The following is a 72,089-nucleotide window of genomic DNA, read 5'->3' on the forward strand; positions in this document are numbered from 1 at the left end:
AAAATAACAGAGATATTGGCAATATTTTTATGGTATGCTGTAAAGCAATGTAGCTGCTGCTATGTAGCGCAAAGGTTTTGCAGCGCTTTACATGAGCACTAGTTACGATACACAAGGACACTTTAATGAGTCTGTTCACGTGAGAAGGATTCTGGGAAAGGTTGCATGTGGTGGCCACATACCCGCTGTCAGCTGCTGGGGCAGAGATAACCAAGCTTTTATACTAACCACTGTGTCCCACCTGTAGTGCAGCACATTGCCGGTCAACCTTACTCTCCCTCCATGATCCCAAAGGTCACAAATATATTCACGGGTTAAGTGGTTTATAGGTCTTCAAATAAAGCAGGGGAGCCGGGCTCCTACTGTTCATTTAGGCACTGTCCAAGCATTATAATCTTGATTCCAGAGTTCATACCCCTAATTGACCACACAATCCTCAACTTATCAAATGCTCGGCAAATATATCTATGGTGGGGGATTGAGTTATGACGAACCGGTGGCTGTCCTAAGGTGGAGGACGGGTCTGCAGCAGTGCCCCTCATGAGCTGCCGTTTCAGCAACCACCCCACCCTTTGGGTGATTCTGCATTGAGGTGTGAGCTGCAGGAAGAGTTGTTCAGCTTCATTTTTAAACGAAAGTAAGTCCTGCATTTTAAATACTACATAATAGTAAGTGGTCATATATGGACTGAAGATTTAGCTAGTCTCTACTACTAATGCATCCATTTTTTAGCCTAAAAATACAACCAAATATATAAAAAAATAAAAAAAATACAATGTGTTGGGCTATATATTAATAACAGTTGCGATTACTATCCTCTGACTTTCTTGCAACAGTTATATGGTTAGGTTAGTCCATCAATTCCCTCCGGCAGTACAATTTCATGGTACCATGGCATCTTTTTTACTTTTGTATTGGGATTATGGCATCTACAGAAACGGAATTAAATGAGCAAACCTACTCTTTGGTGGTCACGGTAGGCAAATTGTTTACTCGTATGAACTATCACAAAATTAGATTTTTATTCTACCAAATGTTCTCTGTATTTCTTTCAGAGTTTTTCAAGCACTAAAAAGCTGTATTCCCGGCTTCATAATTTGAGTGGGGGCAACACAGCCACAAATGATGTAGTCCTGCGGACAGAGTACTCTGCTGGTAGAGACAAGGGCTATGCTGCTGAACCGTATAGCCTTCATTTAGCCCCAGAAACACCTGAATATTATTAGCGAGACCCTTTACCTCAGCTGCTGCACCACGCAAATACTTCAGATATGTGCTTGTGGTGGGGAAGGGGGTGCTGGATGTTTTTCTCTGCACTCACTGGACCTTAACGAAAAAATGACACTTGCAGATTTTGCACGCAGCCTTCAGCCCTTCTTATTCATAAACAAAGCCATTAGTCCGGGCACATACGCAATTTGTGCCATAAGTCATGATCTTCAAACTCAATCCAAACAGCAGTGCTAATAAACACAAACTGAAGAAATGCAAAATGCAGTCAGCTGTACAAATGTAAAGCTTCCCAGGCCATTGCAACTACAACTAGAGCATCTCTGCATCTGATTACAATCAACGCTAGTGACAGTAACGGCCCTGTGACAAGACCATAACTAAAAACAAGCGCGGCCTCTAAAGTGAAAGCGACTGCGCTGTGTCTAATTAGTAACCTGATCCACGACAAGGGAGGAATGCAGCTGCCAGTCTGTGCGCCACTGCCCGCTCCCGATAGCAAAACGTCGTGGGAGTGAACCTTTGGAGAAGAGGTGGGACATGCACCGCCTTTGGCCATTTGCGTGCTTTCATTAATGAAAAACACACGCAAAGGCCAATCCAATGTGTGGTAGGAATCCGACCCACACAGAGAAGTTTGAAGTGCTCACAAGAAGCCTCCCATAGGGCAGCGCATGCGCGCTACTCTAGGCTCGACCTAAAAATGCATCCATTTTCTTCTGCATGGAAGGAATAACACAAAAGAAAAATGCTTACATTTATTATGCATGTAAGGAAAAGAAAGTGCCCCAACCACAATGCTTTTCCTGATGAGCATGGTGGCTGAAAAGCACCAGGACAACTGAGAATTGGGCAGAAAGCTCCAGCGAGATTGATCCCCAGCCCTGGAGGTTCAGCACGTGCATTAGTGTTCATGGTGGGGTAAGATTTAATAACTTTGGAATTTAGGATGAAGGCATTGTGAGCTTCTTATTGTGCCTGCCAGTGGGACAGAAACCTGCACTTGTAATCCTTGGCTTCTCCGCAGAGTACACAGAGCAATAGTTCCGTATTTGCCATTTTAAATCAAAAACTATACAGGAAAGTGAGCACACATTATGCTGCTGTCTCGAGTTCAGGCACCAGGAGTGAAGTGAGAGCCCAGTTCAGGACCGATATTAATCTATCAGTTTAAAATGGCACCATCCACCTTTATGCCCTCTGCAGCTTCACCTTTGTTGAGCTGAAGTTAGCAGAGGCTGAAAATTGCAGTATGTCATACTGCATGACAGCAGCAGTCGCCTGCTAAATATGAAATCTCAGTAAAACAAAACATACGTGTGGGTGCACCACAACAAACAGACTCATAAAGACACACATATAATGCGAAAGAAAGGGAAAGGGAAAGAAAACACATGGCTCCTTAGAGCAGCAGTAATTAGACTGTTTCTGAGTAGAAATAAGAAAGCAGAGCACCTACACAGCAGCAGAGAAAGTCCCGGCACTGAAAGCGGCAAGGAACTGGGGAGTGAGCAGGCTTATTGCTACAAATGGAGAGATTGGTTGGATGAGGCGCACGGCACGCCGCGTTGTTTGTAAAGCATTTAATATTAAAAATATGTATTTGGGCAGCCACACAGTAGAAAAGGAAAAGGCGTGGCTGCCATTATTAAAAATAAATACCGTGGCACGCATCACTGTTTTTAAAAGAAACTAGGTGGTGGCCCTGCACCTTTGGTTCGAACTTCTTTGCACTCTGGAGACTCCCAGCGGACATGAGCACAAGGCAGCGATCTCGCACGGTTTGTAGGGGTGAACTTGCTTTGTTTGCTCCCTGCCTGCTGGGGAGTTTCGCTGTGGTGATTCAAAAGCCTGGGCGGCGGGGAGGGATCGTAAATGTCATAGGTGCAAGATGCTGCAGGCGCCGTGCCGAAAAATGAAAGGCACGTGGCTGCCATGGTGTGCGATGTGGTGCGGGACGTGAAGCAAGGAGCATGAGTACAAACGTCATCATGCCTGAAGTAGGAGAAACTTAATAGCGGAAATAGTGCTTACATGAGTAAATAACACGTACCCATGTAACAACTAAGTAAGGGGGCCAGTAGCCATGGGAGAGTACAAATGCGGACATGGCTGTAATAAGGAGGGACTAACAAGCCTCATATTCAATCAGAAAACAGCATTTAGGAAGGACAAGGACACAAGCCAATGAAAGCTATGGGAGGGGGAGTGGTGGGGCTTCCCTCACGAACTGAACTACCCCAGATCTTCCCTAGAGCAGCAATTATGTGCTAAGTCTAGGCTCGACCTAAAAAACTGTCCCATCCGTCTCTTAAAATACAATATATTTTCTGCAAGTCCGCGTGATTTGATATACTTGCCATCTGTTGCAATTTAATGAACTCATAACCAATGCCCTGACTGCATCTGAAAAAGGTTGAACTATGATGTCCTCATGTCTTTCACCACCTGTCAATGGAGGCTGTGAGATTAATATGCAAAACATAGGTAAAGGGGCTCAACATTTGGGCTGCCCAGTATTCATTCCACTCTGTGTTTCTTTCTTCTATCAACTTACATTTCCTGTCACTCTAGCTTGCTCACAGGTTCTTTTTCATTTGCGCTTTCTCACTTTGTCACTGTTTCCTGCACGGTTTCCTGTACTTCTCTTCATTCTTCCTTCTCTCTTTTCGGTCTTTCACTTTCTCGCTCTGGGTCAAAACTCTGAAGAAGAAAAATAAGATTTCAGAATTCTGGGCCCATAGATCGGGTGGTTTTAAAAGTACAAGTCGATCTTACATATGACGAACCAGGGATAGAACTCGTGCCCAAGACTTGGGATGCAACGGTATTCTGGATTTTTTAGCAGAATAATGCATCACAGAATATTCTTTCCTATTCTAAAATGATGTGATACTTTGTGGCAAGCCAGTATCTTCTAGAAGTATCTAGGCTTGGCTGCATGTCTCGGGGGCATACCCTGTGTGCTATGGGTCCTAATAGAGGTAAGGATAATTCCCCACCTCAAGCTTTCATCCTCAAATGTTGATTAATTGACTTCCTCTAATAGGGTAAAAGAAACACATGTTGAGTAGTACTCTATACCATGGATACATAGTTAAAGACAGGCATAGGTATGGTGCCTTGGGACCTTCCTACCCATGTGCCTAGTGCGACTCACCCCCTACTCCATTGCCTACTGATAGCTACGCCACTGGCATTCATGCGTCGCACCGTTTGCCTCGCCCTTCGCTCATCTGAATGATCCTATATTACACAAATCTGCATCGTTTTTTTCGTCAGTTTTAAATTTTTTGACTTGGAAAATCGGCACACCCTTGACAAATGTCACCAATAGCGGCTGGAAAAAGTTCACACACAACTCACTACAAGGCCCAGAATTACGCAGCTCGTCAGCTGCTCAGCGGAGGCAGCCTCGGGGAATCGGCCTAGTAATTCCGTCACACACCTGGGGGACTAATCCATAGGGACAGCGCTAGCAACAACGGCCATAGGTATCGGCAGGTGGCAACTGTTTTGCCAGGATAGTAACTACACCAGAAAGAAGAAAAACGCAGCTTTCCTCCTCGTTCGCGGCTTACCGCGTTCCCCCCTCCCCTGCCCCTGGAGAAACTGGGGGTGGAGGGGCTATAAAATAATGCCCGTGCCTCCCACAAGCACATGCACTCTTAGCTTCCAGTGTGAAGGTAGCCTGACAGGCAGGAGGCAATGCCTTATCTTTTATTGTTTATGGTGTGCTCGGAAGGCTGCTTTCTCTTGAAGCCGCCCCTATGGCTCCCTAATGAGCCATTGAAAGGGTCCGTTGCTCTGGAGTGCGTGGCTGGGCCGTAGGGTGGGGTGGTAGGTGCGGGCGTGCACGCAGATTGGACAGCCACTGGTGCCCTCGACTACTACCCCCTCCCTCCACCATTCATTTAATAAATTAGCGCACGCTCCAGTCGAGCAAGAGCCCACCAATCACCACAAAGAGAGGCGCTGGCTTGCCTTTAAAACAAGCAATTGCAAAGCAATAGGACTCGCATTTACACAAGACCTATTGCATTGGAAATGGGAGTGCGGGCGTGCGAGAAGGCATGAACGGGAGTGCGGTGAGGAGGTGTGAGAGGGGGGACAGAAGTCACAGACAGTGGGAGGTGGGGGGGCACGAGAAGAAAATAGTGTTTGAAGTAAAGGGGCCAGTAGCCATGGAAGGATACTAATGACGACATGGCCGTCATGAGGAGGGACTAACAGGCCTAAAACCAATTGAAGGCAGCATTTAGGACCTAAAACAATATAAAAAATGGGCGGAGAGTGGGCGCAGCTTCCACAAAGCTTCCACGCCATACTGAATACTACATGCCTCGCAAAGCGAGCAGAGCATGCGCGCTGCCGCTATAGGCTCGACCTAAAAAATCACCCTCCATTTAGGCTGTCAGACTGCTGAAAAATACCTTGAATAAAGTTACATCCAAGGAGTAGTCAATCAAGGAACACTGATATGTGCCATGTCAGGAAGATTTACATCATTGAAAAGACTATCAGAAGAGTGTTCCCAAGCTGTTAGTACTGAAGCTATTCAAAACATCTCTGTAGAACTGAAGAGAATCTGTTTATTTATGCGTGCCATGATGTGATCAAGGTGCCCCATTGTGTGGTTAGGTACTGACTGCTGCTTGTCATGAACAGTGTGACAGTACCCATTAAATCTCTTCTCGTTTTATCATGTGCTTGCCTGCAGACACTGTTAGTTCTTTCTATTAGTGGGTGTAAAGTCTGGACACATGCAGAAGTGTTAGTCCTCCTATTTAGGCTGCCATGTTTCATGGTCACTGCCATGTTTATATGAATGCTCACAGTGATGGCTAATAGGTCTGCATCTGAATTGGGATGAGGCATTTTTTGCTATACTTATCTTGTCTTGTTTGGACTCTAGTGTTACCAAACTTATAAATTTGAGATGAAATAGGGAGGCAGATGGTAGGACAAGCCAGGTGGCTGACCAATCATTGGATAGGCTTCGCAAGTGACTTATCGGGCCAGAGGTCACCCATGCTTGCTGCATATCAGTCCCAGTGGGTCCAGGAGTGCCTAAGAGAAGAGGCCTTTTGCCTGGTAGTGCTTATCATTTCTGGGCAAGGATTGTGATAAAAATAGCTAAACAGCTATTTCTTACTGAGGTAGAAGTGAGTGGGTCTGCTACACATCTTGAAATTGCACACTAGTGGAATGCATCGCGAGCAGCCAAAGTTAGCCAGGTCTTGTAATGCTTGCATGCACAGTTGTGGAAGACGTTGTCATACCAGCACAAGAGTATTGTGCCATGCTAGTGACAGCATGTCCAGGAATAATGTATCTGGGTAAAATATTCATGGTAATGTGGTAACACTTCCCTACCCAAAACAAGAGAAACTTGATGTATGTGGGGTTGATTGCGGTAGATATGAGTCACAAATCTCACAAGCAGAGCAGTGTGTGGTGGCTTAGTGAACTAAAGCTGGCCTGCATTCAACCTCATGGGCACAAGTTCAAATCCCAGCAAGTTCACCTAGCCCTTCATCCCTCTGAGGTCTATAAATGGGTACCATTGTGGTGGGTAACAATAAACATCTGTTATTCAGCACCAAGATACCCTTGCGTGAATGTGCGCTTTACGAATACACACTATGTTATTATTTTCTGTGTGTGTGCTGCATGCATGCAGTTTGTCCTAACGCTGAGATATTGTGGATTGTCTTGGGAATAACTGTGTGAAGTAGCTATAAACTACATTCATGTTGTTATACTACTGTTGTTGGAATTGAAATATGTCACTGCCATATTACTCATGCTTCACATGGTATTATGTTAGCATTTATGTAGCTATTTCATAATAATTCCTATTGTATACGTATGCAATCAATAAGTGTAGACGTTGTGTGAATTAAGGTTGGCATCTGTACCACCATTTTTTCGTTAGTAGACGCCATCTTGTATTATAATCAAAACTGCTACTTGATTATTTACGAGAAATGGTTCTTGGTAAGTTTTGTTTCTCAATGCTCGGTTTTGGCTTCTTTTACTTGCAAGTGTTCTCATTAACGCATGCCTCTCCAGTTAGATAGAGGCCTTCTCCCACCTGCCTGGTGGGGAGGATAAGCCAGACGACCTTGGGCAGTAGATAGCTTGTGCCCGGCTGAGGAATCGAAACCTATGCTCTGTACCCCCATTGTATTACAAAATTAACCAGCGCTTTTCCATAGTAGGCCGGTCTTTGTGGGCTCCGCAACATACATAATGTACCTTTATGCTTGTTGGAGTTAATCCCTCGACAGCCATCTCTTAGGGCTGGTCAGACTGGACTCTGCTGCAATGTACTCTGTGGATAAACCAGTTTGATTGCATTCTCTACTGCGTCATCGACTCTTCCTTTCTTGGAAGGCTAGTGGAGCTCGAGAGGGACCCAGGTGACCCTATTTGGGTCATTTCATTCAGTTGGCGCCCGAACAGGGACAACACCAGGTGACCCATACCGCCCGTAGTCGGGTTGTGGGGGTCGGGGTTGCGTCTCGTTGGATGGGTGTATCGGGGATCCTCACATGACTGAGCCTGGTTCTCGTGGCTGCCCCGCCTGTCTGATCGGGCGGCTCCTCGTCTAGTGGTCCTCTGGGCTGGGGTCCTGAAAAGGCGAAACACTTGGATCTGACCGTTTGGTCTGAAGAGTTGGCAGTGGAGAATAATCTTGTTTGATCTGTGTGCACCAGGTGAGTTCATCTTGATTCTTGGTAAATATGGCGCCATTTTGGTTAACTCGGTGGGTCTGCGGACCCTTGTGATACCGAACATTTTTGAACGTTCTGCCAGGCCACTTGTTCAATTTGCTTATTCTTGAAAAGGCATGGGCTAGAGCCTGTCTTGTCTTGGTACAGTCTGCGGACTGTCTTGTCTTTGTGCAGTCTGAGGACTGACTTGTTTTGGTGCAGTCGGTGGACTGCTTTTGAAGGTTCTTTGTTTGTGTGTGCTCTATTTTGTGTGCGTGTGTGTGTTGATTGTGTGAATAGTGAAAGTAGCTGATGTCAGGATGCCTTGTTGGAGTAGAATGTGGTGGCTGGGGTGCCGCTGTTGTTCTGTTGAACATCGGCTGAAGGAGAGGCAGCCTGCGCCTCCAGAAGGCACTCCGAATTTTGATATGTATGTGAGGCACGGTATTGGCCCCATTATGTTTCATACATTATGGCACAAGTATACAAGTGAAAATACTGAGCTTCAGTGGCCACTGGAAGGTACCTTTGATGAACAAAAATTGAATTATTTTCAGGATAAATTGTTTTCTATAAGAAGTAGGCAGTCGATGTTTGACACTTTACAGGTGTGGCAGAAGGAATCCAAGGAGAGGCGTATATGGGCTGAGAAGGAGTCTAGGAAAAAGGGAATGCAGACAGTAGTTCAGAAAGCTGTAGCTTATGATAGCAAACGGAAAAAGGTATTCAGTGTGCTGATAGGAAGTTTCGATTATAATCTTATAAGTCCTATATTGTTCGAGAGGATGATGATTCTTGTGTGGAGGAATTGCTGGAAGCTCGCCCCCCAATACGCTATGCCCCGCAGAAAATATACCCTGTTGGTCTGTCATCTCAGTCTCCCACTCCTCCTCCTCCTCCCTCCGATCTTTCCGCGGACTTGACTGCTGCGGCTCTATCTCCGCCTGTCTCCCTTCTGGTTTCACAAGCTGGGAGTGTGGTGACTGCAGGCACCCATGTAGTGTCTGCTGTTTCTGCTCATGTTTCTTCTCCCTCTCTTACACCTACAACTCAGTCAATGCTAACATTGTTCCCTGTGTCGTCATCTCTTGTGTCTTCTCCAGACATTACATCTTTGGCGTTGTGCAGTGTTGGGACACCGGTGAGTGGGTCGAACGAGGGGAATTGGGCGGCAGCACAGGAGCGAATGGGGCGGGTATTGATTCGATCTGAGTGTTGAGGAGAAAAGGATGGTAGCAAATCAGGCTGCGCAATGGGCTTGGAGTCTGATTTATAGTGTGGAGGACGTATGGACTGTGATGAAATATTTTGAGCCATTTGTGCAGCAGCATGCCCTCAAGTATAGGTCAGCTCTATTGATTAGTTTGTGGGAACAATGTTTTGGTGGTGTAGCCCCCCAAATCATTTATACGTGTGTCTCTCTTATACATGCGTAGTAGACGTACACAGAAAAGTTTATGTACTGCTTTTAAATATCTCATTTTTATAATGTATATGTAAATATTTATGTAGTGCATGATGTATTGTTTATGTTTTGTAAATTTTGTTTTAAATGTGTTGTGAACTTTAAGCCCTGAAGAAGTCCTGTGCAACAAGATGAAACACATTGGCTGTTTTGTAAAGAAAACAATTAAAAAGAAAAAAATACTTCAAGTCTCACACGATTGATTTACAACTATTCGCAGTGATTTGTGTATTCGGAAGTGGTGCAGCTAAGGTACAATTTGAGTCCTCGTCGGAAGGACAGTGCACCAAAAGAAAACTGAGTGTTGCAGGGATGGAGTTCATGGATAAGATTAGTGAAAATGCCCCTTGTTTATGTTTTTCATATTAGAATAGGGACAAGAAGATTGGTGTGCTGCCCGTGACGCAGGACAGGGTAAGTTGAGGGTGTTTTCCCAGGGAGGGAGAGTGCCCTATCCTGAGAACAGTGTATACCTATGCAATCAATAAGTGTAGATGTTGTGTGAATTAAGGTTGGCATCTGTGCCGCCATTTTCTCGTTAGTAGACACCTTGAGACCCTCATGGGTATGTAGTGCTCTTAACAAATGACTGATTGATTGATTGATTGATCTTGTATTATAATCAAAACTGCTACTTGATTATTTACGAGAAATGGTTCTTGGTAAGTTTTGTTTCTCAATGCTCGATTTTGGCTTCTTTCACTTGCAAGTGTTCTCATTAACGCATGCCTTTCCCGTTAGAGGCCTTCTCCCACCTGCCTGGTGGGGAGGATAAGCTAGAAGACCTTGGGCAGTAGATAGATTGTGCCCGGCTGAGGAATCGAAATCTATGTTATGTATCCCCATTGTATTACGACATTAACCAGTGCCTTTCCATAGTAGGCGGGTTTTTGGGGGCTCCGTAACATACATAATGTAACTTTATGCTTGTTGGAGTCAGTCCCTCGACAGCCATCTCATAGGGCTGGTCAGACTGGACTCCGCTGCAGTGTACTCTGTGAATAAACCAGTTTGATTGCATTCTCTACTGCGTCATCGACTCTTTATTTCTTGGAAGGCTAGTGGAGGTCCAGAGTGACCCGGGTGACCCTATTTAGGTCACTTCTCTCATTGTATGGTAGTAACAAATTGTGCTGTGCTTTTTCTTGTGTGTTTTATCAAATGACACTTGAGCTCCACTGAGAGGAGAGTAGCTTAACCTTACATCACTATGTATCTATGCTTCCATAGTCAGAATCTTACAAAAAGAATGCCATGAAGACATCATAGCTGAGGAACCTATTAGTGCTCGTTGTCTGTCTGAATCCCTCCAGGCCGTGAGGGGTTGAATCAGCCTGCCACACTAATAGGTCCAACACTACTGTAGATTAGCCCATCGGTACCTATTTCTCCTTACTAACCCCGGTGTAAGTCGAGTAACCCACACAAATAGCACATCAGACAACACACATTCCCTCAGCCTCACTCACCACTCCACGACATCTATAAGACAATGACAACAGTCATAGGACACGAGGCTCAATTGTAGATTCTCACATGTGTAATCTGGAAGCCTTGCTGATGGCATCCTGGGAAGCTGCCAGAGTCTTGAACTCTCCTCCCTGCCACCCTGCTCCTTATAGAACATGATACACAATTTGTATTGTATAGTCTGAAAACATAGTTCAACCAGTCATATTTCAGCTGTCAATGCAACTTTATTTGGGTATTTATTTCTGAGACTCCCGTAATACAGTGGCAGCAGAAAATACATTTGATGCCAGGGTTCCATATCTCAAGAAAGGTGATCAGAGCTCTACAGAAGAGGAATAGCACAACAGCACACATTATACAAACACTAGAGGCCTTGTTGCCCCTTGCTGTGGCTCCTTGGAAGGCACTGACACTCTGCTGAGACCCTCTGCTGAGTGTGTGCCATGTTTAATGCAACTGGTAGGAAAATATATTTGTTCTTCAAAAATAAACTCCCAAAGCAAGCGCTTCTTTTTGAAAAACAAAACACTCTAAGAGCGTTGAGGTCATTTCCTTGGTTTTCTGTTTGCGGCCTCCAGGCTTTCCAGGCAGGCCAGAACAGGAAAAAGGTATGTCAAAATGATCACCCTAAATAGGGAGGATGTTTGAGGCACTTTAAGAAATGGCCCATTTTTCATCTGTCCAAAGTTTCCGCTTGGGGAGCCAGTGGGTGGTCCGCCAATGGAAACATGGCAGTGCTGCGACTCTATATTGAGCCTGGAAACTCAGGTTTAGGGGATGGAATATCCACCAATTCTTTTGACGGAGTATCCTTTCTACCAAATTCTGAATGAGGGCCTCTATCACAACACTAGGATGAACATTCAAAACGATGTGACGTATCAGACGATGTGACATAGAATGAAATAGGAGCTTCGTCTCTTGAGATGGGGACTCTGGTGGATTCAATCTTCTCTGAGTCAACCTGCGCCGCATCGCTTCTTCTGCTTACACTGCAATCAGAGAGTGGGAGAGAAATGTCAGTTGTGGAGTTGGTCAGGGGTGCATATCTGTTGTCATAGAGCTAGTCACGTATATACATGACATGTTTTCATTTACTTAATTTAAACCATTCTTTCCTCCCAATCAGTTCAGATTTAGGCAACATTCAAGTCACTAGGCTTACAATGATTGCAAGCTGTCCACAGTTATTTGACTGATGTCTGCTGAGTGGATCCATCTGAACACCACAGCTCACATATGAGAGTGTTGAATGTGTCAGAAGATTGTCTTGACCCATTCTTGCCTGAAGAAGGACTCCTTTGCACCCCTTCACTAATGCTGGTGTCTACAGATCCCCACAGGTTCTTCCCCTTGCCAGAGCCTTACTGATGGGAAACCTGCATCTTTGCAGCCATGATGTTTCCTGTTGTTTCCTTTGAATTATGCATCAGTTCGTCCCATTTTAAGTAAAATAGCTTCACAAGGTTCTGCTGCTCTAGGCTGCTTTCAGTTGGGTCAGAGTATGTCAACAAGCACTGGAGTTGGAAGGGGCTGATTCCTCGCAGAGTCAGGCACAGACTGAAGATATAGGAAGCTCCTAAATACCAGGAACATCAAAGACCCTCCTGGAACTCGTAAACACACCTGTGCAGTTAAAAATACTAAGGTGACCCTTACAGGCGTTTAGGTCAGACAGCTGAATATGTGAGGTTCAGGGATATAAAGCAATGTGGCGTGTAATGTGACTGATGATGAGTTCATAGACTCTAGCATCCATGTAACAGCTATCTCAATGGTAGACTTGGAACTTTCAGTAGTAATAAAGTTACACTTTTGGTCTAAGTTAGACTTTTGGTCTAAACTTAGACCAAAAGTCTAACTTTACTACTCGTTAATGCCCTTTGTGAATATCGAAAGTCGTAAAGTTAGACTACTTCTGTGAATCGGGCCCTTAGAATATAATCTTTGCACTATTTTGGATTAGTACATCTGACAGGGCAAGTGTTCTCAGTTTGCAAAATAGATGCTGCACAAAAGCAATGATTAGTACATAGAGCACTTAGTACTCCCGTGTTCTCAGTATTGATGTGTGCCTTGCTTTGCAGCACCTAATAAAGTTATGTGGAACAGAAATATGAATAGCTTTATAACACATGATTGTGCTGCACTACATATGATTGTACTGCACTACCTATGATTGTACTGCACTACCTATGATTGCACTGCACTACCTATGATTGTACTGCACTACCTATGATTGTAGTGCACTGCCTATGATTGTACTGCACTACCTATGATTGTACTGCGCTACCTATGATTGTACTGCACTACCTATGATTGTACTGCACTACCTATGATTGTACTGCACTGCCTATGATTGTACTGCACTAGCTATGATTGTACTGCACTGCCTATGATTGTACTGCACTACCTATGATTGTACTGCACTAGCTATGATTGTACTGCACTACCTATGATTGCACTGCACTACCTATGATTGTACTGCACTAGCTATGATTGTACTGCACTAGCTATGATTGTACTGCACTACCTATGATTGTACTGCACTACCTATGATTGTACTGCACTGCCTATGATTGTACTGCACTACCTATGATTGTACTGCACTACCTATGGTTGTACTGCGCCACCTATGATTGTACTGCACTACCTATGATTGTACTGCACTACCTATGATTGTACTGCGCTACCTATGATTGTACTGCACTGCCTATGATTGTACTGCACTACCTATGATTGTACTGCGCTACCTATGATTGTACTGCGCTACCTATGATTGTACTGCACTACCTATGATTGTACTGCACTACCTATGATTGTACTGCACTAGCTATGATTGTACTGCACTGCCTATGATTGTACTGCACTGCCTATGATTGTACTGCGCTACCTATGATTGTACTGCGCGACCTATGATTGTACTGCACTACCTATGATTGTACTGCACTACCTATGATTGTACTGCGCTACCTATGATTGTACTGCACTGCCTATGATTGTACTGCATTACCTATGATTGTACTGCGCTACCTATGATTGTACTGCGCTACCTATGATTGTACTGCACTACCTATGATTGTACTGCACTGCCTATGATTGTACTGCACTAGCTATGATTGTACTGCACTGCCTATGATTGTACTGCACTACCTATGATTGTACTGCACTAGCTATGATTGTACTGCACTACCTATGATTGCACTGCACTACCTATGATTGTACTGCACTAGCTATGATTGTACTGCACTACCTATGATTGTACTGCACTACCTATGATTGTACTGCACTACCTATGATTGTACTGCACTGCCTATGATTGTACTGCACTACCTATGATTGTACTGCGCTACCTATGATTGTACTGCACTACCTATGATTGTACTGCACTACCTATGATTGTACTGCGCTACTTATGATTGTACTGCACTGCCTATGATTGTACTGCACTACCTATGATTGTACTGCGCTACCTATGATTGTACTGCACTACCTATGATTGTACTGCACTACCTATGATTGTACTGCACTACCTATGATTGTACTGCACTACACATGATTGTGCTGCACTGCCTATGATTGTACTGCACTACCTATGATTGTACTGCACTACCTATGATTGTACTGCACTACCTATGATTGTACTGCACTACCTATGATTGTGCTGCACTGCCTATGATTGTACTGCACTACCTATGATTGTACTGCGCTACCTATGATTGTACTGCACTACCTATAATTGTACTGCACTACCTATGATTGTACTGCACTACCTATGATTGTACTGCACTATCTATGATTGTACTGCACTACCTATGATTGTACTGCACTACCTATGATTGTACTGCACTACCTATGATTGTACTGCACTACCTATGATTGTGCTGCACTACCTATGATTGTACTGCACTATCTATGATTGTACTGCACTACCTATGATTGTACTGCACTACCTATGATTGTGCTGCACTGCCTATTGCTTGTAAGAGCAGGTTTCTGCAAACAGCGTTATGCTTGTGCCAACCAATGCTCTGCTTGTCCTATTTCTCATTTTTATGGTTGTGTTTTGCAGTCAGACTGTCATCTTTGTCTGGTTTATCATTTGTAAAATTAGGTTTTTGTGTTTGGTGTCCTGCTTATTGCAACCAATGGTCAGTTTCTTCTATTTAATATGTTTGGATGTTGCAAACAGTGCTCTACTTGCCCAAAAGGTATGTCTTCTTACAACAGAACCAGCCAACAGTTTGCCTCACGTTTTAAGCCCAGTGTGCCAGTTATACTACTTAAGGGTAATGGTAGAAAGAGGGGGACAGATGAGAGAGTCCGCTTGTGGGGCACAGGCATGCATGCTGTGAAATAATTGAAAGGAACATGGTGCAGTAGCCTGAAGAGTAAGGCTTTGCTGCAAAATGTTGTCATCTTCATCTTTGCTGAAACTTGGCAGAGTTGCAAACCTCATTTATTTGTTTATTGTATTTAGAACGCAACATTCATCCTCAAAGGGATATAACAGTGCTAGAAGGTCCGCTACCTTGCAACCTGCCTCTGACTCAGTTATAGGGGAAATAGACAGGTTTTCAATCTCTTCCGGAAAGTAGAGTGGTCCATGGTCTGACGAAGACCAACAAGTAGTGAATTCCAGAGCACAACAGCCAAAATGGGTGAAAGAGTGCCCGCCCATCCCGGTTTCTCGGATGCATTTAGCGTTGACCAATGCTAAATTAACCAAGGAAAGAGCTTATAAACGCTTATAGAAAGCCACTCAACTACGTAAAATAGTTGGTCGAGCGTCATATAGAGGTTCGTGGACATGACATCCCAGCTTGAATTTGGCACTGTTAAGAACAGGCATCCAATGAAGTGAGTTTAGGCAGAGAGAATCTGAGCTGTTACAGATGAGCCTGGCTACAGCATTTTGAATGGACTGCAGACAATTAAATAGAAAATTAGTCATTCCAAAATATAGCGCATTGCCATAATCCATCTTGTTCTTAATCGGCGTCTGGATTAATGTCCTTCATCGTTCCACTGGCATCCAGGTGACATTTACCTGGTCCTTTATGGAAAGGGAAACTCCAAAATCAAGAGCAAGGGAAGGTCAAGAATCACAGAGCCTCCCACTCCGGCTACACTAGAGGCTCAAGGGGGGATGAGGGGGGGGTATTTTGCTTCACAGATCATTTCCTTTTACGGTGCAAAAAGTAACACTTGATTCAAGGGGATGCTATGTGACTTTGTCAGGGCACTGGGAGGGTAGACTCTTGCATTTCACATCCCTCTATATTCCCCCCAGATTACACACATCCACTTTTGCCGGGCTAGGGGTACATATTATTAACCAGCCACAAGGGGAATTATTAATTGGAGGAGTTTGTAATGCTGCCATCAATGGGGAAATAGACCACTGGCCAGCCAGACAACAGGATGCCACTGGAAAGGCCTTGGCCGAGTTCCTAACGGCCATGGGTCTCGTCGACGTATGGCGGGCCCGTAATCCTCAGACCTGTCAATACACCTTTCATTCAGGGGCCGATGGCAGTTTATCCCGTATAGACTATATTTTTGGGGTGGGGGTGCAGCTCCAGATGTTTGTCGATGTGTGCCACCCCCTCTCTAGGGGTATCTCAGATCATTCTCGACGAGTGTGACCTATGGGCGGGATACAGGACATATGAGTATTCGCATGGCAATCAACCCCTGGTACCAGAAGTGCCATCTGTCAAAACAGGCTTAATAACAGCAACGAAAAACTATTTTATAGAAAATAAGGAGTCAGCTGACTCAGCTCAAATATTATGGGAGGCTTACAAGGCAGTTATTAGGGGGCAGGGAGTCTCATTAATAGCTGGCCAAAAGAAGGAAAGGCAGAAACAATTGATAGAAATAGAAGCAAAAATCCGGAAATTAGAAACAGAATTACAAACGTCGGTGTCCCCAGATATACTCCAAGGCTAATAATTAAGCAGAGAATATACCAAGACATTGTTGAGGAGGCAGTAAAAGCGCAGAATAGGGCATCCCAACATCGTGTTTATGAGGTTGGTGATAAAGCGGGCAAATTGCTCGCCTGGTTGGATAAAAGAGAACTGGCCTCTAGATGGGTGGTTGAGCTCAGCCGCGACACTGGTGCACTTTTAAAGGGTAGGCAGGAAACAACAGGCACCTTTGGAGTGTATTATGAGCGTCTATATACTTCATCTCAACTGGATGCGCAGGGGCTCCTAGCCACTATGAGTCTCCCAGCCCTTGGAATGGAGGACTGAGACAATTTAGATTTAGAGAGTGAAATAGTGAAGGCAATAGGAGCGTTGTATTCCGGGAAAGCGATGGGCTCCAAGGGCCTCCCAATCAAACTCAATAAAGTAAATGCGTTAACACTATCTCCGCACTTATTGAGTATGTATCAGGAAAGTGTTAAAAATGGAAAACTGCCTGATGACCAACGATTAGTGAATGTAGTTGTCATTTACAAGACTGGGAAGCCGCCGGGTGACTGCGTGTCATATAGACCAATATCGCTATTAAACGCAGAGGTCAAGATACTAGCTAAAATCCTGGTGATGCAGCTGGCACCACTGCTTCATAGACCGATTCATCCTGACCAGTCAGGATTCACACCGAGCAGAAACACCTCACTAAACCTTTGTTGCCTCCATGGAGTACTGGGGAGTGCTAATACTGTTAGGAACTATACAATTGTTATTTCTTTAGAGGCTAAAACGGCATTTGATATGATAGAATGGTCCTTCCTCTTCTCGGTCTTAGAGAAGTTTGGTTTCAGAGACAAGTTTTTAGCTTGGGTTAAACTTTTATACTCAGAGACCCTAGCTCAGGTCTTAGTTAATAGGGGTAGATCAAAGCCTTTCACCTTGAGCAGGGGGACGAGGTAGGGTTGTACCCTCTCACCGTTGATTTTCGCCTTGGTCTTAGAGCCATTAGCGATTTGGATAAGAGGAAACCCGCTTACAAGGGGTTTAAAATGGATAGAGGATTAGGAAGACCGTATTTCCCTTCACGCTGATGATATCCTTCTCCACCTGGCAAGCCCCTATTCGTCTTTGCACATATCTTCACTTTATTCCAAAAATACTCCGGTTATACAATAAATTGGGACAAATTGGTCATATACGTCATCAGTGGGTCTCCCCCCTCGGCTCCCCAGATCCTGTGTGGTACAGATCACCACGGAGGGATTTAGCTATTTATGAATCTATGTCACCACGGATCCAGCGGTCTTTTATGTCCATAATTTGGACGCGCCTTTACGAAGACTACACGAAGATGTCAAACATTGGAGATCCCTGCCTTTGTCGCTTCTAGGCAGAGCTTCCCTGTATAAAATGATGGCACTCCCCCGCTTTGTTTAGATTTTGCAAAATACACCCTATCTAGTACTCCCGAAGTACTTCCATGCTGTCGAGACAGTGGTACAGACGCTCCTCTGGGATGGAGGAGTGCCCCAAATAGCGCAAAATAAGTTGGTCAAAAGGCTGGTACGATGGCGGAATTGCCCTCCCGGCACTCCAAAATTATTACTGGGCATCGCAGTTAATAGTGGTCAATAGATGGGCCCATGTGGAGCAAAATGAGCTTGCGTACAGACTAGATCGATGTAATATGATGCCGAGAGGATTCCTTAGAGCCCTCTATGGGGGAAAAAAAACGCTGTACACCCCGACATTAATTACGATCAAGCTTCGGCACAGTGCACGAGCGGCGCTGGGCTGAAAAGATTAAGTTACTCTTGCTACCCCTTTATGGGACTCACAGAGACTGGGATTACTGGTGCACCAGACAGGTTTTGATAAGTGGGACTACATCTGTCTTTCAAGGGTGGTGACCTATGGAAGGGACGAAAAATCAAGCCCTTTGTAGACCTCCAGAGGGAATTTTGAGATTTCCCAGACTGAGTCCTATCAATACCTTCAGATTCGGCATGCCCTATTAAGAACAATTCAGCTTGGGACGACTCTCTCAGAATCCTTCCCACTGGAGGATCGGCTCCTAGACGACTACCTTAATGATGAGGCGATCTCATTGACACACCAGAAATTGCTCAATAATTTGCCCGACACCCTAAAGACAGTCCGGACAAAATGGGAGGGAGATGTGGGAACGTTTACTGATGAAGAGTGGATGGAGGCCCTCACATCACCGCGAGAGGTGGTCATACACTCCTGATTTAGGTTGGTCCAGCGAAAGATTCTCCACAGAACACATTACACACCCATCACATTGGTCAAAATGGGTAAAACCACCTCTATGCAGTGTCCAAGACCATGTGGGAAAAAGAGAATACTGCGATAAAAAGGAAGGAAAAAATGTTCGGATCACATGAGCAGAGAAAATTCTTGGAAACACTCTGAGGCTTGCATGCTGGGGTAATTTGCAGATGGGGTTGTTGGGATTACTAGGTGGGAAGGATCATGTGATCACATGCAGGAGATGATTCTGGGATAAGACAGAGAACAGACATAATGGACAGTATGCTTAGATCACACGTCAAAGAGGGTGTTAAGATCACATGAAGACCAGGAAGCTAGTATCACATGGAGGAGAGGATGTTGGGATCACTTGGAGAACAGGATGATGCAATCACAGGGAGTAGATGATGCACATCTCGCGTGGTGCACAAGTAGTAAAGGGAACTGGAATCACATGGGGAAAAGGACGCTGAAGTAACATGTATAAGAGTGAGGAGAAGGTGCATGGATCACCAGAAGACAGGTTACTGGCACTGCTTGAAGAGAGACTGCAAGGATGACACAAGAAGAGAGGACGCCTAGTTCATGAGGATGAGAGAATGTTAGGGTCAGGTGGAGTGCAGGACACTGAAATGAGATCATGGGATCACATAGAGTAAAGGATGCTCACATGGAACACATTGAGAACAGCATGATGTGATCCCACAAAAGAGAGGATGGGCAAAGAGAATTCTATGATACAGAGAGATCACAAGAAGTAGAGGTTGCTGGGACAATAAGTGAGATGGGGATAATGAGATCACATGGGGAAGATACTGGGCCTAGTTGCGAGGACTGGATGCTGGGATCACACACAGCACATCGAGTAGAATGTGTTTGCATCACTTCAACAATGGAATGCCGGGATTGCACAGAGTAGAGAATATAAAGGTATTTCACAGAGTAAGGGGGATCATATAAAGGTGGATTCTGCGATCACATGAAAGGAAGTGATACTAGATCGACTGGAGGAGCAGATGATGAGATCAGATGGGAGGATCCATGATAGAAGAGGATGATGACCTCACATGAATGAGAGAATACAGAATCACATGAAGGGAGAGGATTCTCTGATCACATGAATGAGAAAATGCTGGGATCACATGAAGAGGCAGGATGCTATGATAACATAAACGAGAGAATATGAGATCATTTGAAGGTTCAGGATGCTGTGATCACATGAATGAGAGAACGCTGGGATCCCATGAAGGGAGAGGATTCCATGATCACATGAATGAGAAAATGCTGGGATCACATGAAGAGGCAGGATGCTATGATAACATAAACGAGAGAATATGAGATCATTTGAAGGTTCAGGATGCTGTGATCACATGAATGAGAGAATGCTGGAATCACATGAAGGGAGAGTATGCTATGTTCACAGAAACGAGTCGATGCTGGGAAATTGTGCAGGAATGGATGCAAGTCAAAAAGTCTGATATAAAGTGGAGATTGTGATACTGGGTTCACCTTGGAGAGAATAAATTGGACATACGACGGAAGCCGATATTGGGATCACATGAAATAGAGGAAGTTGGGATCACATAAAGGAAGATTCTGCAATCACATGAAAGGAAGTGATATTAGATCACATGCAGGGGAAGATGTTTAGATCAGATGAGAAGACATAGAGAATTTTAGGGTAACGTGTGATCACAAAGAGGAGAGGATACAGAAATCACATAAATGTAATGATGCTGATCTATGATGCGAGTGATGCATAGTAAATGAGAATGCTGGTATTTATTTAATCTCCAGTATTGGTGGATACCACTACTGAGCAGAAGTAATGACCCTGGGATGCCATAGGAGAAGAAGAACATTGAGCAAATCACAAATATCCAAATTAATCACAGAAAACTGCTACTTACCACAGTTATATAGCCGGTTGATTTTAGCAAGATCCAAGTTGCTGAGACCAACTGTTTGCCCAATGTCTGCATTAGTATTTTTTATGGGAACGATTGTTGCCTATCCACTAGTCTTAGTAAATGCAAACCTGGAGGGAATAAAGGCACATACATTATACCCTCAGCATCACATTTCTTGGATTCAGTATGCATTCTGGTACTATTTTTAAGGCTTGAATTTGGTTTATTGTGGTTTATTTAGAAAAATCAAGCTTTTTGCAATCTTCTGTTCTTTACTGACTTGAACACCTCCAACCTCACATTCGTCAACTGTCACCATCCCCCCTCTTGTGTCAGACCATTTTGTGTGGTAGTTAGATGTACTCCAGATATTTTGAAACTTGAGTTTCTTACAGCACAACAAAAATCTAACTAAAATATTAATGTAATCTTACTACACCAAGCAGACTTGTTGTCCTCTTCCTGTCCAGCTCTGGAGTCTGGACCTAATATGGCTTAATAGACCAGTCTTCAAGAAATCCTGGTGCAAAGAAAAACAGATCTGAACTTTCTACATTTCAAAAATTGCTGCAGAATCTTTGGCTCCAAATATCCCATGTTTTCGAAGGCGGTTATACCACAATATATTTTGAGCTTTGGTAAAATACATAACATTTATATTTATTTATTTCTAAATTTCTAAAGCGCGAACAAATACCATAAATGGTGTCTCGGCGCTGGGCAGACAAGGAGGCACGTCCTATTTAACCCATGTTTCGACAACTTGACTGGTGGGGTGTTTTTTACCTGAACATTGGCTTTTTCATAAAGACATCTATTTTGGATATTTTTGGATATCACTCAGGCATCTGGCCTCATAGAAAGTTGACTTCACAAACCTGGGATCGCTTTAATGTCAGTAAGATGCTCCATAGACTAAATTCGTCTTCTACAACTATTTAAATGTGACTCACAGAAAAGTCCTTATTAAATGTTTTGCATATTTCTGTATCCAAAATTGATATATAGATTTCAGATTGTGAAGCTGTTTCTACCTGGCATTGCAAGTGGAGCCAGTTATACTGTTAGCTGCAAAATGTGTTGGATTATAATGTTCTGGGAATAGAAGCGCTTTTATCTCATAACTCCAGCAGTGCCAATCTATCACACAATTCTGCAAACAGCTCAAATATATCTTCCCTGCTATGCCTGTTTCTTCCTTGGCACACATCCTTGTGTGTCCTGCTCAAGAACCCATCTCTCCCTTCCCTCCCCTTCTTGATTCCCATTCTCTGAGGACACATTAGTGCCCAGTTGAAGTGGTACAAACTCTGCATTGTCTCTCCATAGATTTAACCTTTTAATTCAGGAGTGCAGCCCCGGTGAGGGCAATTGGAACAACAGTGTGATTTAACACCATGTGACATGGAAAGGGTGATTTTGCTAATGAAAAACAGCAATGCAATATGCAAAAAGAAATGGACTGGAACATTACACTATCACTATATTGTGTTAAATAATACCGCTGTTGCAAGGTATATATACATATATATATTGTCAGTAAAAATAAATCTGCCCAATAACACAAGTTATTTAAGGAAGCTGTGCAAATTAACTGCCATGTTTGCATTTATTGAGTAATATCAGATGTGGTAGAGCCACCACCAAACTAAGTGAACACTTTCTACAATCCTATCACACAACCAATGACATGAGATGGACAGTTATTGAACAAGTCACCACTTGTAAGAACACTCAGAAAATACTTTATGAAAGAGAGCAGAGATGGGTCTATCGTCTTGGGACACATCAGAAGGGACTGAATGATAATATCCCATGGGCTACTATTTTATAAGTCGTCCCCATCGCCTTTCATTTACTGGTTGGCTGTAAAATCTGGTTCTCCTCTAACCACAGTTGGGCACAGTAATGACCATTCTGATCTTCATACTGTGACCACTTTTATCCCAACATTCAACACTTTTGACCCCCATATTATCCTTTGCTTACCACCAGTTGTCATGTTTCTCTTGTTTACTTTATGACTATTTTACACTGAGCTTCTAATGACAATTACTGCAATTAGAACACACTATACTCGTGACCACCCTGTCATCCATTTGATTTTTCTCCAATCCTTTCTTTTCTTGAGCCGTCCCTTTTCCCCCCGCTCCCGTCTGTATTAGTTTATTTCAGAGGACACTTTAATATTTTCATCTGACCGAGATGTGATTCCTTAGGTTTAATCCAGCACCTTTGCATACAAATGCCCACTCCCTCCTTGATCGCTAATCGGGATACTTCCCATGTGGTTTTACACCAATTCCCCTTCCCCCCCCTCCCGCTCCTGTCCATATTAGTCTATCTGACCGAGAAGTGAGTCCTTTGATATAAATGCACACTCCCACTTTGTTCACTAAAAGGGACACTTCCAGTGTGGATTTCACCATAGCAACTAGTAAGCTGGGCTGCATTGCACTATTGGCTGAACGTGCCAGCGTTTCTCTGACACGTTCCAACATAAGGCCTGCAGATTGGACAAGCCGGTTAACCTGGGATACTTCCCTTGCTGTTTTGGTCTTTCACCATAGCAACCAGCACTCTAGGTTGTTATGCGCCATTGGCTTAATGTGTTAGCATCACCCAGACGCGTTCCAACATACTTCCTGCAGATTGGTTTAGCCGGTTAACCCACACTACCGAGACGTAACGCGACGCCCCACGTGATCGCGTCTTGGGTCGACCTGGCTTTATATTTCCGCACAGGACCGCCGACTCTTCATCGTCGGGGTCCGTTTATGAAGAGGGAGTGCTTAGGTCCATAACGGGTGCCTGGCTCTGTTGGCGTGAGTTCCCCCTCAACCTATTGCTAAGTACCTTTTCTTGGGAAATCGAGTCCCTGACTTAATTTAATTCTTCTTGTTATTTCTCTGTTTCTTTTTTCTCTTGTTTAGGGTGTGCCATTTTGCCACCACCCCCCTCACGTGACCCATGGTGCATTGAACCGTTGCACCTTTTGTAAGAAAATAGCGTTTCCTCATGTAATCTCGTTTTGCCCATTAGCATTGGTGACGGTTGGCCACTTATATGACGGCCTAGTACACCGGCTAGTGCATAAAGTTATTTGGGCACCTGCATCCCCCCTAATTAGAGATGAAGCGCTCCCTTGTTTCTTATAATAGGACCCCTTTGGTAGTCCTTTTTATCTTAGCACTAGTCCACAGATAGCAACACCAGCATTCTTGTAACTGTTACTGTAAGTGCACCCGGAATGAGCATGTATGCATGTCCACTATCTGTGACATTCTTCAGATGCATACTGACGCATAACTTGTTTGTCTTTTATGTTTCTTAATGTTGTACGTCTTTGTTTGTCACTACTTCTTTTTATTAGAATAAACTCGGTTCCTCTCTATAACTGACGGAATCTATACCAAGTGTTTTTTGAAATTTTTAACACTTACGAACCCGTGGTCAGGGTGGGCCTTAGCGCGCCCATACCGCCGGGTTCTTCACACTACACATCCCTGGTCCTGATGAAAGCCTGATAAATATTCATGGAGGCAGAAACATGTTGTCCGCACTTTTTGGGATAATATATGAACTTGTAATCCCAGTTCGTTATCTCACACAATAATTATTTTCTTCATGTCTGATTGGCAAAATTAATAAAGGTCTTTTTTTGACACAATTGGGCATTTTTAAATCTCACTAAATTCACTTTCACCTTACACGTTTTTTACCAGCTCTGCAGTAAACTGGCGTCGAAGCACACTAGGGTGGCATTCGGCCACTCCTGGTGGGGCCCAATGATGAAGAATGTCACCAACCAGGTTGGTGAGTGAGGGCTTTTATAAAAAAAACGAATGTTTTTTTAAAAAAAAGTAATAATCTGAATGCAATTACTAGCATGCCTGCTCTTTCATTTTGTTACTATACTGACACACTCCTCTGTTGATTGTTTGATTTATTTGAGGGGAATAGGAGTGTACCCTGTCTTTGTTCCCTTCCTCTCCTGTTGTTCTTCATGCATTTATTGAGTGCAATACTCAAATTCAAGGTTCATTTGACATTGCCACTCAATGGTGGTAATGTCACCTACGGTCTTGTAGTTTGAAAATGGTACAAGAACCATTTAACATAGCCCTATATCCCATACATTTTCCATACATATATTTGTATGTTTGTATATTAACTCATAACAAAGGTTATAGTTATGGAAGGTAATAGGATTTTAGATAACATTTAAAAACCCTATGAAATTCAATGAAAAAAACCCAATTGGTTAAAGTGGCATTATAACTAGGTGTTGTTATATAAACCCTAACGTTTAAAAAAGAAGAAAATCACTGACATTTACCAGTTATAGTTTACTGAGCCAACTATAACTTGCACCCCCATACGCTGCTTATGACCTCATATATTACATCAATCATGACATGTTAATTGAAATAATTGATGACATCACTGATGACATCTCAAACTACATCATGGACTACTTCACTGGGCTGTGCATAAGTCACACGAGAGTACCAGGGGACTCTCAGCACAACAACAAAATGGCACCTGGTGGGGGGAGTTCCCTCTGAGTCCCCTTAGAAGAGCAGGGGGTGGGAGTATCCCTACCCTGCCCCCCACTCCTTCTCGATGCCCCCCTTTTTCTTTTACACAGTTCTGGATACGGGGACTGAGTCCTCGTCTCCTGTAATGGTGGCTGCAAAGTTATTCGTCATCTTCCCTTTCTGCCAGATTGCTAAGTTCTGTGGCACTTGTACCGATCCTGAGAGACCGAAAAGAGCAACATGAAAACAAGGTTTCTTAACCAATCAGATCGCTCTGTTTTTCAATGTGCAATTGTATTTTGTAAGTGAGCATGTAGGGCTCTTTGGTACAGCTCACACTGTGTCTTGAGCCACTATCTGGCAGTCCAAATTGTGAGACAGAGAACATGCACTGAATTTTTAAGGTTGAAAATCAGGAGGAAGCAGGCAGCAGACCCTTCCTTCAACTCCTCGATACAACATCTCAGACTCCCTTGCGGCTATCAGTAGTGGCATCTCAGGCTCACCTTCCGTAGTGCATAATAGTGGAGAAGTCATATTCCAGGCCTAGGTTATTGGTGCTTTCTTTGTTAAAGTTGGCCAGATTTCCTTCAATGAGAAAGAGATAAAAAGAGGCTAGGTTGACAAACACAGTACTCCTGCTTGCAAGACCACTGTATCACATTTAAAGAGGGCCAACAATCATCTCTCCTCATTGAGTAATACTCATCAGTTCAGTCTCACTGCTAGGGAAACAGAACCCTAAGTTTCTTGCACAATTTTTACTATGAGAACCAGACAGGTTCCTTATCACTTCCGCACTCTGCCCATAAACCACTCCTCACAACTTATGTTATCTAACTTGACTCTTTTACCCCAACGTCTACTACAGAACCAATCTGCAAACTCCAGTTGACAAACCCAATGGGTGTTATGGTTGACTTGTTCCCATTCCAATAAAAGAAACAGCCCCAAGGCGTGTAGTGTCTTAACCTGTCTTTCCATACTCTTGAACCATCCCCTCCTCTATGGGCCCTATGCAGGATAATTAAAATATGTGTTTGCTCTATCTCCTCTTAAATCACCAACACTTGATCTCAACAGCATCCCCTTTTGTTCTATATAACCTGAGTGACTGCCTTGTCTCAGCCATTAACTCTGGTTTTTAACACTTCATAATACATTGCTCCCTCCTCTCCTTAACTTTATTCCTTGGAAACATTCCTTACACATGTCTCTTACTTCCTTTCTTCTCACCATCATAAACACTTTTCCTCCATCCTTCTTCTCTTAGTCTTCTCTGCTTTGTTTTACACGATGGCCATCCATCTTGCTTGTGTCCTATCCCACCTAGGCACCATGGATAAATACACTGGAATGTGATCTTCCTGTCTCTGATTGTTCTCAGTCTCCTGGTGTTGTTCGCATCACCGCCCTGATAAGTGAGTCTATCTGCATACCCAAAGGTTCAGTCTTGGGACGTCTTTATTCCCTCCATTTGACGTCATCCTCTCATTTGGCCTCTCGTACCACTGATAAGCTGTTGATGTACACATCTTTAGAACCCATTGTTAATGTCAAGATGTTGTCCACAAACTGTAGCAGAACTGTGAGACCCTGGAGGGTCTCTACTCCCTAAAGGTCAATTCCTGGGGCATCAGCTCCCCTGAAACTCACCTACCCTGCCTTTCTGGTCTCAGGACACCTTTACACCTTCTCACTTCCCCACTGTTTCACTGGAGCATCTCACCACCTCCAAAGCCACATTGTGCCGGGTTCAGCCCCTCAATATTATAAAAATCCACCGCCACCTTCCTTTCCAGCCTCTTAGACACAGGTCAATGTACTGGTTACAGGTAGGCTGGAGTATCATGAGAGATTACTGGGGAGACTCCTTTAAAGCGCTGAATACAGAAAGATTCTGTTAGGAGCTCCGGCATCCTCTAATTGATTCATCATCGTGGATATGTGCGTTTCAGAAAACTCTTATCTCACAATTATCATAGCCATTGCACCCATATCAGGGCCCTTCTGTTAATCATGTGCACTACATGCTTTAACTTGTTTTAAAATTGTGAAAAATCAGAACGATGGGCAATTCTGCTAATCATTTGCATATATAATGGGGGAATCTTTCATTTGGTAGCAGCCATGTTTGGTTTTTTTCGGAATATCAAGAGGCGCCATTTTGAGCGGTGCCCGCTCTAGTCCATCGACTCCGGTACTTAAGGAGAGGTGCTGTGCGGAGGTAGTAAGGTCGCCCTGCCTTTCCTCTGCTAAATTCTTTGTTCGTGTCATCCTTGTGTAACCTGTTTTTAAAAACGGTGAATAAATGGAACGCTGGGAACTTCTATTATTCATTTCCACATCGTGTTTTAAGTTGAAAAAACAGAACGCTGGGCAATTCTGCTTATCATTTGTACATAGAACTGTCTTGAATTGCATTATTAAGGGTTCCAGGGAGGTGGGAGCAGCTAAAAAGTGTGGGGAATCTTTTGGTTGGTAGCAGCCATTTTTTCTCTTTTGGGACATCAAGAAAAATGAATTGTAGGTTGCTGAGTTACTTGAGGATAAAAAGCCAGACCTTATTTTTCTCACAGATACTTGGCTCAATGAGTTCTCGAACCAAACAATAACTAATGTCATCCACAGGGGCTATAACACTCTCAGGAAACGGGAGAGAGGGAGGGGTAGACATTATATATAAGGGTAAACATGAGTGTGCCAATAGATCATGTTGAGGATGCGGAAAGTCTAGGCTTCTTCTGTTTGCAATCTCCACAGGGATCGGTAGCAGGGGGCCCTTCTATAGAGGACCCCAGGACAAACCGGCCAATTTCTGGGATGCTTGAATGAGTCATTAGCCTCGCGGTCCATGAAATATTCTCACTTTATGGTATTAGGAGACTTTAATATTTACATGGAGAAACCGGCAGAACCTGAGGCATCTTCCATTGTATATACGATGTCCTCGCTTGGATGTATGTAAGAAGGGTTTGAACCTGCACACCTGGCTGGCCATACGCTAGATCAAATGTTACTAATATGATAACTGTAACAACTGGCCTGCTTCCAGTGGCCTGGACGGATCACAACTTGAGCAAGTTCAGTTGGCAAAAAACCCAGGAATAACCAGCCTTGCTTAAAAGCAACAAAAACTACGACTAGAACCTTTCACAAAATGTTACTGCTAGATTGACGCAGTGCTCTGGAAGCGAGCCCTCCTGCTTTGTCTGGAGATACTGACTCAGACGCAGAATGCATTGAGGACTGGATTCACAACAATATTAGCGACTTAGCACCATTTATCACCACACGATCCTCTCAAGCCCAACAATGGCCCCCTGGTTCAATGAGAACCTGAGGTCTTGCAAAAAACACTTTAAATGCATCAAAAGAAAGTGGAGAAAAAATTATAAGGTGTCAGATAAGGACACCTTTAGACAATGATTAAAGGAATATTATCTCCAGGTATGAATAGAGAAAAAAATTTCTTTGAAAGGAAAAAGAAATTTTTTAAATCGTAAAATAATTTCCTAATCCACAGGTGATAACCAATCATCTAAATGCTTCAGGTGAAGGGTGTAACCAGCTGGCAGAGTATTTCAACTAGAAAATAACTACTATCCAAGCTGATTTGCTAAACACGAATCAGCTAGCAGATAGTCACTGCATCGTAGTGGCAGATTCACACAGAATCAGGAAAACTCAGATGACACCCACACTAGCCACTCCCCTCCTATTTTGATGGAGTAATCTTTGAGAGCCATTAAGCAACTCAAGTAAGGGTCTCCTGTGGATCCATGCCCTCACAGCCTTCTGGCCGAAGTAGCTCTGACCATTAACCCGGTAATTACAAAGTTTTAAACAAATCCTTAGTGAGCGGCACAATGCCAGCAAGATGGAAACATGTAACAGCTCTTCCCCTACTGGAAAAGCCCACAGCTGACCCTAAAGTTCATACCAATCAAAGGCAGATCTCACTTCTTCCAGCAGTCTCTAAAATCTTAGAGGAGCATGTTACCTCGAAATTTCGAGTTATCTGGAGCATTATAATCTCCTCCACCCAAGTCAGTCAAGATTTAGAGCTAACTGTAGCCCAGAAACAGCCGTGCTAGAAATAACTGAACACATTAAAGACACGCTAGTCAAGGGGGGGCAAGGCCGCCCTGATACAGCTGGATTTATCGGCAACCTTCAATACCGTGCCACATGGAAGACTACTGGCCCGCCTTCATGATATAGGAATCGATGGTCTAGTCTTGCAGTGGCTTATCTCATCCCTGAAGAACAGGAGTTAATAAGTATGGATCCCTCCATATGTTGCCCCTATTCGAGAACTCTCTGTAGGAGTGCCTCAGGGATTGGCACTGAGTCCCACATTTTTTAACGCATATCTAGGTATGCTGGTCTAGCAAAACCTCTAGGGGTGAAAGTAATATCATACACAGACGACCCTCAGATGCATTTTACCTGTGAAAAGGGAAAGACAATTGATTGAAAGGCAATTAAATACAATTTTTCCAATGTGTTCAGCTGGTTATCAGTTCACCAGCTTATTTGTAACCCTGATAAAACTGAGATTCTGTTCTTTGGGGACATCTCCCCCGAAATAAGGAGAGTGTGGTGGCCACATAAGACTCCTCCGTCGGGAACAACAAAAGGTAGTCAAAAATTTGGAAATCAAAATGCATAATGCCCTTTCTTTCCAACCACACATCTAGTCATTGGTGGGCTCCTGTTTTGTGATCCTATGCTCCCTAAAACAAATCTTCCCTTTTCTGTCATTAGAGACTAGGAAAACAGTGACCCAAGCTCTGATAACCTTGAGGCTTGATTATGGAAATGCTTGTTACTTGGGCCTTCCAGACTAGTTGCTCAGTAGTTAACAAGTTGTAAAATATGCGGCAGCTAGAATAATTCATAATTTGGCTCCAAGAACACGCAAGACTCCGCAGCTAAAGACACTACACTGGTTGCCTGTCAAAAAGAGGATTTCTTTCAATACTCTTGTCCTGGCACATAAAGTTTTCTATGGGAAATGGGCAGTTTATCTGAGGAGGAGGATATGTATGTATGCCCGCCTCAGAGAACTGCGTTCCTCACACAGCTTTAGCCAGGATTCCTACAATTTTCTGGGCAAGAACTGTTGGAAGATTATTTTCCTTTCTTGGCCCAAAGATCTCGAATAAACTCCCCAAAGAACTCCGGTCCATTTAAGAGCTCCCGGTTTTTAGGAAAAGATTTAAAACGTGGCTGTTTCAACAAAATGAATAATACGATCACTTTTTTCGCATATGTCGGGTTTTCTTTACACTGCCTGTGCCGAGACACTCCTCGGAGTATTTGCACACTATACAAATGCCTTTATCATTTTTCAATTTAATTTTTTATCAAGATTAATTTAAGGAACTATAAATCGCTAATGAATAGGGACAGAAATTGAAGCCCTGCACATGTCATGATGCAATCCATGATAGCTGTGAAACACGTGTTAGCATTTCTTGGTTTTAAACATAATATAGGCCTGTAGGAAGAGAGAGCAAAGTTTCTTACTGATGCGTGATGTGGTCAAATTTCCTGAGGTGAGCTGCAGCATGTGGGATGCCTTTCAGGTGAGCTAGTGTGGAGTTGGAGTAACCTCTGAGTAGGGCTCTGCCTCCATCAAGTAGTACTTATAGTGTTGACTTGATTTTCATTAAGGGTAAGTAGAGTTGGAGTGAATGCTAAACCCACACTTTCTTGGTTTTCTTGGCAATGCATTCATTAAAAGAGAGGTCACTGTCAAGGATGAGTTCTAGAGTTTTCACATTAGCTGTCAGCTGGGGAGGAGCTGTCAAGTTTCATCTCTGTTAGCCAGGATTGAACCAGGCTTCAGCCTTTGGTTGCTGTCGTAGTTGGGGTGCCTTCTGGGTAGGTGATAAACATCCATTTCTGAATGAGCTTGAATCAAGATCTGAGTCATTGAATGTCATCCTCTGATGAGATTATGAAGCAGAGGTTGTGTCATTCAGATGGTTCCATGAGGTTGGTGAGGTGGGAGATGAACCATTGCAGGAGTGTATCAGCAAAGACCATATGTGGCTTGAGAGGTGCGAATATTGGTATTAACTTTGTAAAGTAGCTGTTTCTGTGCTGAAACGAGATCTGAATCCGGATTAGAAACACTGTAAGGGGCTGTTATTGGTGATTTGCTCTTGTAGTTGTAGGGTGATACTTTTTGGATGGTCTTTCCAATAGAAGGAAAGTGAGTCGTGGCATAGTAGTTGGTAAGGTTGTGTGGGCCTAGGATGGGTTTGTTTAGCAGTGAGAGGATGTGTCCTAATCTGAGGTTGTCCGGAAATATTTATTAGCAGAGGGAGGCATTGACTGTGTTGATAAGAGGTATAAGGACATCTCCCTGAAGGGATGATGTCTTCAAAGAAGCAGCCTTAATTGCGCTGAGGAAGTCACTTAGACTGACGATCAAGAAGAGATTGAAAACTGTGCCCTTGGGAACAGAGCAGTATGGGATAGCTGGAGTCTTTCACGTCTTTTTTGTGTTGTTGATCTGGCTTTTCTTATTTTTCACAGAAAATGTGGTATTTGCTGCTGCATTTGTCACACTGGTTCCCAACATGTCATTCAGCAACTAGAGATACACAGAAGTCAAACTAGCACCTGACACAGTCAACAGAGATGCTCAGCGATCCCTCTGGTTTGTGGGAGACCCATTTGTAGCATTGGGCGACAATCACATAGGAGTCAAATTCTGCTCATTAGCATATATAGATGTACTTCTATCTCCCTGTTGTCTGCCAGCAAATCTAAATACACAGTGGTCAGGTTGGTGCCTGATGTTGCATTCAAGCATTACAGATGCACAGAGTTCACACTGTTGCCTCTTATGCCTTTCTGTTTGTGCATATACACAGGAGTGGACCTGGTTTCAGAGATGCACATCAGTAACTGCACAAGACTCACAACGGATGCCAAGGACACTGATTCTTGGGTGGGTTCTGAAATATTAGAGTGTCAGTTGTACCTCACCACTCTGCCATGCCATGCACTAAGCAGTCTTGTTTACAGTCATTGAACTTTACCTGACTTAGGCCAATAATGTCATAATTTCTTAATGCAGGAGAGTTGTGTTATGTGGTTGGGAGGCAGACAGATCATGAAGGCTCCCGATAAAAGCAAGTACCTCAGCCTTACCCTCCCATTTCACTTTGTTGGCTGTTTGTGATCCTTGCATCACTCTCTAACTGAAACTTATTGTTATTAACATGATTCAACTAACAACAGAAAACAGTTCTCTCTGGTCAGAGTGGAGGGTTACTTTACCATCTGAAATAAACTCTGTCATGATCCTCACGTAGTCATCGCGGTCACTGCGGCTCTGCTCATGGTGAAAGCCCAAGGCATGGTTGAGCTCATGCTGGATGCTTCCTCTCGATAGGCAACCACCTCCCAGTGATGTAGTCTGGGGTCCGCGGGTCCTTCCCATGTAAGACCAGCAGCTAGGACAGACATGGAGTAAAAGAGAGACAGTTCTGAGCACTTCTTAAACCTGAGAACAGTGGCCTCATCGAGAGCAGCCTCAGTAACACAGAGAACTAGATACCACTGAGACAACATTATCAGACGAAGGATGAAAGCCAGACCCACCACAACTGCTGTGCAATTCCTGATACTTTTTTCTTTTTTCAAAAAGATTGCCTGCCTTTTTTTTTATTTGGCACGTTTTGGGGTACCTTCTCCATGTTCCTTAGGGCCACCATTTGGCACGCTCTTAAAAGAGGAGATCACCTTTCCATTAGTCTCAGCATCCTGTATCGTTGCCTTCTCTTTGCATGTTCTGGCTTGTGTGGGTACCCAGTTCTTCCCAGAGTAGCAATCTACTGGTCTTAATGTGTAAAGTAAGTTAAGGGTCTAAGGCATGAGACTTTTTAAAGGTTTGTGAACATTATGGACATAACTTGTTATAATGATGACTGATCCTTGGAATGTGTGACCCCAGTAAATGCTTTATGAACACTACTTGGGCACCTAGAGGAAGGGTGACCTGTAGCCAATCGCACATATGTATTCTTAAAGAATGTCAGTTTTAAGCTTGAACCTGACATTCTTAGACAGAGGACTCCACCCCCAACTCCCACTTCTTCTTCCTCTGCTGCTCTTTGTTTCAGATAATGAAGGGAAATCACAAAGTTTCTCACTAGAGCAGCCACATGGAAAGTGTAGCAGCCCCCCACACCCCATCTGCGTCTTAACAGTGACTTATACAATGCAGTGCAAGATGATGGCTTTCGTACTGACAAAGACTGTCAGTGGACAGCCTGCCCACTGCATGGCTTTGTGAATAGAAGCTGGGTCTGTCGTGCAGCCCTTTGGACACTTTGTGGACATGGATCACAGTGGAGCTGTATGGTCTCTGCGGATGTGGGTAAATCTGAGTGCAGCCACCTTCCTCTTGGGTGTGAACAAGTCAGAAGGCCCCGTTGAAGCTTGTACCTGCCATGCTGCTGCTGACCATGTATTTATGGAATGCTATGTATAGAAACACAACACTGCTTTCCTCTGCATCTAACCTATGGATGTAGGGCCGTATTTATGGCCAAGACACGCAATTTAGGCAAGCAAGTCACCTTGCTGTGCTGCACTGAGTGACGAGGAAAGGGCAGGAAGGCACAGTATTTAAGTTAATACAGTACTGTCCCACCTTTTCCCTGGCACTGGTGCCCTTTTGGCTGCCTAGCGCCAGCACAAGCCCCCTTGCCCCATGGTGCAATGGTTCCGGCATTGTAAAGAGGATTGTTTTTGGAAAGAAGGAGCATCTTTTTGCACATAAACAATTCCCTTAGTCTTTTTACTCTTTCTATGTGTGCTTCAGAATGCATATAAACATATTTCGCCCTGTTACACCTAAGCTGGGGAGGCGTAGGTTTTTGGTGCATTCCCAGGTTTACAACTTCTGGTAAATCTGTGATTGTTTAAAAATATATTGACGTTGTGTGGATACACCCACGCAACGCCCATGGAAACGCCTCCCTGGGAAGAGTAATGCAGTACAGCAATTTGTTCTGTGTTGCATTACTGAAGATGTATGAAGCCACTCAGGGCCACGCAAGGTAGCCTTGCGTGGCATCAAAAATCTCATTTTTATATTGCGTCACTCATGCACTAGTCTGCATGGTGCAAGAGTGACGCAAAGCAGCCCATAAATATGCCCCTGATTCTTGTTTAAAATATACAAACACAATTGCGCAGTAGTCTGTGCCTTTCTCTTTTTATAATTAATGGTGACTACCTATTCTCTTTGATATGTATACTAATAAGCATCAATCTAAGCTAGTTATGGCTCCACCAAAGCAAGCAGAGGAATGATGACAAACCCTGTCTCTATATGATAGTCTGTGGGGTCAATATCTATCACCTTACCTATCACTCCTAAACAGCTCACCAACCTAGGTATAGACAGGCAGACACTGCAAATCTATTGTATGTACCAGGCTTGTTTCTATCTGCACTGCTTTCCATATCCATATCTATGAATATTCAGTATATAAATTCTTCCATGAGCAGTGATTGGATGCAGACATAGGTCATCCGTGTTATAGTGGAACGGCAGTGACTTGGGACTTTTGGCATGTGAAAAAAGACTGTGCTATAACAAGAGTTTGTTGGGAACAGTATTGATTGTGTAGGTCCAGGATCCCACACTGATGCCTGCCAGACCCAGGACCCACCACCATTGATGATACTTGAATATTGAACTTTCATTTTAACGAACATATGGCAACCATGTTAGATAACAGGACTGAGAGCGCTGGATCCCCAAGGTGAGGCAGTGGCTACAAACTGATGATGTATTCATGGGGGTGACCCAGAAGCAGAGCCTGTATTTACCCATCTCCAGGTGAAATGTTGAGGTAGTCGGTTTCCGTGGTGTGGTCCACAAAGCGGATGCAGGTCAATGCTGTAAATTCTGAGATAGCATCAGTGATGCTAGTGGCTCCGCTATCAAATGGAGAGTTTGTATGAAGAGAGAAAGAGGGCAGATAGACGAAGCAGTGTAACTACTTTTCCAAGAACCAACCTCCACCATCGCATCAGACACTCACTGTAACCGCTGAGAGTGTAGGGCACTTTAACCGTCCCATCGCTGGATTTGGGCCAAAAGCAGCTGTTGTCCTTACATATCATGGCACTGCGGCCAGGTTTCACAGCGATGTCTCCAGAATGCAGGAGATGTTTGCTTTCTGGAATGAGAGCAGATGCACTGAGTGATGGAATTAAAGCCCCTCTAGTTACATCCAGCAGAAGACAAGAGGTACAGGGCAGGTGGGATGAAGAAAGCTGCAGCCTTCTGGAGATCAAGTCATGAGTCCATCAACAAACCTACAATGAGCAGCACATACTGTCTTCCAGGAGTGTAACTAGCATTAGTGCAGCAGGAACAGTCTCATCGGAGCCCGGGTCCAGAGGGGCCCATTATGCTGTAATTACTGCTACTTTTCACTTGCTGTGTCACTATTGCCTTTGTATGGGCCGGCACCTATTCTCCTCAACAGACTTTGATCCAGAGCAAGAGAGAAAAAAACACAAAAAGGGGAAAGAAGCATGAAGAGAACGACAGAAACAACAGTGAAAAGTAGAAAGCAGTGAGGTTTGCCACTGCAAGAGGGAGGTTAAGAGGTAGAGAGCATTTGGGGGTGGTAGAAATGTATGAGGTAGAATCAATACTACTCCAGGAAGGGCAAGTGGTAGGCTTCTGAGCAAATCTTTGGACCCAGGTACTTATTGATCACAATACCCTTGGCTCAAACCCCTTCCTCTAAATCACCAAATAACACATGCTGGTGCAGGCTTTTTACAGGGCTCGATTGACAACTCTGAGCTGCTTGTATTTTGAGCTCAAAATATCTCACATTAGACTAATACACTATCTGGGAAATTATTCCAGGGTTCTTTGAGGAACCACTGCAATTCAGACCATTCACCTCGGTATTCAGATCCCCAGATTCCACAACATGAGTTTCTGACTTCTACATAATTTCCACAGCAGCTAGAAAATATGCCTCAACTCATATCAGACAGGCCTGGGAAGCAGACATCTGAATGGTGTTGAATAATGCAAAATGGAAATATTGTTGGATGCAAACCAAGAAGGTCTCCCGGAATAATAGATGTAAACTGCTTCCTATTTGCAGCAGGGCCCCATACCTGCCTGCGGTGCCAGGCAGTTCATGCAGGGTTTATTCACATGGCCAGGTCCTATACCCATATCTTAGTATAATGGTCTAGGATTATGTTAACCATTTTACACGATATGTAGCCATTAACTGCTCTATTAGCCCTTGTTAAACGTATTTCACGCTGGGTTAAATGGTTTACCGTGAGTGCTCCATCACTGGCTGAATTCAGAATTGTAGTGAATTACTATGGGGAACAATTCTCAAAGTAAACAATTGTATGAAAGACGTAGCTGTAGGCAGTAGAAAAATGGAAGTATATGCTTCACTGTACCCTCTACCTCTAGACCCAGAGATGTAGGTGGCACACTCAGAGCACATCTAGTGGAGGATGAGACAGACACTCTGCCCACTCAGGGACATGTGGTTTCCCTGGAACATAAATAAAAATCCAACCCACCAGACATATATACACTCACGCAAGCACCTGCCCCATACCACATAGAAAGGACACGGCTGAAAGTCAGAGCTACACCTCCAGCGGAATATACACTAACCGGCCCAAAGAAAGTATAGGAGGGTTATATTAGGCTTAGGCTACTCATAAGATGTTATGATAAGTGATGACTGGTCTGATATTTCTGTTTGTTAGCCTTTTTTTCTCTCTTCCTCTTGGGAGACCTGGGGCTGCATTACCCATAGTGACCCTGGGATGCAACGGAATGTGCACCCACATTTTGCACGTCTGTAGAACTATGGGAATACAGAAGGGGTTGCAGACAACTGTAGTACTGAAACCACTGCTTCACTTGCTAAAGTGCTATCTTCAGAGGATGCTCACTCATTTGCATAGAGGCATTGAGGGAATCAATTTACCTCTGTTTCCTTGCCGTATTATGGATGCGGGCCCAGAGGCAAACATGCCCTTAAGAGGCACACTGACAATGCTCAACAAAAAGGTGGCACACTGTCAGTGTGTCCCCTGTTGGGAGACCTCTGGGAGGGGAAGAAAGTGGGCCCCACATACCCCAACACCCTTTGTGCAGGAGGGTGACTCACTGCACCCACCTGCAGAGGTATCTCTAACCTCTCTTCAAAATGCAGGTGGTTGTGTCTGCACCGAGAAACACAGAGCAGTTTTGAAACAGCTGGCCTGTTAGTTACTGAATGTGCTGCCCTCCGGGCAGCACGGGTTTGCAGTCACCCTGGAGGCAGCACATTCATTGTCATAGGGCAAAGTGTCCCTGTTTGCATCTGGCATGCCTGCTTAAAGGTGCACTGTGGTGCAAACAAGGACAGTGTGCCCTATATGTAATACAGACTTAAGATCAGAGGCGACTGCTGCCGGGACGCAATGTTTTTCTTATGTATTACTTGCACCCCTCTGGGAAAATGTAATTGACATTGATATGTTCAAATATCAATTCTGAAAAAAGAGAAGCTTCACTCGTGTGGTGAATAGTTCATGGAAGAACCCTTCCAACACAGTAAAGTGACAGTTGGATCAAGGTAATTTTTTATAGTTGTTATTCTTGCATAGAAATTAGTTTACCAGTTCGTCAAAAAACTGATGGTCAGGAGTAACAGGCAATCATGCTTTAGCATAAACCTCCTACCCCTGAAGAAGTCACACTTTAAAGTAATGTAGACACTATGTCAGTCACTCTTTTGGATAAACATGAGAATGTAGCACTTGCGCCCTGATTTGATTTATATTGGCATTGTGTATACCCTAAGGTGTCTTAGGCGCTGTGTCTGCACTTCTTACAAATTGGAAAAGACCACAATAGCAGTACAGGATTTGTTAAATCCAGTGACGGAAAAAGACAAGTTTTTAAATGCTTTCTGAAGATCATCAGATTTGCATGTAATCTTAAATAAAGAGGCATTGGGTTCCAAAGAATGGAAGTAGCGCGACCAAAACGTCCGCCTTCCCAGGAGGCTTTACGGATCTTAGGAACTGCCATGGTTTTAGAGTAGATAGAACACAGGTTTCTTCTGGGGCTGTGCCATGACATTTTTTTCCCTCAGACAGGCAGGGCCCATTCCATGCAGGGCTTTGTGCACCATACAGAGTGCTTTAAAAGCCACCCTGCTCTTGATTGGCAACCAGTGTAGGTCCTTGAGAACCTCAGCTATCAATTCCTGTGCCTCTCTCGTGGCCTAAGACTTCACCTCATTTACCACAGAACTAAAAACGCACCTTCATTAACCTAATTCTATCCTGCATGAATCCCACTACTATTCTGCCTACACTTCTCTCCAGCCACCACTCCATTCCGCACTTGATATTAGTTTTTTTCCTGCTGTGATCTTGTTGCCTGGTTCTTTTGACAATCATTTGTTTAATAAAGCATTTTGAATCAAAAACCTATCCATAGGTGCACAGAAACTGGCCGATGTTGAGAAGATCAACCAGTCCCAGTGGTGCCAGTGCCGGCAGAAGACAACAAAGAGTTCTGTTCGAGCATCAGTTGCAGGATCTGGGGCTGAACGCACGCAACTGCAGTCCCTGCAGAGCAGGGTGGCCCCCAACTCTTCATGGGGCCCCCAAACTTTCAGGAAGCCACTATTCACCCCAAAGCATACAGAAATCTTTGAGATACTGAAGATTCAGGGGCCCCTAATCACGTTCTGCAGCGGGCCCCATCATTTTGTGCTATGGCTGGGCTCTTTAGCTGGGGCAGTAGGAGGCATCAGCAAGTTGTCTTCCTGACCGGGATACCACTGAGTGACAAGGGTAGTCGATAGATTTCAAAGGAAGACAGCAATAGGATGGTACCCTTCAAGCTTCAATGCCTTCTGCAAAGCGTCTGACCAGAGGTCCAGCTGCTTTCAAGTTGGAGAGTCTTCCAGATGTAGGGATCCAGAAGTGAGAGGAATCAAAGAAGGAAGTTACAACAGCACTTGTGGGTGGAGAGAGTGTGAAGTGTCATTGATATGAGCATGAATGTGTGGTTGTGTCACTTAGGTGTAGAGGCACAGACACAGATAGACTTTATGGACACTTAGGAAGAACATTGTTACCCTCAGGGAGGCAGCCATTGTGGTGTGAGCTCGAAGAGGGAACAATGGCCCCGAGGAGGTTAAAAGGGTTTGGACTGGGGAGGCTGCAGACCTCATGAGGGGGCTAGAAAGAGCTTTGGGAGAAAGATGATACCTGTACAAAGCACATGATCTTACTCAGTAGTAGAGATATGAGGACACTTTGAGATACATGGCTTTCAAACGCAGATGCTTCGCTACTATTCTGCTGTACCCATGGCTGAGTGTGTGTGCAACACTGTACATTTGTGTGTATTTGTGTGGCGAGCTACGGTAAATGTGTGTGTCCTAAGGCTGATTTGGAGCTGGCACCATGTGCATGTACCTCCTACCCTGGCTCCCAGAATGCCCTGTTTTTATCTTACCCTCATTCTCTTTGCTGATGATCTCAAAGACATCCAAGCTCTTAGCTGCAGGTGGTTGTTCTGCATCTGGAAGGAAAGGCACATTTCCATCCCCCATCAGTACTGAACCTGTTGGCCACGCAAACCTTTCAAACACAGTAATGAGTAATACATTGTTATTTACCAAAAATGTCTTCGATGTATTAGAAATAAATCTTGCATTTCTAACAAAACTTACATTAATGATCAGATGCCAGCCTTAGGTTTGTCTGCAAAGTTTACAAAGCATGTTAGAAATTGGGTTATAGATTGACTGGGAAGTGAGCCCTAGTCAAGCAGCAACGGCAGTCCTAGTCAAGGTAAGGCACAAGCAAACCCCCAAATTAATCTGTGCTTATCCTCCTGGTAGCTTGGCACAGAACAGTCAGGCTTAACTTAGGGGCAATGTTTAAAGTATTTGTGCCACACTTCAAACAGTAAAATAGTGAAAACACCATACAAAAAGATCCCAGACCAGGTTTAAAAAATAGAACCTAATTTAATAAATAAAACAAGACCAAAATGGCAAAAATCCAATCAGTAGTGTTGGAGCAATGTTTTTTTCAAAGAATAAATTGTAAAAAAAGCATCTAAAGGGCAAAGCGCCAACCGTGGCTAAGTGGTCACACGAGACCAGGTCAAAGTCTGAAGTTCAGGCTTACCGCGAAGGAGCACGGGTTGGATACAGACCCAGATCAGTCCCACGGAAGTTTTACCGTCTCAAGTTTTGTGCAACGAGTCCTTTTTGTGTTGGAAGGGGTCACAAGGAGTAAAGAGATCATTGCGGGCTAAAGTCCGTGTGGTGCTAAGAGCGGGCTAGAGCTTAACCATGAATATCCTCCTTGGGCTGTTAATACTGCTGTGTTGAGAGACGGGCTGGTGGCGGCTTGCACTGATATGCAGTGTGGGTGGAGTGGTCTGGGTATGGATGGGCCCATTCGCGGTCACTAAGACACCAACTGCTTGATTTAAAAGCCCGCGGAGCCACAGCAAGGGTCGAGAAACTGAGGGGCACCACTTCAGGGCCACAAACTAACTGTAGCTGGGTCAGGAGTCTTTTATGTCGCTGAGGTTCAGATCAGGAGGTCACAGACTAGCCCTTTGAGCCATTACGGGTTCCTGGGTTCAAGATGAATTTGCATGTCCAGTTCTTCTTCCCCATTCAAGAGGACAGCAGGCAGTGGATCAGCACATCAGGGCAGCAGTTCCTTTTGAGCAGCATTCTAGCTGATTAGCAGTCCTTGTAGCAGCACAGCAGTCCGTCCTGTCAGAGTATCCACAAGTCCAGAAGTGTACAGAAGAGTTGGTGTCTGGGTTTCTTCTTATCAAAACAGTTGTGCCTTTGAAGTGAGGGAAAGCTTCTAGAGGCATGCTTTTGAAGTTTACAGATTCCCTGCCTTCCTGGCCCTGACTCCAGACTAACTACAGGGGGTATGCAGCCCTTTGTATGGATGCAATACACGGCCTATACAGGTGTAAGTGGGGCTGTGCTGAGCTCGTCCCTACCACCTTGCCAGTGATGGCCCATTCAGTCACACCTAAGTTCCCATTGTGGGTGGCTATTTAGAAGGAATACACAAAGCCCAACTGTCATCCCCACCCAGTCATGTGACCCAGAGACAGGCTGCAGGCACCAAATGGCTAAGGCAAAAAAATTACAACAGGTGGCATTTTCAGAAATGTAATTTAATTAAGACTTCACCATAAGTTAGGATTTTCAATTGTGATTTCAGAGACACCAAACATGATCTAGTTTTTCTCTTCCCATTTGGAAATTACACTAATAAAATGTAAAAAGGAAAATCCAATGTTATGTAATAGGAGGGATAGGCCTTGCACAGGTGAAAAATCAAATGTCAATTCTTTCACTATTGTGACATACAAAACATAAAAATACATGTCCTACTTTTTAAATACATTGAACCCTGCCATCTGGGATATGCAGGGCCTACCCTAGGAATGAAGGTTTGGGCCTGGTCTGAAACATAGATAAAGTGCAACTTAAGTGCGTGGGATCACAAGTGCTACAGGCCACTATTAGTATTTCATTTACAAGCACTGGGCACATGTAGGGCCACTTTATTATTGACATACAAGTAAATTAAATATGCTGATTGGTCATAAGCCATGTGTTACCATGTTTAGGGAAAGCGCACAAGCACTTTAGCTCTGGTTTGCAGTAGTAAAGTATGCAGAGTTCTAAGGCCAGTAAAAACGAAGTCATCAAAAAATGGAAGTCTGAAGGCAAAAATGTTAGGGGGAAACCACGCCAAGGATGCCATGTCTAAAAAAACATATAAAACGTTAATGCACCTTTTTTATCTACAGACTATAGAAATAATGTATTTACATATGCACAGTTTACACAGGTCATGCAAGGTGTAAATGCACCTGAACTATCTCCATATTATACACAGATAGTAAGTGCACCCGCCTCATCTGCACCCTAAGAGAAAGGTGTTGACCTTTATACACACAGTGCAGAAGATGTAACTGCACTTATGCCATATGAAAGCTACAAGGACAGTGGTAGAGGAGATCATTTTAACCCAGTATAGTTTCAGTCATTTTGACCATTCCATGGTACACCAGGTGAACATAAGTGTGATGCCCTCCTGCCCATAACTCCATCACTGCCACCCGCTGCAAACAAGATATATTGCAGGTCTATATAATAAAGTTGTTGCACCTCTCACCTGTTCACATAGGTAAATCCACATGAGAGTATTGCTATGTTGCAGGTCTCCATAAACAGTTACTGCCCCTCACCGGCACAGGTGCACTCACAGGGCAGCTATCCTGAAAGGCTTTACCTGCACACAAACCTATGTAAAATATTAATGAGTCTCTCACCTGTGCAGGTGAACTCAGAGTGAGGCACGAGAGGCTTTACCTCTGCACATCTATAACTCCCTCTTATTGGAGTGCTCGCTTCTACAAGTGCACCCACAATGAGACACAGCTGTGATTCTTTCCCTACACCCAGTTCTAACTCCTTTAATGAGTCCCTTATCTCACCTGTATTGGTACACTCACAGTGACTGTGTCCAGGTCTATAACACACTGTACTACAGTGGTCACCTCTATAGGTGCACACGTAGTAATACACACCGTGGGTTCCTTAACATCACTCAGGTCTGCATAACTCTGTTTAATGTGGTTTCACCTATATAGATGAACAGAGTTCCAAATAAAAGCATCACTGCACCTCTCACCTGTGCCTGTTCACAGGTCAATATAACACTGATAGTTCACCTCTCACCCATCCAGGTGCATTCACTGTAATAGACACCCGAGAGTCTGCACTTGAATACAGGTGAATATAGCACTGTTCCTTACCTTCTCACCTGTACAGGTGCACTCACAGAGATACACACCTGGAAGTCTACACATACACACAGGTCAATATAACACTGTTACTTCCCTTCTCACCTGTCCAGGTGCATACCCAAAAAATAGACACATGAGAGTCTGTGCATAAGCACAGGTGAATATAACACTGTTACTTCCCTTTTCAGGTACACTCACAGAGATGCACACCTGGAAGCCTGAACTTGACCGTGGGTGAATATAACTCTATTCCTTCTCTTCTCACCTGTCCAGATGCATTCACAGTGATTCACACTTGAGAGTCTGGAATTACACACAGGTGAAAATAACACTGTTATTTCCCTTCTCACTTGTACAGGTGCACTCATGGAGATACACACGTGGGAGCCTGCACTTACACAGAGGTGAACATAATACTATCACTACCCTTCTCACCTGTACAGGTGCACTCACAGAGATACACACCTGGGAGCCTGCACGTACACGCGGGTCAATATAAAACTGTTTCTTCCCTTCTCACCTGTCCAGATGCATTCACAGAGATACACACAGGGTAGCCTGCACGTACACACAAGTCAATATAACACCATTACTTCCTTTCTCACCTGTACAGGTGCACTCACAGAGATACACACCTGGGAGCCTGCACGTACACGCGGGTCAATATAAAACTGTTTCTTCCCTTCTCACCTGTCCAGATGCATTCACAGAGATACACACAGGGTAGCCTGCACGTACACACAAGTCAATATAACACCATTACTTCCTTTCTCACCTGTACAGGTGCACTCACAGAGATACACACCTGGGAGCCTGCTCGTACACGCAGATCAATATAACACTTTTACTTCCCTTCTCACCTGTGCAGGTGCACTCACAGAGATACACACCTGGGAGCCTGCACGTACACGCAGGTCAATATAACACTGTTACTTCCCTTCTCACCTGTACAGGTGCACTCACAGAGATACACACCTGGGAGCCTGCACGTACACGCAGGTCAATATAACACCATTACTTCCCTTCTCACCTGTACAGGTGCACTCACAGAGATATACACCTGGGAGCCTGCACGTACACGCAGGTCAATATAACACCATTACTCCCCTCTCACCTGTACAGGTGCACTCACAGAGATACACACCTAGGAGCCTGCTCGTACACACAGATCAATATAACACTGTTACTTCCCTTCTCACCTGTGCAGGTGCACTCACAGAGATACACACCTGGGAGCCTGCACGTACACGCATCTCAATATAACACTGTTACTTCGCTTCTCACCTGTGCAGGTGCACTCACAGAGATACACACCTGGGAGCCTGCACGTACACGCAGGTCAATATAACATCATTACTTCCCTTCTCACCTGTGCAGATGCATTCCCAAAAAATAGACATATGAGAGTCTGTGCATAAACACAGTTGAATATAGCACTTCCCTTCACACCTGTATACGTGCACTCACAGAGATACACACCTGGGAGCCTGCACTTACACAGAGGTGAACCTAATACTATCACTATCCTTCTCACCTGTACAGGTGCCCTCACACAGATACACACCTGGGAGCCTGCACTTACACAGAGGTGAACATAATACTATCACTATCCTTCTCACCTGTACAGGTGCACTCACAGAGATACACACCTGGGAGCCTGCACTTACACAGAGGTGAACATAATACTATCACTATCCTTCTCACCTGTACAGGTGCACTCACAGAGATACACACCTGGGAGCCTGCACTTGCACAGAGGTGAACATAATACTATCACTATCCTTCTCACCTGTACAGGTGCACTCACAGAGATACACACCTGGGAGCCTGCACTTACACAGAGCTGAACATAATACTATCACTATCCTTCTCACCTGTACAGGTGCACTCACAGAGATGCACACCTGGAAGCCTGCACTTGCACGTGGGTGAATCCCTTCTCACCTGTCCAGATGCATTCACAGTAAAACACACCCAAGAGTCTGCACACAATATGACACTGTCGATTCGATTTCCGCCTGAACATGCTCACAACACTACTGAAAGGGTCGCACCTGTACAGGTGAGCTCTAGCAGGTGCTCAGCAGACACACTGCGACCAGGGCCCATGCTCTTCCGTCCATCCTCGGTTCTGCAGCAGTGCTCAGGACACCAGCAGACAATGTTTCTTCCTTCAGGTCGATGTTGTTTTGACCTCAGACCGAACCATTATATACCCTGAAGCGGGTGAGCATCCTCCAATCAGGTGTCAGGAATAAGGATGACAGAGCTTCGGCGCAGATCACAAGGTGTGTCTGTGCTGGAAGAGATGCCCAAGGACCTCCTCGGAGGTAGTGAAAGCCAAGAAAATAATAAACAGCTTTTTAGTGCGGAAAATGTCGGATTTTACAGACCCTGCCCCGAAAAAACAGCTTTGATTAAAAACACACACACTGTTTATTCCTTCAGTAAAGAGGGCGAGTCTGTGATTGGACACAGACGCCCATCCCGGGGTTTGGCTCCTCAAACACCACCCAAAGTCCTCGAGACATCAAACGACGAGGAGTGGAGAAAATCACCCGTGAAGCAACAAGTGCAGCTGATTGACAGGTCCTGCATCTGAGGAGGATATTGTATTTATTAAACAAAATGTAATTTAACTTTCCAATTTCTGCAGATAGACATGGCTTAAACAAACAGAGCGAGACGGGCGACTTGATGAATGAATGGATGCACGGACGGATGAACGAACAGATGGATGCCTGAGTTTGTGTGGGTGGATGAATAGGGTGTGTGGGTGGATGACTAGATAGACGGATGGATCAAAGGAAGGACGGACAAATAAAGTTGAATGAGTGGGTGGGTGGGTGATTGAGTAGATGAACAGGGTGTATGGATGGATGGACAGACAGACGGATGGACTGAAGGACGGGCACATGGAGTTGGAAGGGTGGATGAAAAGGGTGTGTGGATGGATGAATGGATCGATAGACAAGCAGATAGACTGAGTGAGAGATTAGAGAGACAAACAGATACGGGCATCCAAGCAGGAAGAAGAATGAACAAAGAGGGGGTTCGCTTTATCTGCTGAACTAGTCCCTGCCTTCGGCTCCCCATCAGTCTACTTCTCTTTCCACCCATGTCTGTCTGTCTTGCAGTGCTTCTCTCTGTCCACCTGTCTGCTCATTATTTTACCCATGTGCCTTCCAGAGGAGAACAAGGAATATATATATATATGAATTCACTGAAAAAACCATAGGTTTCAGGGGCGTTATAGTTAGCTGGACTTTTCACTCGTACGAAACCATTGAAATTCCCCCGTTATAGTTAGTTCAGCTAACTATAACTCGCGCGCCCGCAATGCACTGCTAATGACGTCACATATTACATCACTCATGACATGGTCAGTGACATCACTCATGACAATACTGATGACATCTCAAATGACATCACTGATGACATCAAACCCAGTGAATGTGTGTTTTTCTGAAAATTACATATGTTTTATATATGTATATCTCAAGGTCGATGGAAGAATAAATGGGTATATAAGTGTCTAAATGGATGATTTGTTTTTGAAAAATTGATTGTATAACTGACTGATTAAGTGTATCTTAGTGAATGCATGGCTTAGTGAGTAATGTTTAAATATGTAAATATCTGTATCAGTCTCTCACTTTGTGTATAAGTGGCTGCATGGGTTGGTGAGTAGCTACATGAGTGTCTATATAGGTTATTAGTTGGTTTTTTGAGTGTCAGTATGAGTGTCTGGTCTGTATGGTTCGGTGGGGGGTATTACATAGTGCATAGGTGCATAAATGAGTGACTCAATGTTTGTATATGTTGAAGACAGCATGTGTGCAGGACTGTATGGGTGGATGAGTGTGTGCATGGGTGTGTTAGTGAGTGAATGACTGTCTCAATAGTGTCTTTATGAGTAACTACATAGGTTTTAAACTAGTATATGTGACTATTGGTGTATATAAGGGAGTATATGTGAGAGTGAGAGATTGGAAGAGTTCCTGTATGAATAAGTATGTGTTTCTATAAGTGATTGTTTAAAAGACTAAGTATGTGTAAGTTTCTGTAGAAGTAAGTGTGGGGGTGAATGTATAACTGTATATGCAAGTAAATGGGTGTTTGATTCTTTATTAGCATGAGTGACTATGTGTGTGAGTAGCTATGGATGAGTGGCGTTGTGTAACAGGATGTATAGGTGTATGAGTACATATGATGAGTGAGTACATGTATGAGTGATTCTATAGGACTGTTGGTGAATGAGTGGCTGTGTATGTGGATCTTAGAATTACTGAATAGGTTGTTGTAACTGGTATTGGTATGTCCATTGTTTTGAAAATTTTAGTTTCTATTTTTGAATATGTGTATCAAAGGTTATATTAGGGGGAGAGGAGGTCTGCCACTCTATCACAAGGATGATGTCATCAGTGATGTCATTTGAGATGTCATCAGTGATGTCACTGACCATGTCATGAGTGATGTAATATGTGACGTCATCAGCAGTGCATTGCGGGCGCGCGAGTTATAGGTAGCTGAACTAACTATAACGGGGGGAATTTCAATGGTTTTGTACGAGTGAAAAGTCCAGCTAACTATAACGCCCCTGAAACCTATGGTTTTTTCAGTGAATTTTTAAGGTTTTTTAAATGCTAATTCCTAACTATAACGTGCCTGAAACCTATGTTTTTTTCAGTGAATTTCAAAGGTTTTTTAAATGCTAATTTCTAACTATGCCTACAGAGATAGGACATTTGAAGAAAGAAGAAAAAACGCAAAGAAAGAAAAAAAAGAAATGCAGAAAGAAGAAACAGAAGTTCTCAAAGACGAAGAAAAGTTCAGGAAGAAGGATAACGTGCAGAAAGGACAAACAGAAGAGCAGAAAGAAGCCTTGTTGCAAAATCATCCTGTGCCCTCAACTTTTTCAGACGGATACTGGTGGTAACTGAGTCTGAGTAACCAGTCCTAGAGCCAGTGCTATGTTAAAAGACACTCAGAATACAGTGAAAACACCTACATACACTAGGGAACACTATGCGTTGGGGTCCCCCTGTGATTAGCATGACCTCCTCTGTAAGTCCCTAGTATATAATAGGGCAGGGGATTAAAACTACCTCTTAAAACGTGCCACAGGGCGTGTTTGCACACGTCACCTCAGGACCCGTCCCCTCCCTTCCCCACTGTGTAAACACGCCCTGTGGCCGTTTTAAGTTGTGTGATTAAGTCCCCTTGAATCCTGAGGGTCCCTAGGGTCCAACTAGATCACTAGGTACCTCCAGTAAGCGCCACAGAGCTGCGTTGCAGAGAGATGTAAAAAGGGGCACGGCCTAGACCACCTCTCTGCAACGCAGCGCAGTGGCGCTTACTGGAAGCACCTGGTGGGCTAGTTGGCCCCCAGGGTGCCTCAGGATTGAAGGGGAATTATTTCCCCAACTTAAAACATGCCTCAGGGCGTATTTGCACACGTTAACTCAGGCCCCGTCCCCTCCCTTCACCACTGTGTAGACACGCCCTGTGGCCGTTTTTAGTTGGGAGATTAAGTTCATTTGAATCCTGAGGGTTCCTAGGGGCAAAATAGCCCACTAGGTACGTCCAGTAAGCGCCATTGCAGAGAGGTGTAAAAAGCGGCATGGCCTGGACCACCTCTCTGCAACGCAGCTCAGTGGCGCTTACTGGAAGCACTTGGTGGGCTAGTTAGCCCCCAGAGGCCCTCAGGATTGAAGGGGAATTATTTCCCCAACTTAAAACGCGCCATAGGGCGTGTTTGCACACGTCACCTCAGGCCCCGTCCCCTCCCTTCCCCACTGTGTAAACACGCCCTGTGGCCGTTTTAAGTTGGGAGATTAAGTCCCCTTGAATCCTGAGGGTTCCTAGGGGCAAAATAGCCCACTAGGTACGTCCAGTAAGCGCCATTGCAGAGAGGTGTAAAAAGGGGCACGGCCTGCACCACCTCTCTGCAACACAGATCAGTGGTGCTTACTGGAAGCACCTGGTGGGCTAGTTGCCCCCAGGGTCCCTCAGGATTGAAAGGGAATTATTTCCCCAACTTAAAACGCGCCACAGGGCGTGTTTGCACACGTCACCTCAGGCCCCGTCCCCTCCCTTCACCACTGTGTAAATGCGCGCTGTGGCCGTTCTAAGTTGAGAGATTAAGTCACCTTGAATCCTAAGGGTCCCTAGGGTCAAACTAGCCCACTAGGTACCTCCAGTAAGCGCCACAGAGCTGCGTTGCATAGAGGTGTAAAAAGGGCCGTGGCCTCAGAACAACTGTCTGCAACGCAGCTTCCTGGCACATACTGGAGATACCTGTTGGGCTAGTTGACCCTCAGGGCCACTCAGTATTGAAGGGGAATTAATTCCCCAACTTACAACTGGCCAGGGGGCGCGTTTGCAGAGTGCTGCAAGGAGGGCTGTGTGGCCCCCCTTCTTTTTCTAATTTATTGGCCCTGGGGACCCCATCCCCCAGGGCCTGCACACTAATTTTTTTTGTTGGAAAAAATACATGTGGAAGGGGGCCCCGTGGCCCCCCTCCCAAGGCCTTGATCAGCCCCGGGAACCCCATCCCCCGGGGCCGGCCTTTGTTTTTTATTATTTTTTAAAAATATATATTTATAGAAACTCCTAGGACATGCTGGACATACCGTATGTACCTATCACCATGATGATTTGCGTGATATTCATTCAAAGGCGACTATGCATACAATGAATCCACGTGGAATGTATTTAATCTGCTAGTGAAGCTCTGACGTGTCTGACGCCCTACCGTGCCTAATCCCGGCACCCCCGCCAGTGGGTACTCTCCAAGTAGACACCCTTGTCGTTTATTTATACAAACATGGGTAGCTATTGACGGGAACCAAGCCATTCAAAGGGGATTCGACAAAATTTCGACCAAACTATGCAAGAAACCCCCCTCACGGTTAATAAAACACACATCCACCGCCGGATGTGTAATACTTTTCATTTTACTCTCTGGAAAGGAGACGAACCTCACTTGAGAGTCACAGCGTGCTCCTGGCTGAGCCCAATGCTGTGTTACACCCACCAGTGCTCGCCGAGTGCCACACACCTCTGTGTTGTATTCCACCAGCTAGTGCGTATGCTATGACACTCTCTAGCCCATGTGCACTGTAACACCACCCCGTGAATATGTCATGCCACACTTGCCTTCGCACGGGTTATATTGCCCCATCTAACGTGCCTTTCTCGATGCCTATGTTATAACGCACAGTGCTATGTCATACATATTACAATCTGGGAACCATATCTTTGTCACAGTGTTTATGCAACGTTACACTCCCCAGCACATATTTTATATTACAACTTTAGAGACTAGTTAGGTTACACAACACTGCCCTGTGCATATTACACTCCAAGGCGCATATCGCATAGCACACGTTAGTGCCTGTGCTATCTCGCGCTCTCCAATAAATCTGTCATTGCGCACAATGTATTGCATATTATATTTCACGCCCAGTTCATCTTATATCACACTTTTTGGTGCATATACCATATACTATATCTGGTTTTCATTTTCAATCGTGCTCTCCGGACTATGTTCTATATAACACTGTGTCCACCTACCCTTTTTACGGGCATTACATTTTGTGATGGGGGTGGAAGGTCAGGGGGTGTTTCTGCCAAGTGAGCCTGGAGTCACAGTCACAAACGTCCTATTCTTCCTGAATAAAAGTGAGATTATGCTGCATACTTGTTCATATTCTAAGTAGTTCGCACAGACACACATTTTAAAAACAATAAAGTTCCTAATACCCACCTTCTCTGAAAAGTTAGCTTGCTACCCCATCCACCTCCTCCCTATCCTCTGTTGTCTGAATCCATGGACTAGCCTCCTTCCTCCTGCCATGCATGGTCTGATGTGCTGCCACTGCCCTCCATTTAGCATGATGTACCAGTCCACTCCTCCTGCCCTTCATTGCCCAATTCTATGGCCCATCATTAACCTCCTGCTTAGCCTCTGTGCTTAGCTTGCTGCCCCTATTCTCCTTCCCCCTGCTCTCCGATGTCCTTGTGCATGCCCCTGCTCAATCCTTTTTGCCCACCATGTTCCATGGACCTGCCACTCCTATCTACTCTGAGCGTTCTGTTGAGCTGCCACTCCCCTCCCACCTGCCTAGCATTGTCAGATGACTGTAACCTGTCCCTGCCACCTCCACCCTGCCTGTCCACATGCCATGCCCCTATCCCCTTCCTCCCGTCCTCCATGGTCCATTTTACTGCCACACCCTTCTGCCCTCCCTGGTCTGTTATGCTGCAACTGCTCCTCCTGCCTGCCCCGCGCGGTCTGTTGTGAGGCCCCTTCCCCTGAACTCTCTTGTCTGTGCCCTGGTCCTGATCCTCCCTTCTATCCTCCATTGTCCTTTGTGCATGCCCCTGCACCCTCCTTCTTGCCCATCATATCCATTGTGCTGCCACTAACCCTCCCGCTTGCCATGCATGGTCTTCTATGCTGCCATGGCCCCTCCCACCTTCCCTGTGTGGTCAGCTAGCTGCCCCTGACCCCCTCCCACCTTCCCTCCATGGTCTGTGTGTATGCCATCATAGTCTCACTGTTGCTCTCCATGGTTGTGTCTTGTTTCTAGTGCCCATCTTGCCTGACCTCCATGGTCATCTTGCTGCTCCTGCCCTGCCCCCATGCCCCCAGCCCTCTGTTTCCATGTGCAGACCCCTATTCCCTCACTCCTGGCTTGTCTGTTCCATTGTAATGCCCCTGATCCGTCCCTCCTGCCCTTGATGGTCTGTTATGCTGCAGCTTTCTCTCCTGTCTGTCCCTTATGGTCAGCTAGCTACCATTGCCTCTTTCCCCTCTGTTCTCTGTTGTCCATGTGCATGGTCCTGTCCCCTCCCTATTGCTTTCTATGGATTGATGTGCTGCACTCCCGTCCCGCATGCCCTGTGTGGTGTATTGTGCTGCTGCAAACCCTGATGCCTGCCCTGTAGGGTCAGTTTGGTGCACCTCTCCATGTCCCCCCTGTCCTCTGTTATCGAAGTCCATGTACCTACCCCAATTCCTCTTGCCTACCATGATCCAATGTCAAGAAACATGTCGAATTTAAGGCTCTGGTTCTTGCGCATTGCGCTTTATATGATGGAGGTCCTTTTTATCTTAGAATGCGTTTCTCCTTCAACCAGCCTTCCAGGCTTCTGAGATCGTCATCTCAGCTTCTTGCCTCTATCCCATGCGTACGTCTTCAACGTATGGGGGGTAGATCTCTTGCCTTTAGGGCAGCCACCCTGTGGAATGCGCTGCCTTTTTCCATGCGCGCTACTCAAGACTCTAATCACTTCAAGAAGCACCTCAAAACTCTCCTGTTTTAACTGCATTTCTCTGCCTTCCCTCTAAGCTCGCGCCGGGACACTCCTAGGAGTAGCTGTGCGCGCTATAAAACACACTAACATAAACACACTAACAATGTACCATACTTGCGAACATTTTGAACTTGGTAAGAGGGAGATTTTGAAAAAAAACTGGGGTATTGATTTTCCCCTTTGAGTTACATTGAAAAAGAGGAGATTGTAGACAGGAGACAGATCAAATAAAGCCCATTTGAGCTTAAAAACATTGGACGTTTCCTGGCTGAAACGGGTGTGTTGGCATGTATGGTTGTACTACCACTGCCTCTTCCTTCTTCCCACAATGGTCTATTATATTGCCACAGCCTCTCTTGCCAGTCCTGTATTGTTGGTTTGTTGCCCCTGCTCCCCTTTCCACTGCCCTCCATAGTCTGTTGTGCTGCCACTGCCCTTCCTGCCTGCCCAGTGTGGTCAAATTGTTGCCTCTGCACTCTCCTACCTGCCTTCAATTTTCAGAGTCCATGCCCCTGGTCTCTGCCTCTACATGTGGGCTACATCTGGGTGATATTTGTGCTGCATTTGGGCTCTTTTATCTCTGGTGGCCATCTTGGGAGATTTATTTGTTATGAAGTTTCCTAATTTCCTCATTTACTGCAGTCTCCTCAGTAGGAAATACTTTCAGTTTTTTACTTTGGTTCCATCAAGAAGGCATTCAGATGTGTCACACATTTGCCATAAATTCTGAATGTTAGCACTCTAGTTGCTCATTAGATCACTGTAGTAAAGCTACTGCTCACCACGGAAGTCTGCTGCTGGTATTAAAAGTGCATGTTTCAGTCTGCATATCAGAATTTTTTAATGAAATAGAAGAGGATTTGAGAAGTCACTCAAAATGTGCCCTAATTTTTCTTTCTGCAGCACTAATCATACTTTCTATGGCAAAATGAACCCCCTCATTTTGTTCCTTTTTAAATTAAATGTTTTAAGAGTTACCACTTTATTCCAATCAAGATGGCTTCAGGTGTGCAATAGGTTTGTCATAAGTAGGACTGTTAGCGCTCTAGTTGTTCTTTAGAACACTCTGGGAAGCTGCAGTAGAACACAAAGGAATCAACTGACAGTCTCTGCCCTTGGATGCACATGATTTACTGAGAATGTCAGACTTCATTCTCACATGACTGAGAAAGGTAATGTGAATTTACAGAACATATGCTCTCAGTTTAGCTTATAAATCACCTTGCAAACCTCTGTGGGAAAAGCATGAGAAAATTGTTTTCTCTCAAACATGATTCATGATATCACAGCAGAAGGCTTTTTCACATGGTAAAACCACCTTAGAACACACCACAATTCCTAAAATGAGTATGGTACCATCAACAAATGATTTATAATGTAACTAAAGTCTTAAAACCTTCTCTTAACTGCAATGCTTTTTAATGAGGTGCTATCATATATATTGGTCCCAAGATGGCTGCCAACACTTCTTGGATGAAGTACTGACAGCCAATCAGATCTCACGATGAGATGTGTGGTTAGGCTCCGCCCAGATACTGAACACTAGAAGTGAGTGTGCATGTGGGCATCAGCTTTCAAGTGACCCTAAATTGCATTCCATTTCATAAACAGTCGGGAAACATATCAGTTATTTAGATGTCTGCTCCGTACGCTCCAACACGCCATTTTTTAATGTTCTTTTAAAAATATTTTAACACAGGACGTTGCTGCTCGTCATACACGTTAATCGACAAGTCCTGTAAAGAAGTTCTTTTTTTTAAAGAATCGTGCCATTATAATATGTTCTTGTGTATTCTAATTTATACGGAGTGAATTACAGTGTTTTATTTACGCTACTATATACAATGAACATACCAGGCTGGAATTTTACGCCACAAGACCGCGCTGGGCTGCATTTTGGACAGTGCATCCAGTAAATATTGAAAGTAAGAGTTCTTGCGTTTCTCTTTCTTTTCACCAGCCTCGCGCTCCGCCACATTCTTGTGATCTGCATCACAAGTGTTAACCTTCACTGTTGGTAGTTGGCGTTAGACGTGCCAGACACCGACTGTTACCTCGGGCATTAAGGGGCCGATTTACAAGCCCGTTGCGCCTCTTTTACGTTATTTTTAACATGGGAAAAGTGACGCAAAAGTGGTGCAAGGGGCTTGTAAATAAGCCCCTAAATATCTTCTTGACAGTGTACTCTCTGTATCTGAGCTAATTAAAGTGAGGAGAAGCTGATACGGCTGCGCGGTGCTGAAACATGAAAGTGGGCACGGGGACACAAAAAGCATGCTACCTCCTCGCAGTGGCGGCTGGTGACATTTGAAAGTGGTAAGGCGTACAAGTTGTGGCTGACCGCACTATGGCGAGCGAGCGTAGCAAGCGAGCCTGACTTGCCCTGCTCATGGCTGAAGTGAATAACAAAATGTGCATCTGTCATTACCATGCTAAGATAACTTTGCTCATTTTCCCCACGGGCTGCTTAATGCTGGATAAACTAGAGTCAAAACACAATTATCTTCATGTAAACCCTGGAGTGCAATAATTTGGTAGGATGCACAGAAATGCTTTTCAGTACGCATCCTTGGGGCCCGCCTTTACAGTCACAAAGGTGACACTTGTCCTGCACGATTTGTGCTGAGAGACTTTATTTCTATCTTCTGTAGCAGAATTACCCTTGTCACCTGGAAAGTGAGACAGTAATGAAGCCTGAAGTTGGTAAAACGGAGATGAAGAAGGTTGCTTTTCAATTAAATCGACTGAAAAGCATCCTAAAATGTATGCGTTTCTAATGACTTTGTTAGCACCCCGGACTTCGAGCGCAGGCAGGAGGCATCACTGTCTCAAGAAAGCCTGTTTATGCGCAGAGACGCCGGCTCTGCAGCTGCTGGGAGGGGGTTGTGCTCAGCCATTCATTTCAGATTTGTTAATGGAACAGTTGTGTTCGTGTTTGAGTGGCTGCAATTACAGTGCTGGTGGAATCCAAGGGCCCTATACACAGGCCACATTATGTGCTTCGGGTGCCAAGAAGCAGCAGGTTGGCACTAACAGCCTTGGCAGAAAAGCCACAGCTTCAACTCATCTCCGCTTTTAATGCAGACACATTTACGAATAAAGGGAACAATGTGGGCGGTAGGTGTGATTACGCTAAATTGCACCCCTGTCTTTCTCCTATTAGCGCTCAGGATCTTTTATTTACCTACTAAACAGTGATGGAGGGGACAAACAATTCATAACACAATGACAATATCGTACCTGAAAGTACCACAGACTCCCACTTTAGGTTTGTCCATTTATTATAAGGCCAAGAATAATAAGATGTAGACAAATCATAAAATTAGCATATAGAGATACAAGAAACTCAATACAGAGTCGATTCTACGGATATAAGTAATTCGGCATAACAAGAATAAAATGGTAAACTCGAGGACTACGATACAACTCAAAATAGTCACAGAGTCTAAGTCTCTTTTCATCAGAAATAAAACAAATCTGTCCCTACACTATACTAAGAGGAGATGCTATCTAATACCCTTCCATCTATTCCCAAAGGTGTCAGCACGTGTTGACTTCCTGAGAAGTACTCACGTCAAATGGGCTAAGATGCTTAAGGCTAGAAGCGAGTTCTAAGATGCTCCTTTCTCTCTGAAAGCTAGCAGAAGTCTGGGCTCTCTGTCCCTGCGCATCATACAATATAGAATTCGATTCATTGCTCCATCCTGGTAAAAATTTTCCATTGCAATTTTTTCTAACTGGGGAGGTTCACGCCTTTTAATTAAGATGGCTTTGTTAGGTGTGGTGACCTTGGTTCTCAGAGCCACCAGACAAGAAAGGTATCCTCCCTTCTCGCTTCCTTCTGTCTTCAAAGCATTCCTTGTATCTTCTCCCATCTGAAAATAACGAGTTGGCATTCCAATACCTACAGTAGGATGAGAACACTGCTATTTCTTGAAAACAACATGCATTTCATTATTTATTTCTCGAGAAGCCAAGGAGGTACAATACAAATACAGTCTTGGGCCTAGAAAGTCGGGCAATTTAACAACGTACTGTTACATTATGATTATAATGTTGTCCTTCTTCTTGTATATGCAGGCATGACCATACATACATGGTCATATTATAACATTGCACTATAAGGAATATATGCATAAATCTGCTGAATACATTTTCATGGTTATAAAACACTGCACACAATACTTGATTGTGGGTGCATGGCAATTATGATTATAATACACCCATACATAATAAAGTGCTGAAAGCGCTCTATCAGGTGCGTGCATGGAAACTTACCTGGGGAAAACACGCGCTCCGAGAGAGGGATTAAAATACAAAGAGCTATCTGCGCCGAAGTAATAAAGCACGTTTTCGACAACTAAGAAAGAAATAACACGGAATTGGTTGATGGATTCACCAGAGGTAATCGCTGTTCTGTTAATAAGAAAAGTACGAATAAAGAGAAAAGGGAAAAGTCTTCCTGCGCATCCTGAAAGCCAAATGGTTAGTAGTGGAGCACAAAACTGGGGGGGGAGAACTCTATAAGGTGGTAGCCAAGCCTCTCACAAGAATACTACCTGCCTCATAAGAATGGTGTTACGATGCTTGCACACATACTGATTATCATTGTGACTTCTCAAAGTGCCACACATGAAAGGGTAAGAAGTGCAAGTTTTGCGCTTTAAAGCAAAAACGGGGCCAGCAATCCAAGGGAACAGAAAAACTCCAGAATTTTAATAAGACTTCAAGCTCTCTGCCACGGAACTGCCCCTCCCCCTCTGCCTCCACTCAACTCAAGCTCCCCCCCCACCCTTTCCAATAAACCCAAATACCAGCTTTTAATCCATCGGCTGCAGTGAAAAGAATCTCTGGTGTTAGGAAGAGCCAATAAGCCTGCACGAGTATTTACAAGGACAATAGAAAGTGCACCCGCTCGACGATGAAGGTGTAAAGGGCGTCGGTTGCAAAAAGAAGAATTAATGTAAACACAGTGGGGCATATACACAAGGAGCTATCGCCGAACCAGTGTCACTTTATCGCAGCCAAAGTCGTGATAAAAATACCTCCCCATTCACAAGCCGGTGTCAACAGCCCACACCACCAGTTTACCAGCAATAGCAGCCGCAAAAAACATCGCCACAGAGGCCCCCCGCAACTATTGCTAATGAGATGCAGAGTGGGCATTCCCGTGCCAAAAGCCGCGACAACATCCCACCTCAACATTCTCAACGACCAGACAGAACTGCGATAAAAACAAAAAACAGTCGATAAGGCCCGTTAACACCAGGAAATCTACACCTGCTCTGACCTAGTATAAAGTCGGACGGCAGCCTGCACCACAAAAGGGGGACTAGCCCAGGGCCCAATCAGAACAGCAACAGATGCCATGGAGCCACCCATCATGCGGTCCGGACACCTAAGAGGGCCACAACACCCACCGACACCACCCCAGGACCACAATCCACACCCGGAACACCCCTCCCGGACCACCACCAACGCAGCACAGTCAAAGACAGCGGACCCAAAGGGACAACCACCCCACGCATCCCGACCATCATCGCCCAACAGGCCTACAGCACCAACACAGCGGAAAACCAATATCCCACCCCACACCAAGCTGCTGGCCTGGCTGCACCTGTTGGTACCTGGCACCCCCCAACCAACACCCACCAGAGTCGGAGGAATCTCACTGCCAGCCACATCCAAGTCCCTCACACTTGTCCTGGACAGCACCATCACCCTGGTACCCCAGTCCCCATACGTTCAACACAATGCGCAGGTCATGCTGGAGACCAAGCAAGGATCATACGCCATAGCAGGATGCACGCACGTGTTGGGGGCAATCCACAGCACACATGTCCCACCTGTGCCCCCTGGTGACAGAGCACACAATTACTGCAACAGAAAGCACACGCCCCACCCCAATGTGCAGGCAACAACAGAACACCGTGGAACCTCCAACAATGTCGCTTTCAAATACACAGCCAGTGTGCATGATTCCTCCATCCTCCGACAGTCCATCAGCAACCAGCGTCCCCAGGATGGCACCAAGGGAAATGCACAGCCCCTTGGCAACTTCCAAACGAACACCACACTCACCTCTACTCCACAACCATGCAAATCACAACTTTGGCAATGCACACGTCACAAAATCACAACCAACATGCACACCAACATGCCCACCCACCAGACACGACAGAACAACTCACAATGGTTAACTGGCCATGCCGTGAACATGAGCCGTCAACGGCATGGCACCTTAGCCACACAACAGCCGAATGTGGGGAGAGGTGGCAAACAGGCATGTGTGAAGGATGCAGTAGTATCATGATTGGGAACGTACACAATGCCAAGAGTGGCGGAGATGTGCTGGACAGACTACAGTATGCAGCACACACCAATATCCATGGCGACATACACCTTTGGTGTTCGGAGTGTAGTGGACAGTGGACATAACCATGTCACCACAGCCAGTGGGGGACCTCGTGGAAATCTTGCCTGTTACACCCCTCCCTAAGCGTGACCGGAGTGGGATGGCCCAGCGTATGCCACACCAGTGTAGGGGTGTAAATAAGTAGCATGTAGCCCTGGGCGTAGTCCTCTTCCGGAAAGCCCAACATCTCTGCCAGGGCAACGCCTCTCACCCTGACACGAGGCCGACGCTGTCCTCTAGAGTGGAGTTGCCTGCGACACTGTGCGCCTGCCGGACCACGAACCCGTCAGGCCCGCCGCTGCACAGCCAGACCTCACTGATCACCTGTAGAGAGCGGCGTGTGTCAAGGAGGCCCCACCATGTTTTGGCTCAAGCTCCAGGCCTGAGTCCCGCGACCTTGGCAGCCTCCTGAGACCATCACAGCCTCCATGACACAGGCCCGCTTTAGTCCTTTTTCGTTGACGTACTCTACTGCCGCCTCAGGCCTACTCCTCGGCCCAGTAGGTCCCATGTGTGAACTGTGTCCTGAGTCATGAATGGCAGTGACCCCAAATCCGGGCCACCGGCAACAGTGCCAGACTCCCTTCGATCAGTGAGGTATAGTTCCATATGGGCTTCTTGCGACACGTGGTGCCACTAACCCTGTTCAATGCCAGCCGGCAACACATGGTGCCACTAACCCTGTTCAACTCCAGCCGGCGACACGTGGTGCTACTAACCCTTTTCAGCGACAGCTGGCAATACGTGGAGGAGGGACCAGTGCTGGAGCAGAGTTTTCTGTTGAAAATTTATCGTGTTTTAAGCTCCAGTTTTGTCTATATGTTATGATTTAAAAATATTAATTTGAAAATACTAATAAATAGTTTGTTTTGTTAAAAGTCTGAACTAACCAACATTACTAATGAGAGGAAACGATTACACGTGGGTCGCATATATGTTGCTTAATAATAATGTGCGGTTTTACTAAATGAGTGTTGTAAAAGTGCTATTTGTTCCATGTTTTGCTTTAAAAATAACGTGTACTAATGCTTTATTGCGTTGCAGAAGGCCAGATAATTACATACACATATGGGTATTAGTGGGGATTAACACTGTTTAATCATTATGCTGTGGTAACGTTGTTTTGTGTTTCTTTTAATTAAGATGGTCCGTTTTGGCCTAAACCAAGATGGCTGCCTTTTACAGCCTGCACTCGAGTGATTGAATTTTGATGGGAGGCTTTGCTGAACATGGTCGAGAGTCACCTGACCGCAGCCTTTGCCTGGTTAGAAAGCTTTCCGTGAGGACAGCAGTTCTGGGAACGTTTCCAGCTGCCCTTGGACAAGGATAAAGTCACAATGAACACAATGAACAATTGCGGTGACTCTGCTAAGATATCAAGGAAGAACATTTACGAAAGATACATTTGCAAACTCGAGTTCCTTCTTCCGTCTTTTTATTTTTGTGATTTTTCCTGAGCGGAGATTTCCTAAATGTAACCGAGAGACTTCCTTTCCTGTTCGCTCTGCTCAGCGGCTCAACGGATATCTAACATTTGTTTGTTACTTTTTATTTGTTATTTTTCCTATAAATATGTTAGACTAGAGAGGGTCCGTGTTGTTCTTCGTGTCCATTGCGTCCATTGCGCTCAGTGCTTGCAGTTCATCACGTTTTGGACTTCTTCTTGAACCTATGCTGAGGACGGCATTTCGAGAGACTTTACTGAGAGACCTGTCCTGACCCTTTTAGCTAGAATAGGTAACTATGAGAATAATGATTTCGCTAATGATTGACTTTCATTTTGAACTAATTTAGATAAATAAGCATTTGATTGAATTACGGTGTTGGGTGTTCATTTCTTGTCATTTATTGAGTTTCAAATGTATTGCTTATGTTTAAAAATCATGACTCAGGGCAATAACTTTCTGGTCGCATTGACCTCATTGTAGATGCAGATTGGTTCTCCTATGTTCAGTGTGGATAGAGTAATAGTATGAATTTTAGTGTGATGGGCCCTAGCGTATGATGTGTGTATGTGCGTGTGACTGTAGGTTTACTCTGTCCGTGGAAGCAGGGAGAATTTATATGCGCCGATCTGCAGCACCAGGACTACCCTGCGGACCAGTAGGTCCCACATCCAGCACCTAGGTGCAAATCACGAATGAGAGAGTCCACACCAGTGGTTGCACGGAGAGGAGTAAGACGAAGATGCGGCTCAGTCCGGACAAAACCTGGGTCACATACATGGAGGTGTCCCAACACGTGGTGCCACTGAACCTGAACTACGCAGGCTGGTGGGGTCATCCAACCTATGCCGGCGACACTCGGTGAATGGGCTGTGCTGACCGCTGCCTCAGCCCTACACCACGGTCAGTTAGGTCACAGATTTGGAACTGAGTCTTGATTACACCATGGTAGTGAACACCATTTAAGGCATAGGACAAGTCACTATATTCACTTCGATGTGGTGCCTATAAGTCTGTGCATGGCATCACAACCACACGTTTCTGTGGCCCTACGTGGACTACTGCCCTCGGCCTATGCTGCGCACGAGTGGGTCACAGATTTGGAGCTGAGCATCGGTTATTCAAAAGGAAAAATACATGTCATCGCACGCACGGTGAGGCGTAAGAGGATGACGCGTTGCAGTCCGGAGGGAACAAGATCATCGTTACGGAGGTGATCGAACACTACCGACAACTGCCCTTGTGTCACTAACGCCACTGCTGACCGCTGCCTCCGGCATACACTGCAGTCCAGTAGGTCACAGACTCTTCATTTTGCAATGGCTGAGTTCATATCAGCGTACCCGCATCATCGCAGACTGCATCCCCTCTCAGCCCCGGTGCCACTAAGTCTGTTCCCCGACAATCCTGGATACTCTCTGGTCAAACTTTGGTGGTGTCTGAGTCTATGGACTAGGGGGCAGTTTTCATCCTCATGTAGCTGATACCTAATTGGTGGTGGTAACGAGGCTGTTTCATTCCACTCCTCAAATTTGCTGCTTACGGATAAAATCAAACCTTTCGGCGTCATGCCCTGGAGGACACCTTCCACTGTCCGTCGATACCCTCCCCAACATACACATTGGACATGGTGACCCGCTCAGGTCGCATGGCCCATCTGACTGCACCGCAAGTCACCATCCCGTGGCTGGGTGCCTGCGCTGGCCGCTGTGCATCCGGGGCCACTAACTCTGTGCTGGTCAGGTCCGGGACCCCTTCTTCTGAAATATTGGATGGCCCCTGATGCGTTGACCTTGGGGTCATCAAAGCCATTTCTCTGTGGCCCTGTGCTGTACGCAGCCTCCGGCCCAACAGCGTCCCACCAGGGCTCACACACCAAATCGAGTCCTGACCGGCCCAGGCGTAGCATCACCACAGGAGGCCCATGCCACCACCACAGGGACCACCAACAACAGCCATCTGCCACAGTCGACACGGTGGTCCTGACAGACTTATGGAGTTGCTCAGACCTGTCGTGGATGCCATCATCGGCCTGATCCCCTGCTCAGCACTCCAGGTGCCAGTGACTCAGTGCACCGCAAGCCATTGTCCGTTACTGATTGAATTTTGAGCTGTGGAGAGGTTGCGCAGCTATGTCACCTCAAACAGTGTGGGGGCCCTGAGACATTGATGGGGAAGATGATATATGTATGACACACTCCACTGCATCTGCATCAGGTGTCTGTCGGAGGGACACATTCCGAGACTTTTTCTTCACATGGGCGTGCTCATCTCTAGTGTCTAATCCCAAGTGCACTGCAACTCATGGACACTTCTGTTTGCATGTTGGCTGTCCACTGGACTTTCTCCGGCTCCCTCCATGTTGCTCAGCAGTTGACTCTTTTATGCATGTGTTTTCTGTTTCTGTTGCACTGGTGTCTAATGTTCAAGTGGTTGCCAGCACCAGACAGTCCAATGCAGAATGGCTTACACTCACCCCACACACATCCAGCACAGGCGTCACTCTACATGTGGCCCTGCCAATAAAGGGGCCAGGCACATGTGCCCGTAGCCAGTTCAACATGATATCTGCGTGTGTCCCTGTGGTCTTGTTGTATGCATGAGGGCCCTGGGCCTGACGCCATTACATTGTGCTGTGTACATCGGATGCAGACGTGTCACCGCAGGCAGCAGGTTGGAGCTTGGACATGTAGCTTTGTCGTCACCCACTCAATTCATAAGGGGAGTGGCCAGGGCTGTCGTACGCAGAGCCAACATGGGTGTGTGACTGCAATTTGATCGCCCCTGCCCGTGGTTCTGTACTGAGAATGTGCAACTGCATGTGTCTCTATGGCAGTGTGAGTCTCCTTAGTGGGGTGTTGTTGGCCCCTGAATGGTGATGGACACCTAAGTATGTGTCCTGGTTCGCATTCCATGGGTTCGGTCCCCACCCACACCTGTTGGGCCACCTCCTTTTGACGTGCAGGAACATGGCATTGGGGTGCGATGTGTAAGTGAGTGAAGTGTTGTGAGCCAGCTGTGCTTGCGGGTGCTTCTTGCTGTTTGGTCTGTTGCAGGCTGGGTGTTCTCCTCTGAGTAGCTTGGCTGTCCGGGTCCTGATGGGGGGTTGCGTAGGATATCCATGTGCTGTTGTAGGGCGTCGGTGTCGACGGTGTGGTGGTCCTCTCTGGCATCACTGATGTGTTGTATTCTGTGCTCTGCTGAAGGTGTTGTGTGCCCCACTGCAATGTGAAGGGGAGGTGCGTATTGACTTTGCGTTGACATTTATGTTGGTGCATTGTGCAGGTTTGCATGCAGACTGTATGGCAATGTACATTGTGACTGTTTGGGGAGTGCTAGATTCTTCTGTACATTTGGTCTACATGACGGATTTGATGTTGTACGCGTACATTTCCATTTCACAGTTTCCGGCTCCGTCAGATGTAGTAGGCATGTTTCTGTGCATGTGTGGAGCCAGGTGTGTCCTCTGTTCTGCAGTGTTGGCTATGCACGTTGTTCCTTGTTGTCGTCAATGTGGGTGTGATGTTCGTGCTATGTGTGTGTGCTGCAGTGTGCCAAGAGGATCGGGCCCATGGACCTGGGTGATTGTGGGTGTGCAGTGTGCAACACCTTGTTGTGCATGTATGGCATTGTGCCCACTCCCCCCGTCCCCCCAGTTTCTGTTTGTTGCACTCCCTGTTGATGTTGTGTCAGGTCCTCTCCAGCTGTGTTTGTTCTCCCTACTCCTTGCACCGTCTCCACACTGATGACTGTGGCCTGGATTTCCTTCAGCTCCTCCGGTGGCGCTGGACTGCCACCTCCTATCGCCGTTGCTGCCTTCCTGTTGGCAGCGGGTTTGTGCCTGGTTTAGGTAGTCACGTCATGCCGGCGCCTATTGGCCTCCTGGATTGCCCTCCTGGGCACTCCGACTGCAATCCAGGTGGTCTGATAGTGAGTCAGTTGCTGGTAGTGTTTTGTCACCTCCATGACGCTGGTCTTGTTTTCCTGCGGTCTGCACCCTGTCTTCTTCTCCCTCTTCTCCTTGGCCTTCCCCGACCCCGGTTTTCCTTGCTGGTAGTCTGTGGGGGTTGTAGGGTTCGAGTTGGCCCCTGTGCTGTGTCAGGGTGCATCCATGTTGTTACGCGTTTTGGATTGTTTTTGGTGTATTTTTTCGAGGATGTGGCCTAGCGGCTAGAGCAGTCGACCTCGGAGCTCGGGAACCGGGTTCAAGTCCCGGCAGGGACAATCAACATCCTGTGGTTCTTGGCAAATCACTTAATCTCTCTGTGCCTGACAAAAAAAATGAATGTGTTTGTCTGTAACACAACTGGTGCTCCTGTAAAGTGCTCTGAAACCTTCAGGTCTAGTTTGCGCTATATAAACTCCAAAAACAAAACAAAAGCTAGTTTTCTGCTCCTACCTCTTTCTTTTAAAGAAAAGGGGGACCTTAATTCACCTCACGCTGCTATTCTCCTCCTCATTCTCCTTCTTGATGCTTCATGCTGCTCTTCTCCTTACTTTCCGTCCTTGTGTCTCACGCTTCTCTTCTCCTCTTCACTCTCCATCCTTGTGCCTCATACTGCTCTTCTCCTCCTCACTCTCTGTCCTTGTGTCATACGCTCCTCTTCTCCTTACTCTCCGTCCTTGTACTTCACGCCGTTATTCTCCTCCTCACTCTCCGTCCTTGTGTCTCACGCTCCTCTTCTCCTTACCCTCCGTCCTTGTGTCTCACGCTTCTCTTCTCCTCTTCACTCTCCATCCTTGTGCCTCATGCTGCTCTTCTCCTCCTCACTCTCCGTCCTTGTGTCTCACGCTCCTCCTCTCCTTACTCTCCGTCCTTGTACCTCACGCTGCTCTTCTCCTTGCTCTCTGTCCTTGTGTCTCACGCTTCTCTTCTCCTCCTCACTCTCCGTCCTTGTACCTCACACTGCTCTTCTCCTCCTTACTCTCCATCATTGTGCCTCATGCTGCTCTTCTCCTCCTCTCGCTCTGTCCTTGTACCTCACGCTTCTCTTCTCCTGACTTTCCTTCCTTGTGCCTCAGGCTCTTCTCCTCCTCACTCTCTGTCCTTGTGTCTCACGCTTCTCTTGTCCTCCTCACTCTCCGTCATTGTGCCTCATGCTGCTCTTTTCCTCCTCATTCTCCGTCCTTGTACCTCACGCTGCTCTTCTCTTCCTCACTCTCCGTCCTTGTACCTCAAGCTCCTCTTCTCCTCTTGCTCTGACTTTGTACCTCACGTTCCTCTCCTCCTGACTTTCCTGATGTGTCTCCCGCTCCTTCTCACTCTCCTACCTTATGTTTCATGCTGCTCTACAAATGCCAATTCCAATCCAACCCACTTTATTCCACTACATATATCATACATACAGTCCATAACACATGGGTAAAACAAACGCCATTTACAAAGTCAAAAGCTCAAAATCAAACAAATGCGAGACCTATTGCATTTCCAATGCTTGTTTAGGTAGTTATTGATACATTGTAGTAAAATATTTGAGCACCGACCTTAACAGAATGCACTTGGAGAAGAGATGCAGAGCTGCCAACTTTGGAACTGGGAACCCGGCTCGAGTCTCGGGGCCTGCTCAGCATCCTGTGATTCTGAGCAGATCACTAAGGGCCTCATGTAGGAAGCCAAATACCGGTCGGTAACGGCCGAAATTCGGTAAATATCCCGTTACCGACCGGTATTTAGGCATTTGCGATGTAGGGGGCTGATTTTCTGGATTCGGTATTTACCGAATCGGAAATTAAGAAATCGGTAAAATACCGATTCGGTAAATACCGAATCCAGAAATGCAATGTAGGGAGCACTTTAAAGAGTGAAAATTAGTATTAAGAATTCGTTATTTACCACCAAATACAGGTTGGTGATAAATAACGAATACCTTGCAAAAAGTAATATTTTGCAGATTTAAGAGTGCCATGTGGCAGACATACATGCCCTTAGGGCATGTATGTGCGCCACATGTGCACACATGCAAGATTCAGGGGTGCAACAGGGTGTCATTGTGACACCCTGCCACCCTTGTATATGCTCCCCCCATTACCGAATCGGTATTTACCGAATCGGTAATGAGGCATACCTTCCCATTGATTCCTATGGGCCTCCAGGCCCATAGGAATCAATGGGAAGGTATGGCTCATTACCGATTCGGTAAATACCGATTCATAATTACCGAATTTTTCCGATTCGGTAAACTTTACCGAATCATTACCTACATCACATTTACCGATTCATAAATACCGAATCGGTAAAATTCGGTATTTATGAATCGGTAAATGTGATGCTACCTACATATGGCCCTAAATCTCCTCGTGCTTAAAAAATAGGAATCTGACCTTGTGAAATGTAATTTGGTGCTCATGTAAGGAGCCTTAATGCTCTTGGTAGAGTGCTTGTTATATGAAACTGGAAAAAAAATCACCTTTCCCTCAAACCTGTCAATGAAGATTTAGACCGGTGTGTTGGAACTTGAAATACCTGTTTCCCACTTAACATTGTAAAGAGCGGGCTGCTGTGCATTCGCTTGTTTAGGCTTGGATGTATCTAACACATCGGCCTAAGGAGCCCCACTCGGCTGCCAGCTTCGACTGCACCATTTGTAAAGCACAAGGATGTTTTCACCAATATTCTTTATTCAGATATTTCTTTGCATAGACCCACGGACTAATAATCGGATGGGTAGCATGCAGTATAAGTTATGCATTTTTAATCACAGAACAACTTTATTTAAAAAAAAAAGGTGAACGATTCTGTAAACATATTGAAATAACAGTAATGCCTATAACAATAAAGAGGTTCCGAAAGAGGAACTGTGTATTATCGAAATCGCTGTACACTATTCTTGGTCGATAGTTTAATAGATTCTGAGGGACATTCCTTTGGGGGGCAGAGATAAGCGGGGGCACTCGTTTTGTGGAAGCACACTCGCCTTCCGGGCCCACTCCGGGGCATGACTGACACTGGGGAGAGTCAGTGTGTGTAGTGTCGCGGTCTAGTTGACCGGGCACTACGTCATCACGCGAATGCGCGTGACGGGCGATTTGGCACGTCTGCGCATGCGCGAGAGAGCGCGAGACGCGCGAGTGAAAAACGAAGCATTCGGAGGCGGCTGCCCGGCGCTCTTAGGTGTAAGCAAAGTAATTTCAATAAAGATAGGTTAAACCCTGCATTGGCTGCTGTCCATCACTGTGGGGGAAAGGAATACATTACAGTGGCGACGAGGGTGGCATACAGAGGACCCTGAAGGTCACCCAGGACAGAGGAAGCCCCCCAACAGCAGGAGAACCGGAGGAGACGACGCCCTACAGGGGCAGGAACACCAGAGGGTCGCAGGACAGACTCCAGGACACCGAGAGAGCGCGGCAGTGGCAGACGCAAGCCAGCGGGAGGCAAGAGAATACGCAGGAGTGCCAGCCAAGCGCAAGAAAGCGTGGTAAGCGACACAGGGGCGAGAGATAGAAGAGGCCCTGACGGAATCAGGAAGGGACGGCGCAGAAGGGACCGAAGAGGCCCAGACGACCCAAAGAAAGGGAAAAGGGACGGAGGCACCAGGTAGTCCCAGGAAACAGGCGGAAATCAAGATGTGCGCACAGGCATCAGCGCTAACGACGCCGGTCCCGTTCCTACCAAGACCAGGTGAGCCTCAAATGAAATGGGAGGACTGGAGAGAATATTTCAAAAATTATCTCGAAGCACTGGAAGACAAGAATGAAGAGGCGTTCTCCAGCAGCCGGAGAAAAAGGATACTCTTGCACAATCTGGGACCAGAGGTCATACGAGTATTCCAAAACCTAACACCGGTCACCCGTCCACCGGCGGACGATGATGTGTTCAAACACGCCATTGAAGACTTGGATAACCACTATCGCCCTGCAGTCTGCACATCTGTCGACCGCTACAATTTCCAGCAGAGGAAGCAAGAAGCGGGAGAAACGATAGACGACTACGTGGCAGCATTAAGGAAGCTGGCGATAACGTGTAAGTTCGGAGCTCTACACGACGACTTTATAAAGGACCAAATTGTCATGCACACGACAAGCAAAACGGTGCAGGATAAATTGTGGGCAAGCGGAGACGCTACGTTAAAAGATGTGATAGCCATCGTGAAAAGAGCAGAACTGACCAAGCGCTGCGCAGACGCAGCTAAGAGAGACCAGGCCCGAGACCAACGATAAACAAGGTGGAAGACGCTGACCAACATGGTAGAGGAAAACCGACGCCAGGAGAAAATAAGGGAACGTACAAAGGGAAAGGAAAGCCGGGACAGACGTGGAAACAGGACAAAGAAGGAACGTCGAAGTGCTACAGGTGCGGGAGCCCGAGCCACGCGGCGCACGACAAGCGTTGTCCCGCCTTCAGAGCTAAGTTCGCGTTCTGTGGCCTGGTCGGCCACTACGAGAAGGTGTATCGCAGGAAATGGAAACAGCGCGCGGTGAAATATGTAGCACAAGACCCAGGAGAAGATGAAGAGGGCCAGGAAGAAGATGACAAAGTCCTGTGCGTGGAAGACCAAGTACGGCAGACGAGCTCGAAAACCCCAGTGCGACATCCACATCGGAGGAGTGGAAATCACCATAGTAGTGGATTCAGGGTCCCCCTATACGATCGTCCAAAGGTCGGTGTGGGAAGCGAAATTTGAACCGACAGTGGGCCCACATCTGGAACCACCTGACATACGGCCTGTCACCTACACAGGGGAACCTATCCCAATGGTGGGATTTAGGAGACTGCTCTTCCAGTTCAAAGAACGCAGCGCCCAGTGCAAATTGTACGTTGCAGAGAAGGGACCCTCGGTCCTGGGGTGGATGGACCAAGGGGAATTGGGCATACAACTGCATCCAGGAGGAGACACACAAGTGTTAGTGGCGTTGGAAGGAAGATGGTCAACGGCAGCGGGACTGTGAAGGGCGCACCCGAAGATATTTGGGGACAAGATAGGAAAATTGGAAAAGTTTACTCACAAGATCGTGCGTAAGGAGAACGTCCAACCGGTCACACACAAAGTGAGGAACATACCGATCGCTGTGAGAGAGGCAGTGCAACAGGAGTTACACCGACTGGAAAAAGAAGGGATCATTGAACCCATTGATAGCGCGGAATGGTTGGCACCATTAGTGGTGGCCATGAAACCGTCAGGCAAGGTGCGCTTATGTGTGGACCTCAGAGAACGCAACAAATGTATTGTGGTGGAGAAGTTCCCGCTACCACGTATAGAGGAGATGCTGGCACGAACAAGAGGAGTGAAGTGGTTCTCCACCATCGATCTAAAGTCAGCTTACCATCAGGTAGTCCTGCACCACACGAGTAAGAAACTGACGTCCTTCATAACTCCCTTCGGGTGCTATCAGTTCTGCCGCATGCCCTTTGGGTTGGCATCGGCAGCGGCGGTCTTCCAAAAGCTAATGGCCCGACTGTTCAAGGACATAGAGAGAGTACAATACTTCCAGGATGACCTCCTAGTGATGGGGAAGGAACAAGAAGACCACGACGAATAGCTGCAGGTGGTGCTCAGGATCCTGGAGGATAACGGACTAACAGCAGAATGGGAGAAGTGCCATTTCGGCATGTCGTCGGTCACCTACCTAGGGCACGAAATTGGAGAGAGTGGGATAACACCAAAGAAGGGGAACGTGACAGCCATATGCGATGCTCCTCCACCCGCCACCAAGGAGGAAGTACGATCCTTCCTAGGGATGGCGGAATACTATAGTAAGTTCGTCCAACATTTTGCCACGAAAACGCACCACATGAGGCAGCTCACGAGGGAGAAAACAGCGTTCACATGGACGGAAGAAGCGCAAGAAGAGTTTGACATAGTCAAACGAGAAATAAGCAAGGCTATCCCGCTACAAGGGTACGATCCCCTAGGGAAGTCGATACTGATGACAGATGCCAGTGAAAAGGGGTTGGGAGCAGTGCTCATGCAAGAGAGGCAAGATGGCAAGAAGGAGACGATCAGCTTTGCATCGAGATCACTGACGAATTCCGAACAAAAGTTCAGCGTGATTGAGAAAGAGATGCTGGCAGCAGTATGGGCCATGGGGAAATATCGCCAGTTCTTGTGGGGCACGCGATTCCTGCTGAAGACAGACCACAAACCACTGGTGAAGGTATTAACGTCCAGTGGCCATGCCGGCGTGACTCCCCGAATAGCGAAGATGACACTGAAACTATTGGAATATCGCTATGATGTGGAATATATACCAGGATCGAGGAACAAGATAGCGGATTATCTCAGCAGGGCGGCGGCAAAGGAGAGTGCCACAACGGGCACAGAAGAAGATGAGGAGATGGTAGCCTTGACGGAGGATCCGGAAAGGGCAATAAGCAGGAGAGAATGGAAGGAAGCCTACGGAGCAGATAGAGATCTGGAGGAAGTCAAGAAATGCATAATGCGAGGGTGGCCCGATAGGAGACACCAGAAGCCCCAAATTCGGCAATTTTATGAAGTCAGGGACGAGTTGTCGGTGGGAAATGATGGGGTGTTTGTATACCGAGGAAACCGGGTGGTACCACCAGCAGAGATAATACCACACCTTCTGAAGATAATACATGAGGGGCACCTGGGAATCGTGAAAACGAAAGCACTAACTAAACAAACATATTGGTGGCCAGGCATGGAGCTACAGGTGGAGAGGCATGTCAGAGACTGTGTACAGTGCCAAGGAGCTGACAAAATTCTGAAACCCATGAGACCAGCTCTAGGGAAGTTCACGAATACTTGTAATCCCTGGGAAGAAGTGGCGGTAGACATCTTGGGGCCGGTCCTTGACAACATAGGTATTCCGAAGTACATATGCGTGATAGTGGACAAATACTCAAAGTGGCCAGAGGTTCACATTCAAGAAGAAATGGACACAGGCACAATCATTCGATTCCTTACAATGGTATTCCTCAGGGAAGGCATCCCCAGAGCCATTATAAGCGACAACGGACCCCAGTTTACTTTGGACAAATGGAACCGATTCGCAGAAAGAAATGGCATACGACTTAAACACACGGCGGTATATCACCCTGCCAGCAACGGCCAAGTAGAAAGGTTCAATAGGGTGATAATGGGCTCTATACAGGCAGCTATCTCCGGAGGCAAGGACTGGGAAAAGGAGGTACTAAGCACTCTATGGGCATACCGCATCACCCCCACTAGCACGGGGTACAGCCCGTTTCAAATTTTACGCGGAAGGCAACCCTTCACGAAAGACAATGTCGCGTGGCAGGAGAAGACAATCACAAGCAAGTGGTCACCTGCAGTGGTGCAACATAACCTGGAGAAAGCGCAGAAGATATATACTGACCATTACAACAACAGAAAAAACGTGAAGGAGACAGCTTTGGAAAAAAGGGAGTGGGTCAGAGTAAAGCTGGCAATCCTCAAGAGGAAGGGAGACAGCAAATACTCCCCACCCCTGAGAGTGGAAAAGGTGTATGACAGAGCGGCGCTACTCAGTGATGGGAATGTATGGTCCC

At 45.6% G+C, this 72,089-nt stretch overlaps 1 protein-coding gene across 1 annotated transcript; it reads right to left on the reverse strand.

Moving 5' to 3' along the window:
* Positions 1–11,100: 11,100 nt before the first annotated feature.
* LOC146859661 (astacin-like metalloendopeptidase) lies at positions 11,101–45,635 on the reverse strand. Its single transcript, XM_085646724.1, has 5 exons — positions 45,508–45,635; positions 40,106–40,171; positions 35,625–35,762; positions 32,845–33,020; positions 11,101–11,879 (listed from the first exon to the last, which is right to left on the reverse strand). Exons 1-4 carry the CDS (start codon positions 45,560–45,562, stop codon positions 32,872–32,874), a joined length of 408 nt encoding a protein of 135 aa, XP_085502850.1. The 5' UTR covers positions 45,563–45,635; the 3' UTR covers positions 11,101–11,879; positions 32,845–32,871.
* Between the last annotated feature and the right edge of the window lie 26,454 nt (positions 45,636–72,089).

This window comes from Triturus cristatus, chromosome 3_1, assembly GCF_964204655.1.
Source record: "Triturus cristatus chromosome 3_1, aTriCri1.1, whole genome shotgun sequence".
NCBI classification, from domain to species: domain Eukaryota; kingdom Metazoa; phylum Chordata; class Amphibia; order Caudata; family Salamandridae; genus Triturus; species Triturus cristatus.

Coding starts and splice junctions, on each gene's coding strand:
- LOC146859661 (XM_085646724.1), bottom strand. CDS start 45,562: ATGGGCCCTGGTCGCAGTGTGTCTGCTGAGCACCTGCTAGAGCTCACC. Junction 35,763..40,105: donor CATCAGCAAAGAGAATGAGG/GTAAGATAAAAA, acceptor CTCTCATTCCAG/AAAGCAAACATCTCCTGCAT. Junction 33,021..35,624: donor CTACACTCTCAGCGGTTACA/GTGAGTGTCTGA, acceptor TGTCTGTCCTAG/CTGCTGGTCTTACATGGGAA.